This window comes from Dendrobates tinctorius, unplaced genomic scaffold (genome assembly GCF_039654945.1).
Source record: "Dendrobates tinctorius isolate UK_male_01 unplaced genomic scaffold, ASM3965494v1 ptg000086l, whole genome shotgun sequence".
NCBI lineage: Eukaryota > Metazoa > Chordata > Amphibia > Anura > Dendrobatidae > Dendrobates > Dendrobates tinctorius.
In genome coordinates, this window is record NW_027361754.1 from 30,739,681 (window position 1) to 30,811,769 (window position 72,089).

The following is a 72,089-nucleotide window of genomic DNA, read 5'->3' on the forward strand; positions in this document are numbered from 1 at the left end:
GGAAATTATTGATTCCAGGATTCGCAGGAATCGGCTCCAATATCTGATAAGATGGCAGGGATATTCCCCTGAGGAAGACTCTTGGGAACCTGTGGAAAACATCAATACCCAACAGAAGATTTCTCGTTTTCATCGGAGATTCCCTGAGAAACCAGGTCCAGGATCATCTTGAGGCCGCTTCTAAGGAGGGAGTAATGTCAGGACTCTGAATATTTTTACCTTTTTGCATTACTGCCCTTTTCCAAGATGGTGTCCTTGGTCTCATGTGCATTGTGTCCTCCTGCTATAAAACTCCACCCCAGCCTTCAGTCTGTGCTTCAGTATTCTGCCTTGCATTCAGCTCCTGACCTCTGATTGCTCCCTGGCTATATACCGTCTCCTGTGAACCTGTGTGGTGATCCTGCTGCATACTCCAGTTTCCAGAACTCTTCTTCCTCTGCTGCTCGTGTTTCACTTCCATCTGCATTTGCTGGACATGTAAGCTGTTCCTGCTCTGCAAGAGCCTGAGACTATTTTCCTGGTCAAGCTAAGATAAGATTTGAACTGCCTTTTAAGCTTACCTATCTGTGTCTGGACTAAGACAAGGATTTATTCATGCCAAGTATCCTCAAGAAATAACTGTGCTTCATAGACTTTTTGCTTGATTGCATCTTCCTCTGAAGTTCCTATAGACTGCTAAGCTGCTTCTTATATTTTCTCCAAGTGTTGTGGACTTGAGTTTCTTTCTGCATCTGTTGTATCACCGTGTGTTAATATAGACTTTACCACTTATAAAGCTGTGTCCTGTAGTCATCTTGTTCCATGCACAGAGTCTCCTGAGTTATCCCCTATAATTGTAAGGTACTCCTGGGGTGGACCCACTAGACCGTGGCAACGAACCCCCCAAGGGCGAGCTGACCAGGTGGACCACCCCCTATACAGGGAGTGTATGGGGCAGGCCCACGGGGGACTATCACCACGGCAGCCGGTACCCGGGAAGGTCAGGGCGGTCAGAGAGGTGGATCCGAAGGGCAGGCACTGGACAGACGACACGGCTCGGAGACACAGGAGAGACGGCAAGTCTTGGCGAGACAGGAGGAATGGCAAGGCTTGTAGACACAGGAGGGAAACGGGCGAGGACTGAAGCCACAGAACCTAGGAGAGGAAACACAAGAGGAGAAAGGTAAATGCACGGAAAAGGCAGGGGAGCGCTAGGAGAGCGGCCAGAGTCACTAGCAAAAACTAATGATAGTCAGGCATCGCCTCCAGAAGGAGGCGGCCTGATATAGGGAGAGCGAAGGCCTGCCGGGTCATGACCTCCAGCTGGAGGAGGAGACGCGCGTCCTCAGGCGGGGGAGAGCGCGCGCCCGGCCATAGTGAGGAGACGCACCCGCCGAGGAGGAGGAGCGGGAGCGCGCACCAGGGGGCCGGACAGAGGCAGGCGTGGGCCGTGGACGGGGGACCGGGAGAGGCCGCAGCGAGGCCCGCAGCGGCCGGTGAGGCAGAGAGGTGACCCCCGGAGAGCGGGTGAGCCGGGGCCGGAGGGAGGTAAGAGAGGAGGTCCGCGGCAGCCGCCGCGTGACAGTACCCCCCCCTTACGCGCCCTCCCCTGCAGACCGGACAAAAATTTAGCCAGGATTCGAGGAGCTTGGATATTCTCCTGGGGTTCCCAGGATCTCTCCTCAGGACCAAAGCCCTTCCAATCAACCAAGAAAAAGGTTTTCCCTTTTTGCTTTCTCATGGCCAAAATATCTCTCACCTCAAATACATCGTCTGCGGCGGCAGGCGGAGGTGAGTGAGGAGCTTCAGAAAGGAAACGATTGAAAATAACTGGCTTAAGCAAAGACACATGGAAAGCATTAGGGATGCGGAGAGAGGCGGGAAGACGCAATTTATAGGAGACATCATTGATACGGGACAAGACCTCAAAAGGTCCAATATAGCGGGGACCCAGTTTGTGGGATGGGACCTTGAGGCGAATAAACTTGGAGGCTAGCCAAACTTTGTCACCTGGGTGATATGGTGGGACATCCAGGCGCCTCTTGTCTGCGAATCCTTTTACCCTGTTACGCACCAACTCGAGAGCGGTCTTGGTCTCCTGCCAGATCCTGGAGAATTCGCCGGACAGAAGATCAGCCGCCGGTACACCCGAGGCGGGGGGAACTGGTAGAGGTACACCAGGATGTAGACCGTAGACAACAAAAAACGGGGATTTGCCAGAAGATTCACTGATGTGGTTATTATAGGAAAACTCAGCCCACGGGAGTAATTCAGACCAGTCGTTCTGGTGGATATTAGAAAAGTGCCGGAGGTAGTTCACCAAACTCTGATTCGTCCGTTCTGCCTGACCGTTGGACTGTGGATGATAAGATGAGGAGAAGTCAAGGGTGACATCCATCGATTTGCATAGAGCTCTCCAGAAGCGAGAGGTGAATTGGACTCCTCTGTCCGAGACAATATGTTGGGGCAGACCATGGAGACGAAAGATGTGCTGGATGAAAATCTTCGCCAAGGCGGAAGCCGATGGCAAGCCAGGCAAAGGGATGAAGTGGGCCATTTTAGAGAATCTATCCACTACTACTAAGACGACAGTACAGTTGGCAGATGGGGGTAAGTCCGTAATAAAGTCCATGGCAATGTGTTGCCAAGGTGACGAGGGTACTGGAAGTGGATGTAGAAGACCAGAAGGCAGCTGCCGAGGCACCTTGATCTTGGCACACGAGAGACAGGAGGCGACGAAATCCCGGACATCCTGGGAAAGGGTCGGCCACCAGTAATAGCGGGACACCAGAAGAAGTGTCTTTTTATGGCCGAGATGACCTGCCAGTTTAGAAGCATGGCCCCAGTGGAGAATTCGTCTTCGGTCCGTCTCAGAAACAAAAGTCTTACCAGGTGGGGTAGCGAGGAGAGAAAGCGGAGCCACGGTGATGAACCTGGATGGATCCAAAATATGTGCAGGTTCCTCCTCGACATCCGTGGAAAGAGAGGACCTGGACAAGGCGTCGGCTTTGAGGTTCTAGTTGCCTGGACGAAAATGCAGATCAAAATCGAATCGGCCAAAGAACAGAGACCACCTGGCCTGCCGAGGGTTGAGTCTTTGTGCAGACCGCAGGTACGCCAGATTCTTATGGTCTGTGTAGATTGTGAAGGGATGTGCGGCGCCCTCCAACAAGTACCTCCACTCTTCTAGCGCTAACTTGATGGCAAGCAGTTCTCGGTCTCCGATGGAATAATTCCGCTCAGGGGTGGAGAAGGATTTTGAAAAGAAACCGCACGTAACGAGCCTGCCGGAGGAGGACCTCTGAGACAAAACAGCTCCGGCTCCTGTTGCGGATGCATCCACCTCAAGGACGAATGGTTTGTTGACCTCAGGGCGACGGAGTACGGGGGCCGTGGCAAAGGCACGTTTCAGAGATAGAAAGGCTTCTTCTGCTTCAGGGGTCCAAACGTGTGGGTTGGCTCCCTTACGGATCAAAGATGAGATAGCGCCAGTCAAAGAGGAGAAATGGGAGATGAACTGCCGGTAGTAGTTTGCGAAGCCGAGAAAACGCTGAATGGCTTTCACCCCTTGAGGACGTGGCCAGTTAAGCACGGCCGAAACCTTCTTAGGATCCATACGCAGACCAGAGTCGGAGATGATATAGCCCAGAAATGGGAGAGAGGACTGCTCAAAGGCACACTTCTCCAACTTGGCATACAGACGATTCTCCCTCAAACGGAACAGGACGCGCCGGACATCTCTTCTATGAGTGGACAGATCAGGAGAAAAGACCAGGATATCGTCGAGGTACACAACCACGCAGGAATACAGAAGGTCTCGGAAGACGTCGTTCACAAATTCCTGAAAGACTGCGGGAGCGTTGCATAACCCAAAGGGCATGACGAGATACTCATAGTGTCCATCTCTGGTGTTGAAGGCGGTCTTCCACTCATCTCCAGAGCGAATACGGATGAGATTATAGGCTCCACGGAGATCCAATTTAGAAAAGATTCGTGCCCCACGCAGCCGGTCAAACAACTCGGGGATGAGAGGTAGCGGATATCTATTCTTAACGGTAATCTCGTTGAGACCACGATAGTCAATACAGGGGCGCAGGGACCCGTCTTTTTTCTTGACAAAAAAGAAGCCCGCTCCAGCGGGGGAGGAAGACTTTCGGATGAAGCCCCTAGCCAAATTCTCCAGTACATATTCGGTCATGGCCTGGGACTCGAGTGGACTCAACGGATAGATCCGCCCTTGGGGCGGAGTCGAGCCGGGAACAAGCTCGATGGGACAATCATATTGCCGGTGCGGAGGAAGGACCTCTGCTTCCTTCTTATCGAAGACGTCCGCGAAGGCCCAGTAAGCCGAAGGCAAGTCCGCAGGACCCGAGACAGGAGACGAGCATTTGAGGGGTCGTACTGGGCGGAGACATCTGGTCTGGCAGAAACGGCCCCAACGAAGGATGTCTCCGGAGCGCCAATCCAGAACAGGTTCATGCATCCGCAACCACGGAAGACCCAGAAGCACGGTGTGGGACAAAGACGGCAGCACAAAGAAGGTTATCTTTTCACGGTGCAAGGCCCCGATCTGTAAGTCCAGCTCTTCAGTGACCAGGGTAACGGCTTCGCGCAAGGGAGCACCGTCGACAGAGGCTAACTGCCGGGGAACCTCCAAGGACCTGACAGGTATCCCTAATCTCTTCACCGCCTCGAGTTGGATGAAGTTTCCCGCAGCCCCCGAATCAATATAGGCTAACTCCGAAAAATGTTTGGAGCCCAGGAAAAACACAACAGAAAGGGTCAAGGGTAGAGAGGTGTCAGTGACACCTAGGGAGGCCTCTCTTACCTGTCCTAGGCGGAGGAGTTTCCCGGCCTCACAGGACAGGAACGTAGGAGATGGGAGGCGCTGCCACAATAGAGACAAAGGCCATGAGCGAGTCTGTCCTGGCGGCGAAGCTCCGCGGGCCTTAGTCGGTCCACTTGCATGGGTTCGGGAGCTGTGGCTGCGGCGGAGGACCGTGAGCGTGGTGGGCTGTGTGTAGGAGGAGAAAAACGATTGGGCCTTCTCTCCCTGGCGATCTCGCGGGAACGCTCCCAGAAACGCAGATCAACTCGTGTTGCCAGCGAGATGAGGTCCTCCAAAGTCGAGGGTGTATCCCGGCCTGCCAGCTCGTCCTTGATTCGGGATGATAAGCCTCGCCAAAAAGCCCCAACCAGGGCCTCATTGTTCCACCCCAGCTCCGAGGATAACGTACGGAACTGGATGGCGTATTGTCCAACCGAGAGGGTACCCTGGCGCAGGCAGAACAAAGACTCGGTAGCAGAGACCAGGCGACCGGGCTCATCGAAGACCTTACGAAAGGTCTCCAAGAAAGTCGCGAGCTGGGAGACAATCGGGTCATCGCGTTCCCACAAGGGATTCACCCAGGACAGTGCCTCACCCTCAAGGTGGGAAATCATAAAGGCCACTTTGGCCCGGTCGGAGGGATACTGTAGGGGAGCCAACTCGAAATGCAACTGGCACTGGTTGATGAACCCCCGACAGAGTTTGGGATCTCCGCTATAACGTGGGGGTTTAGCCAACCGGGGAGAGGCGTGTGGAACAGCCACAGGTGCCGGAACTGCGGCTGCCGCCTGTAGGGCTAGTAAGCGGTTATCTACAGAGGCGATGTAGTTCAAAATATGGGCCTGGGTGTCGCGCTGCTGGGCCAGTTCCTGCTGCAGGCCGGAGATCTGGGAGGCAACTCCCGGATCGGAGGTCTGCAAAGCGGAAAGTCGGGAATCCATCGATTTGAGGAACGACATGATCCTCGCTTGGTTCTCTCGAAGGAACAAAAGTTCCTTTTGGGTCGGGGCCGAAGTACCAGCGGGATCCATGGCCTGACTATACTGTAAGGTACTCCTGGGGTGGACCCACTAGACCGTGGCAACGAACCCCCCAAGGGCGAGCTGACCAGGTGGACCACCCCCTATACAGGGAGTGTATGGGGCAGGCCCACGGGGGACTATCACCACGGCAGCCGGTACCCGGGAAGGTCAGGGCGGTCAGAGAGGTGGATCCGAAGGGCAGGCACTGGACAGACGACACGGCTCGGAGACACAGGAGAGACGGCAAGTCTTGGCGAGACAGGAGGAATGGCAAGGCTTGTAGACACAGGAGGGAAACGGGCGAGGACTGAAGCCACAGAACCTAGGAGAGGAAACACAAGAGGAGAAAGGTAAATGCACGGAAAAGGCAGGGGAGCGCTAGGAGAGCGGCCAGAGTCACTAGCAAAAACTAATGATAGTCAGGCATCGCCTCCAGAAGGAGGCGGCCTGATATAGGGAGAGCGAAGGCCTGCCGGGTCATGACCTCCAGCTGGAGGAGGAGACGCGCGTCCTCAGGCGGGGGAGAGCGCGCGCCCGGCCATAGTGAGGAGACGCACCCGCCGAGGAGGAGGAGCGGGAGCGCGCACCAGGGGGCCGGACAGAGGCAGGCGTGGGCCGTGGACGGGGGACCGGGAGAGGCCGCAGCGAGGCCCGCAGCGGCCGGTGAGGCAGAGAGGTGACCCCCGGAGAGCGGGTGAGCCGGGGCCGGAGGGAGGTAAGAGAGGAGGTCCGCGGCAGCCGCCGCGTGACAATAATTATTACAGAGGATGTCACTAAGGTTATTGGAGGATCCTCCTTGATTGAGAGTAAGTCAATAGGTGACCGTGTGATTCACAGCCACTTCATGCCACTTCATGGCCAATACCTGGTTGCCCCCGAAACCCAATGACTTCTTTAAGTATGGCATGTGTGTGGTCTGTGATTTCATCCAAACAGGTAACCATTTTGATAATGATGTTACTGCAAGGTAATTTCAGGTGGGAGATTTCATCAATTGCAAAACCAAAGGTATCATATGCAAGACGACTTGCTGTTGTGGCGTAACCTATGTGGGTAAGATGATCAGGGAATTCAGGAGAAGGGTGAGGGAACACTTGGTGGGAATGAACGGGATACAACCGAAGCCAGACATGTTAATCGCGTGTATCAAGGTAACATCAAAGTGACCAAATTTATGGGGATTGACAAAACAAACCACCAACAGCAAGGGGGGGAAACGTTAATAAAATTTTGTTACGGAAAGAGTCACAACGGATTTTTCGACTTAATACATGCCACCCCCAAGGTTTGAATAAACAAATCAACAATAGTTGTGTCTAATAAATTCCTCTGTGCTTTATTTATCCCGATGTATTTAGTCCCCTTCATATTATCCTTATGTTGAGATTCCCTCAATCCCTCTATCCCCTTCCTTCTTCCCCCTCTTCCGAATGTCTGGACTGTTTTGTATATATACCTATTACCCCAGTGACAGTCTTCTATCTCCTGCTGTATTGAGCTTAGCCCCTAAATAACAGGTTTCATTTAGGTCAATCTCGACCCCTTTTTTATACCTTTGGGTTATGCCACTGCTATACCTAATTTGATGTCCCCTCCTAATTATTGTATTCACATCCCCATTGTGTATATATACAGTTGTGGCCAAAAGTATTGACACCCCTGCAATTCTGTCAGATAATACTCAGTTTCTTCTTGAAAATGATTGCGAACACAAATTCTTTCGTATTATTATCTTCATTTAATTTGTCTTAAATGAAAAAAACACAAAAAGAATTGTCCTAAAGCCAAATTGGATATAATTCCACACCAAACATAAAAAAGAGGGTGGACAAAAGTATTGGCACTGTTCGAAAAATCATGTGATGCTTCTCTAATTTGTGTAATTAACAGCACCTGTAACTTACCTGTGGCATCTAACAGGTGTTGGCAATAACTAAATCACACTTGCAGTCAGTTGACATGGATTAAAGTTGAATCAACCTCTGTCCTGTGTCCTTGTGTGTACCACATTGAGCATGGAGAAAAGAAAGAAGACCAAAGAACTGTCTGAGGACTTGAGAAACCAAATTGTGAGGAAGCATGAGCAATCTCAAGGCTACAAGTCCATCTCCAAAGACCAGAATGTTCCTGTGTCTACGTGCGCAGTGTCATCAAGAAGTTTAAAGCCCATGGCACTGTGGCTAACCTCCCTAGATGTGGACGGAAAAGAAAAATTGACAAGAGATTTCATCGCAAGATTGTGCGGATGTTGGATAAAGAACCTCGACTAACATTCAAACAAGTTCAAGCTGCCCTGCAGTCCGAGGGTACAACAGTGTCAACCCGTACTATCCGTCAGCGTCTGAATGAAAAGGGACTGTATGGTAGGAGACCCAAGAAGACCCCACTTCTTACCCCGAGACATAAAAAAGCCAGGCTGGAGTTTGCCAAAACTTACCTGAGAAAGCCTAAAACGTTTTGGAAGAATGTTCTCTGGTCAGATGAGACAAAAGTAGAGCTTTTTGGGCAAAGGCATCAACATAGAGTTTACAGGAGAAAAAAAGAGGCATTCAAAGAAAAGAACACGGTCCCTACAGTCAAACATGGTGGAGGTTCCCTGATGTTTTGGGGTTGCTTTGCTGCCTCTGGCACTGGATTTCTTGATCGTGTGCATGGCATTATGAAGTCTGAAGACTACCAACAAATTTTGCAGCATAATGTAGGTCCCAGTGTGAGAAAGCTGGGTCTCCCTCAGAGGTCATGGGTCTTCCAGCAGGACAATGACCCCAAAACACACTTCAAAAAGCACTAGAAAATGGTTTGAGAGAAAGCACTGGAGACCTCTAAGGTGGCCAGCAATGAGTCCAGACCTGAATCCCATAGAACACCTGTGGAGAGATCTAAAAATGGCAGATTGGAGAAGGCACCCTTCAAATATCAGGCGCCTGGAGCAGTTTACCAAAGAAGAATGGTCTAAAATTCCAGCAGACAATTGTAAGAAACTCATTAATGGTTACCGGAAGCGGTTGGTTGCAGTTATTTTGGCTAAAGGTTGTGCAACAAAGTATTAGGCTGAGGGTGCTAATACTTTTGTCTGGCCCATTTTTGGAGTTTTGTGTGAAATGATCAATGTTTTGCTTTTTGCCTCATTCTCTTTTGTGTTTTTTTCATTTAAGACAAATTAAATGAAGATAATAATACCAAAGAATTTGTGTTTGCAATCATTTTCAGGATGAAACTGAGTATTATCTGACAGAATTGCAGGGGTGTCAATACTTTTGGCCACAACTGTATGGGGATGTATATATATAATGAAAATAAGTTCATAATCATTTAGAAACAACAATACTAATGTTTTAACTCAAAAAGAGTTCAGAAATCAATATTTTGTGGGATAACCATGATTTTTAAAAACAGCTTTCTTGGTATGCTTGCCACCAGTCTTTCACACTGCTTCTGGCGCAAAAATGTAAGCAGTTCTTCTTTGTTTGATGGCTTGTGACTATGCATCATCCTCTTGATTACATTACAGAGGTTTTCAATGGGGTTCAGGTCTGGAGAATGGGCTTCCCATAACAGGGTTTTGATGTGGTGGTCTCTTAATTTTTTTACAGAACTGTGTATATATATATATATACTGTATATATCCACACACATACATGTAAATATATATTACATAGTTTCCTTTATTATGTATCTTGCTGTCCCTTATACAGTGCCCTCTCTTGCTATGTACAGCACCGTTCCTTACATATTGAATTATATAGAGCACTGTGTTTTATTACATACCATTCTGTCTTGTTATCTGTATAATGTAATGATGGCTGATGGAGCATGGGAAAGCTTCTTTTCTAATGGAGGAGCTGATGGACTGGTAGTCTGGTCACCGACTCCTCCATCAGCAGTCATTTTATATCTAACAAGAGAGTGGACTATGTAATAAAAGAGGGCGCTGTGAATAACAAAAATAAGAATGCACTATGTAAGAGATAGCACTGTACATAACAGTAGAGGAAGCTAAAATAATAAGGGAGGGCACCATATATAACTAGATAAGATGGTATGTAATAAGGGACGGTGTCATACATAACAAAAGAGGAAACTATGTAACTATGCATGGTGTTATACATAATAAGTGAGTACACTATATACTAAGGGACTGTGTTATACATAATAAGTAAGTAGGCTATATACTAAGGGACCGTGTTAGACATAATAAGTGAGCACATTATATGCTAAGGTGCTGTGGTATACATAAAAAGTGACTACACTTTATACTGAGGGATGGTGCAATAAATAGTAAACGAGTAAAATATATACTAAGGAACTGTGCTAAACATAATAAGGGAGTACACTATATACTAAGGGGCTGTGCTATGTATAATAAGTGAGTACACTATATATTAAGGGACTGTGCTAAACATAATAGGTGATAATAACGGCCTTCTCCACCTCCCCCTGTTCCTAAATACATTATAAATCCCCCTTCCTCCCTTCCCAATTCCCCACACGCCTCATTGTCCTTGTCTCCCCACATACCATTATTGTCTTCTCCCCTACCATCATCATTGCCTTCTCCCCCCACACCACCATCATTACCCTTTCCACCACCTCTATCATTGCTTTCTCCCCCACCACCCCATCAATGTCGATTCCAACACCTATGTCATTCCCTTCTTCCCCACCACCCCATCATTGCCCATACCACCACCTCCATCATTTCCTCCTCCCCTATCACCCCCATCATTGCCCTTTCCACCATCATTGTCCTTTAAACTACCATCAACATTGCCTTTTCCCCACCACCCCATCATTGCCCATTCCACCACCTCCATAATTTCCTCCTCCCCAGCACTCCCATCATTTCCCTTTCCACTACAACTACCATTGTCATTTCCACCACTTACATCATTGTTTTCTCCTCCACCAACCTCATCATTGCCCTCTCCACCACAACCCCCATCATTGCCTTCTTCCCCACCACCTTCATCATTGCCTCCTTCCCCACCACCCCATCATTGTCCTTTCCTCTGCCACCATCATTGCCTTCTCCCCATCACCCTCATCATTGCCCATTACACCACCTCCATCATTTCCTCTACTTCCACCACCACCATTGCCTTTTCCCATCACCTCCATCATTGCTTTCTCCCCCACCACCCCATCATTGTCCTTTCCACCACCTCCATCATTGCTTTCTCCCCAACCACCCCATCATTGCCCACTCCACCACCACCTCCATCATTGCCTTCTTCCCCACCACCTCCATCATTGCCGATTACACCACCTCCATCATTTCCTCCGCTCCCACCACCCCCGTTATTGGCCTTTCCACCACCATCATTGCCTTTTCCCCACCACCTCCATCATTGCTTTCTCCCCACCACCCCATCATTGTCCTTTCCACTACCTCCTTCATTGCTTTCTCCCCAACCACCCCATCATTGCCCACCCCACCACCACCCCATCATTGCCTTCTTCCCCACCACCTCCATCATTGTCTTCTTCCCACCACCTCCATCATTGCCTTTTTCCCCACCACCTCCATCATTGCCTCCTTCCCCACCATCCCATCATTGTCCTTTCCACCACCTCCAGCATTGCTTTCTCCCCAACCACCCCATCATTGCCCACTCCACCACCACCCCCATCATTGCCTTTTTCCCCACTACCTCCATCATTGCCTCCTTCCCCACCACCCCATCATTGTCCTTTCCACCTTCTCCATCATTGCTTTCTCCCCCACCATCCCCATCATTGCCCATTCCCTCACCACCCCCATCATTGCCTCCTTCCCCACCACCTCCATCATTGCCTCCTTCCCCACCACCCCATCATTGTCCTTTCCACTGCCACCATCATTGCCTTCTCCCCCACCACCCCCATCATTTCCTCCTCCCCCACTACCCCATCATTGTCCTTTCCACCACCTCCATCATGGCCTCCTTCTCCACCACCCCATCATTGTCCATTCCACTGCCACCATCATTGCCTTCTCCCCCACAACCCCATAATTTCCTCCTCCCCCACCACCCCATCATTGCCCTTTCCACCTTCTCCATCATTGCTTTCTCCCCCACCATCCCCATCATTGCCAATTCCCCCACGACCACCATCATTGCCTCCTTTCCCACCACCCCATCATTGTCCTTTCCACTGCCACTATCATTGCCTTCTCCCCATCACCCCATCATTTCCTCCTCCCCCACCATCCCCATCATTATCCTTTCCACCACCTCCATCATTGCCTCCTTCCCCACAACCCCATCATTGTCCTTTCCACTGCCATCATCATTGCCTTCTCCCCCACCACCCCATCATTTCCTCCTCCCCACCACCCCCATTATTGTCCTTTCCTCCATCTACATCATTGCTTTCTCCCCCACCACCCCCATCATTGCCCATTCCCCCACCACCTCCATCATTGCCTCCTTCCCCACCACCCCATCATTGTCCTTTCCATTGCCACCATCATTGCCTTCTCCCCCACCACCCCCATCATTTCCTCCTCCCCCACCACCCCATCATTGTCCTTTTCACCACTTCCATCATTGCCTTCTCCCAAACACCCCCATCATTGCCCTCTCCTCCACCTACACACACACACACACACAGCATCTTTCAACTCTCTGCATGTTCCCCTGCAGTGCTACGCATGCACACACACATCTCTACACACACACAGCACCACTCACCTCTCCCGCAGCCACAGCATCACCATCAACTTCCTCTCTCTGACAGCTGCAGCGGCGGTGCTGAATAATGATGTCATCCAGCCGTGCCGCTGACTGCTGTGTGAGACAGTTAGCGTTAAGGATCGCTGCAGCTCCGCTGCTATTTTCATCTTATAGGCAGCGGAGCTGCAGGGATCTATCCCTGCCTGCCACACATGAAGGCAATATGGCAAGGAGCCCAGGGCCGAATAAACAGGCCAGATTGCCCTCATTATTAGTGGCCCTGCAGGAGTCCCCGGAAACTCTGGGCCCCAATGCAGCCGCAGCGGCTGCACATGTGATTTGTCCACCCCTGATATATATATATATGCATTGAATCATGTGTATAGTGGGTCCTTCCCCCCCCACCTGGAATATGAACTTGTGATGCCATGGTGTGTGTGTTCTGTTGACATGTAACACACCCCCTAATAAGGAGGTGTGTTTATGCGGAATTCACCTCCTCATAAGCGGCGCTTGGTTTCTTGCGCTCCTTAACCAAGAAGTGATGTCACATGTGCACTTCAGAAGCAGAAAGTGGCACCAAGTATGCGGTCTAAGGGAACCGCCCACATGCAGTAACCATACCCTTTTGTCTTGTACCCAGAAGAGATGTAGATTAAGTGCGCTCCACAACAGAGAGAGTGAGGTCACATCAGTGGTCTAACGACCAGAAATTGCGTTAGACGCCGAGTTAACACATGTTTAGGTACAACTCTATATACATGTAAATCAGCAACAAATGCAAAACATGAGTTGACCACATACCTATTTTTGGGTTCTGGCATGACTTTCCAGATACATTCCTAAGCTCTCTGCCACTGCAGAAACTCTTTATGTGCCCGTCCTATATCTCTTATACCCTCAATTGTTCCTACACTCCCCTGATGAACCCTTCATAAGGAGGAGGAAACACATAGGGAGGTTACATGTTTTAGGGTACTATTGAGGCAGCATCATACTTCGGTACTGCCCGTGTTAGGGTGGGAGCAACACATGATAGGGTAACACAAACCTAATCCTTGTTTTTTCCTGTTCCTGCCTCCCTGACTGAATGAAAAGGTATCGTTATGAAACATTGGTGAGCTCAATCATTTTTATATGAGCACTGGTCTGTTTGAGCACTAGCACTTTATTATTTTGTTTTGTCATTTGGTAGTCAACATATATGGTTTCTATTCTAGGCCCTTTTAATTGAATTATTAAAGATAATATTTTATACATATTATTTTCTCTCGCTGTTGAATTTGGATTTAAATACTGAATTTCTGTATAGGTCGGTTAAACCATACTAGACACTTGCTGTTTTTCCTTCCTGAAATGCCCCTGCCCCAAAGATCTTATATGATTTTATAGATAAGAGGGCTACACAGTGTGAAATAACTGAAAAATAAATTATAAATACTTACAGTGGGGAAAAAAAGTATTTAGTCATTCAGCAATAGTGCAAGTTCCACCACTTAAAAAGATGAGAGGCGTCTGTAATTTACATCATAGGTAGACCTCAACTATGGGAGACAAACTGAGAAAAAAAAATCCAGAAAATCACATTGTCTGTTTTTTTTTCATTGTATTTGCATATTATGGTGGAAAATAAGTATTTGGTCAGAAACAAAATTTCATCTCAATACTTTGTGATATATCCTTTGTTGGCAATGACAGAGGTCAAACGTTTTCTGTAAGTCTTCACAAGGTTGCCACACACTGTTGTTGGTATGTTGGCCCATTCCTCCATGCAGATCTCCTCTAGAGCAGTGATGTTTTTGGCTTTTCGCTTGGCAACACGGACTTTCAACTCCCTCCAAAGGTTTTCTATAGGGTTGAGATCTGGAGACTGGCTAGGCCACTCCAGGACCTTGAAATGCTTCTTACAAAGCCACTCCTTCATTGCCCTGGCGGTGTGCTTTGGATCATTGTCATGTTGAAAGACCCAGCCACGTTTCATCTTCAATGCCCTTGCTGATGGAAGGAGGTTTGCACTCAAAATCTCACGATACATGGCCCCATTCATTCTTTCATGTACCCGGATCAGTCGTCCTGGCCCCTTTGCAGAGAAACAGCCCCAAAGCATGATGTTTCCACCACCATGCTTTACAGTAGGTATGGTGTTTGATGGATGCAACTCAGTATTCTTTTTCCTCCAAACACGACAAGTTGTGTTTCTACCAAACAGTTCCAGTTTGGTTTCATCAGACCATAGGACATTCTCCCAAAACTCCTCTGGATCATCCAAATGCTCTCTAGCAAACTTCAGACGGGCCCGGACATGTACAGGCTTAAGCAGTGGGACACGTCTGGCACTGCAGGATCTGAGTCCATGGTGGCGTAGTGTGTTACTTATGGTAGGCCTTGTTACATTGGTCCCAGCTCTCTGCAGTTCATTCACTAGGTCCCCCTGCGTGGTTCTGGGATTTTTGCTCACCGTTCTTGTGATCATTCTGACCCCACGGGGTGGGATTTTGCGTGGAGCACCAGATCGAGGGAGATTATCAGTGGTCTTGTATGTCTTCCATTTTCTAATTATTGCTCCCACAGTTGATTTCTTCACTCCAAGCTGGTTGGCTATTGCAGATTCAGTCTTCCCAGCCTGGTGCAGGGCTACAATTTTGTTTCTGGTGTCCTTTGACAGCTCTTTGGTCTTCACCATAGTGGAGTTTGGAGTCAGACTGTTTGAGGGTGTGCACAGGTGTCTTTTTATACTGATAACAAGTTTAAACAGGTGCCATTACTACAGGTAATGAGTGGAGGAAAGAGGAGACTCTTAAAGAAGAAGTTACAGGTCTGTGAGAGCCAGAAATCTTGATTGCTTGTTTCTGACCAAATACTTATTTTCCACCATAATATGCAAATAAAATGAAAAAAAAACAGACAATGTGATTTTCTGGATTTTTTTTTCTCAGTTTGTCTCCCATAGTTGAGGTCTACCTATGATGTAAATTACAGACGCCTCTCATCTTTTTAAGTGGTGGAACTTGCACTATTGCTGACTGACTAAATACTTTTTTTCCCCACTGTAAGTAACAAGTAGCTCAAGAAAGGCACATCCAGCCCATGAACGGCAGCGCTTCCCAGGACTCACATCCAAAGATGATATTTCATATTTTTTTATTTCATAAGTTAAAAAAGAAGAGATACAAAGCGTTTCGGATACAGTGTATATTCTTCATCAGGTATCATAAAAACACAGTACAAATTCAGTTACACTTATATATAGTAGCAACCTTTTATCCCAGTCTCAGAAGCTTGATTTAGGGTGTGGACCAAGTTCAGGAACACACCCACTGATTGATCCAACCTTGACAACATAGATGCAAGAAGGAAAAAAAAAAAACCCAAAAGGAAAAAAAAACCCAGAGAGAGAAAAAAAAAAAAAGGCAACGTTCAAACTCTGTCTATGATATCATTCAATCCATTTGGATATAATGTTCCCAGACTACATATATCCAAAACGTTTCTTTCCGGTTTAAAAGAGCATTCCTATTTGCAACACCAGAGGGTATCTGCTCCACCGGAGTTACTTTTATGTTAAAAATTTTGTTATGTTTAATTAGTAGATGCCTTGAGAGACTATGTTTTAAAAAGCCGTTTTTTGCTCTATTTCTGTGACCATTAATGCGGGACCGCAGTGTCTGCACAGTGCGTCCCACATATTGCAAACCGCAACTGCATGTGATTACATATACAACAAAATCACTGTTACAGCTGATACAGGAAAGATGTATATCTTTGTACCGTGTTAGCCAGTAGATAGAAAAATATTCAGGATTGAGAGTCCTCAGTAGTTGATACCTTTTAATGGCTAACTGAAAAGATGGTAATACATTGCAAGCTTTCGAGACTACTCAGCCTGATGAAGAGACCTGAGTAGTCTCGAAAGCTTGCAATGTATTACCATCTTTTCAGTTAGCCATTAAAAGGTATCAACTACTGAGGACTCTCAATCCTGAATATTTTGTTACAGCTGAGTCTTTGTGAAATCTCAAAGACATCACCAGTACTATTACATTTGATAGTTTTAGTCCCGTGATCTAGGATCCCACAGGTACAACATCTTTTAGAGGTGCATTTAAAAACTCCGGTTCCTTGAGAAACACCACATAAAATTTGATCCGTACTTTTTTTTATTGTTTTTTCCTTTTGAATCCAACTGTTTTTTTAATTTACTGGAGCCACCAAATTTTTCAAAGTTTTCCCCCTTCTATATGTAATCCCTGGTTTATCAGGGAGATGTTTTCCCAAAACAGGGTCACGCTTCAAGATATACCAATATTTTGAAAGCACAGTTCTTATTACTCTATTTCCCCTATTGAATGTGGTCACAAAATTCAATTTCCAGCGATCATCACTTTTTTCTTTACCAATGGTCAAATTATCCCCCTCCCTATTTTTTCCTTTTAAACATTCCTGTTGTGTTTTTACTTTGTTATCCCAATATTGAACTAATTATCAAATTTTTGGGGTATCTTTTTTCCTTAAATTTTCTTTTTAGAATTTTAGACTGAGCTACATAATCAGATTCTCTCGTACAATTCTTTCTTATACCAAAAAATTGGCTGTGGGGTACATTAACCTTCCACTTCTTGTAATGTGCACTGTTAAAATCTAAAAAGCCGTTTGCATCCACCTTTTTAAAGTGGGATTTTGTAATAATTTTTTTTCCCACTATGGCTGATCTCTAGATCAAGAAACACCATTTTTTCTTTATTAATTTGTGATGTAAAGGTAATCCCCCAGGTGTTATTATTGAGCTCCTTTATTAACTGTGCCGCTTCCTCCTCTGTCCCCTTCCATATAATAATCAGATCATCAATGAAGCGCTTATAAAGCCTTATTTTGTCATTGAAAACAGGCTTAGAGAGTGACGATGATTACTCGAATCGCCCCATGAATAAGTTTGCGAAACTTGGCGCGACCAGTGTCCCCATCGTGGTGCCGAGCAACTGTAAATACAGTATGCCTTCAAAAATGAACACATTGTGTTCAAGAATGAATTTGAGACCCTTTAACAGAAAATCTCTTTGTTCAGGGAGCATCTCTGTCTTTGCTAAATAAAAACCCACCGCATTTACCCCCATTTCGTGATCTATGTTGGAATATAATGGATTTACATCCAACCAGATAAAGGAATAGTTATCTTCCCATTCAATATCCCTCAGTTCCTCGATTAATTGTGTGGAATCTCTCAAATATGAAGGAAGAGACTTTACCAGATCTTGTAAAAACAAGTCAATATAATGAGAAAAATGACATGTCAAAGACCCAATTCCTGATATAATCGGTCTGCCAGGTGGTTTTTCAGGGTTCTTAAGCAGTTTTGGTAAATGATAAAATAACGACATGGTTGGTGCAGGATTTGTTAAAAACTTTTTTTCTGTTTTATTAAGAATATTCCTCTCATAGGCTTCCTTGATCATATGGTGATAGTCCCGGACAAAGCAATGTGTAGGATCTTCTTTTAAAATTTTGTAATATCTCATATCAGACAATATGTTCAAAGCTTCCTCAATATAGTCAGATCTGTTTTGCACAACTACTCCCCCCCTTTATCAGCTTGTCTTATTACTATATCTGTGTTTTTTCTCAAATCCTCCAATGCCACTTTTTCTCTTTTAGAGATATTGTTCTCCTTTTTTACCTTGTTTTTTTCCCCAATTCCATGCTTTTCAATTTTATTTTTATTATTATTTTCCCACTTCCTAAATTCTTCAGATACTAATGAAAAAAAGTGTCTATATTTGGTCCTCTGTGTTGATGAGGATTAAATAGAGATTTTGGGTGTACCTCCTTGTGGATATATTCACTTTCTTTGTTTGTCTCTGTTGGGATCAGTATTTTTTTGAGATCCCCAATGTCCCCTTTTTTTTAGTCAACAAGAAATGCCTTTTAAGAGTAAGTTTGCGAGTGTATGCATTTAAATCGAGAAAAAGATCAAATGCATTCATATCTTGAGCAGGGCAGAAACTTAGTCCCCTACTTAAAATTTCCATTTCTGAAGAGGATAATATGTGGGATGATAAACTAAATATTTTAACCAGAGGCAGATTTTATTGTTTATTAGTTTCTGGGTTCCTTGTTTTTTTTATATATTCTCAGATTTCTATTAGATCCCTTTCCGCTTTTTCTACTTTTCTTTTTATGGACCTTGATGTTACAGCCGGTGCGTTGTAATATGATTCTTTTGTAATATGATTCTTTTGTATGATTCTTTTGGGCTGTTTGTGAAGAGCTCATTAGTGGTGGTAAAATTATTTCTGAAACACTTGGACGAGTGGGACCTATCTCTAAAAAAGAGATGTTGGATATTACTGAGGATGGGGATGGTGTAGGCGCTTGTATTACTGTGGTGAATGTAGATGAGGATTCTGTATTGTCATGGATAGTTAGTTCATTTATATCAAATTCAACATTGGAAATTTCCAACCTGTGGGGAACAGTTGGAATTTCCAGTGGGGGAAGTCCTGGATTGAGGGTAGGTAATCTTGGAGCATCTATGCATCTATGTTGTCAAGGTTGGATCAATCAGTGGGTGTGTTCCTGAACTTGGTCCCCACCCTAAATCAAGTTTCTGAGACTGGGATAAAAGGTTGCTACTATATATAAGTGTAACTGAATTTTATACTATTAGGATTTATACTGTGTTTTTATGATACCTGATGAAGGATATACACTGTATCCAAAACACATTGTATCTCTTTTTTAACCTATGAAATAAAAAAATATGAAATATCATCTTTGGATGTGAGTCCTGGGAAGCGCTGCCGTTCATGAGCTGGATGTGCCTTTCTTGATTTACTCATCCTGTGTGAGCCTGAACCTGGCTCTTTCACTTGGATCCACCCGAGGCAAGCTGCAAGCCCTGTCTACTGAGAAGTATCCCAGAAGGAAGGATTTCTGAGGATACACAATCTAAAGCTATATTAGTCTTCTATCAGGTGAGTGCATAAAATTGTGCACCCTTTAAAGACTACAATATTGTGTTTACGCACTTAGGGCACCGCGATTTGTCTGTTCTTCTCTCCCAAACAGGGTTTTTTTTGCATAGGTAACAAGTAGGTAAATAAATGGCAAATAAAAAGCCACTGACAATCCAAATCTCTGTTATTAACCCTGCTATCCATTAAAAAAAAATGAAAAAATGTGCCCAATATACACTCACTGGCCACTTTATTAGGTACACCATGCTAGTAACGGGTTGGACCCCCTTTTGCCTTCAGAACTGCCTCAATTCTTCGTGGCAGAGATTCAACAAGGTGCTGGAAGCATTCCTCAGAGATTTTGGACCATATTGACATGATGGCATCACACAGTTGGCGCAGATTTGTCGGCTGCACATCCCTGATGCGAATCTCCCGTTCCACCACATCCCAAAGATGCTCTATTGGATTGAGATCTGGTGACTGAGGAGGCCATTTGAGTACAGTGAACTCATTGTCATGTTCAAGAAACCAATCTGAGATGATTCGAGCTTTATGACATGGCGCATTATCCTGCTGAAAGTAGCCATCAGATGCCTGTTCTTAGCTGAGAGGAGTGGTACCCAGTGTGGTCTTCTGCTGCTGTAGCCCATCTGCCTCAAAGTTCGACGCACTGTGCGTTCAGAGATGCTCTTCTGCCTACCTTGGTTGTAACGGGTGGCAATTTGAGTCACTGTTGCCTTTCTATCAGCTCGAACCAGTATGCCCATTCTCCTCTGACCTCTGGCATCAACAAGGCATTTCCGGCCACAGAACTGCCGCTCACTGGATTTTTTTTCTTTTTCGGACCATTCTCTGTAAACCCTAGAGATGGTTGTGCGTGAAAATCCCAGTAGATCAGCAGTTTCTGAAATACTCAGACCAGCCTTTCTGGCACCAACAATCATGCCACGTTCAAAGGCACTCAAATCACCTTTCTTCCCCATACTGAAGCTCGGTTTGAACTGCAGGAGATTGTCTTGACCATGTCTACATGCCTAAATGCACTGAGTTGCCGCCATGTGATTGGCTGATTAGAAATTAAGTCTTAACACACAGTTGGACAGGTGTACCTAATAAAGCGGCCAGTGAGTGTATAAAGGTAATTGTTACAAAGAGGGGAACCATTTTTAAAATGCACTTAAGTGGTCCTTTGTGGTTGTAAAAAAAAAGAAAAGACACATATGTCTTTCATTTTCCCACTGATATCACCTCTGATATGGCAAAAAAGTAAAAAAAATAAAAAAAACAGTATGGAAACAACATCAACATTAAGCCTCGCATATCTTGAAAAAATTGCAAAAATTATTTGAATATCTGAGCGAGATTTTTTTCTATTGTTCTTTAAACCGCACGTACGAAAAACAAAACAAAATTTGATTGTTCAGGAACGAGTGGTTAAATGTATTTGGACCTATGGTAATTTTGCATAATAAATATATGCTGAGAGGTGTTTGTGTGACAACTCTGATCATCATGTTTCTTTACTGTCTGAGGGATAGCTATAAGGGGATTTGTAATTACAATTTTGTGATGGAATAAGCTTGTTAAGTTTCTATTCTCGAGTATTGACTAATATAATAAGGTTGATTGAACGTTACATTTCACAATATTAAAAAAGTCTAAAAATAGTAATACACGAAGGACATATAAAGGCGAAACTATTACTAATCATCCAAATACACAATCTACCGTAACAGACTTTATTTTTGGAAATAGCAATTTAATTTACTAAAATGAGTAATCAAAGTTTATAATCCATCTTGTTGTGGTGAATGTTTGTGACAAGAATTTGTTAATTTTACTTGAATTTTACAATTTTATCCACAAATTCCAGATTTTCTGGACTTTTGTCAAAATTTTATTTTCAGATATTTGTCAAAATTTCTTTTTCTGGTCCAGCACATTTCAAAAGGAGCTAAAGTTTATTTAAATAAAAAAAAAAACAGTTTCATAAAAGATTATATATTATGAAACAACATTTTTTTGCATTTTCAATTTTTTTCATTTTTCATTTTCATATTTTATTTAACATACTTCAGCAAATTAAAATAATCTCCCACCACAGAGCACTCTTCATGTGGCATTTAAAAGGACATGCAAAAGAAAAAGTCTTTGCCACAAACACACTTTGTGAGGTTGACAGTAACATTTCTGAGTTGTTGGGAATTTTCTTTTGCATTTTAAAACTCAATTATTTCCCTTTCACAAAAATGGTTGCAAAAGAAATGAAAAAATTCAGTACAGTCACTTATGACAAGCAATCACCTCATCTCTGATTGACACTAATTTCTTTTTTTTTCTGTGTCTTGCTTCTGCTTTCTAGTGCATTAAGAAAGAAGAAAACAAAGTGTAATTGCAATTCAAATGCAGCAGGACAGATGCCAATTATTATAGATGTCTATAATGTCATTGGAGGACCAAATCTATCCACCAATTCCCATTCAGGTACTCAACATTGTGGCTACTTACCTATACTGTTAGATTTACATGTGAACTCGACTATCGATAGTATGAAAAAATGTAAAATTTTAGTCATGTAAGTATATCCAATATCCCATTTTTTATTTGTACTTATCAAAGTCAACCCAACCCCAAATCACATCATTACTTTTTTGTAACATAATGTTTACAAGTCAAAGCATGCATAATATATATTGTATAGTAGCAAAAATTGGTGGCTTAAGAATCTGATATTACTTTGGTTTACGTGCAAGAACAAAATACAGAGCTTCATAATCAGCAACATCCAACTGTGATTTATCTGTGCGTGGAGAATACACTGTTTTTTCAATCTGGTAACCAGCTTCTTTGAAGGCCATCTCCAGCTCTTCCTTCTTTGTGGTCATTGATGCAAAACATTTTTTACCAACGTTATAAAAAGTAGCATTCATCACACTTAAAATTAAAAGGTAACCGCCGGGTTTTATCAAGTCTTTGAAATTTTTCAGAGCTTCACAGAATGACTTTATGTCTTTACATGGGGCTTCAAGACAGAGACAAGAAAGGAGACAATCCGCCGGTGGCACAACGATAGGGTCAAAGGGTTTTCTTTTCAGAGCATCACATTTCAGGACTTTTTTCACCTTACTGCGCAGTTTTTCTGCCTTTTTCTCATAATCCTCCCTTCAAGCATAAAAGAATAAAGTGTTATATAATGTAACTTGTATGTTACAGAAGTGATAGTAGATACCAGATCAAAATAGGAGATTAAGTGGGTTTGTTTCATGTAGACAATCTCCATCCATATGTCCTAGTAGAACAATACAAAGAAAGTGCACTGCTGGTTCTCCTGCACCAGTGACTTATTTAAAGCTTGTGGGCCCCAATGAATAATCTCCAACAGGGCCCCAAACTATCATAGGTCTTATAGTATAGTTTTGGCTTGGTCTAAGCAGACCTTTTTTTGGCCCCCCTAGGCCCGGGTTCAACTGCAACCTCTGCAGCTACTGCAATTGCTCCTCACTGAGGCTGCGGAGAACCTCCCTGAAATGTGGTTTAATGGCCATCCAGTTATACACCAAAAATGTCTGGAGGTCCACAGCTGTCAGTAAGTGGTCACCTGTGGTGTCCTCTTACTCTTAAGCCCCCGTTACACACTGCGATATCGCTAGCAATATCACTATAAAGTCACCGATTTTGTGACGTTGCAGCGATATTGCTAGCGATATCGCTGCATGTGATACTTACCTCCGACCGGCTCCCCCGCTGGTAATCGCTAATCGCGCGAGAAGCTCCTGGACCATTCCTCGTCAGTCACTTCCTGCTGGGGCTTCCTGCTGTGACGACGAGCAGCGCGTGGAGCCGGGCGGGAGGACGCAGGATCGCTGCGTCTGACAGGTAAGTAGCGATCCCCGTCCCCAGCGATGTCGCTGGTGATATCTGTCTGAGTGGCAGCTCACTAGCGACCACCTAGCGATGCACCAGCGATCCTGACCGCGTCATATCGCTGGTCGGGATCGCTGGTGCATCGCTAGGTGTAACGGTACCCTTAGAGTGCAGCCATGGAACCTCCTCTATGACATTCATATGCCCCCATAGGACACATAAATAGAGTCCGTGTTTATGATACAACCTCTCTATCTAAATGAGAATTGTGAATTTTAATTCTCGTCTGGACTATTGCAATGATCTACTAATCAGTCTCCCTCTTACTAAGTGGTTTATGATGCATGTAGGCCTGGACATTGGTTTATCTGATCATTGCATTTATTGTGCCCTGCTGTCCTAGTTTAGTTTGATTGATTAACGAGTGAGCGAGAAAAAGAAAACAAAAAACAGATCTAAGCATCAGACTCCTATATATTCAGACCTAGCTTGGGGAAGCATTTATGCAGGGGGCATTTATGTACATTTAATCAAAGTACATTTGATCAAAGTATGAGGCAGTTATAAATGGCAGTTAGACAGGGCAGGAGACAGGTAAGACATTTATATACATCTATTCCCTGTACGTTTGGATTACAACAAATATTCACCATATGCATTTGTATAATTTCTTCCCTGGCAGCTGCATTCACACACATCCACCGCCCTGGCATTAACTCTCTACACTCCATCCATATCGGCCCCTCACTCCTTTCCTCTCCACGCTCTTTTCACATTACTAAATTGCACAGATCCATTCAGTCCCACCATTCAACATCAGAGACGCTCTCACAAATCACTTAACCATCTGCTCACTCTTTCTATCCTCCTTCTCCTAGTCACAGGAGACATTGCTCCCAACCCTGGTCCCCCATGTTATAGAAAGTCAAACCCCCCAACTGCTACACTCAGAAACCCCTCTAATCTTATTAATATTCCCTGCATGCCTTTTGCCTCTCTTAATTGTGCCCTTTGGAATTCTCGCTCAGCGTGTAATAAACTCCCCTTCATCCATGACTTTTTCCTTTCTAATTCTCTTAACCTTCTGGCTCTCACTGAAACCTGGATCCAGCAGTCAGACACTACCGCTGCTGCTGCTCTTTCATATGGGGGACTACACTTTTCTCATACCCCAAGATCAGACAAAAGAGCAGGTGGAGGTGCTGGTCTGCTCCTATCACCAAAATGTACCTTTCAGGTTATCCCTCAAGTACCCTCACTTGTCTTCCCTTCTTTTGAAGACCATGCTGTCAGACTCTACACCCCCTTCTCCATGCGAGTGGTGATGGTGTATTGTCCTCCCGGCCCCTCCCATCAGTTCCTGGATCATTTTGCCACTTGGCTTCCACATTTTCTCTTCTGTGACATCCCTACCCTCATCATGGGCGATTTCAACATCCCCATTGCTCTTCTGCTCTCCCCATCTGCTACTCACCTTTCATCTCTAACCTCCTCGTTTGGCCTTTCGCAGCTTACAAATTCTCCAACACATGATGATGGAAACTCCCTCGACTTGGTCTTCTCTCTCCTTTGTGCAGTGGATGATTTTGCAAACCCCCCTCTCCCACTCTCTGACCACAACCTTCTTTCATTCTCTATCAAGAACTGCCAGACCGCTCAGGTCACCCCCCCATCTATACTTATAGAAACATGCAGGCCATTAACACCCAGAAACTTATGAAGAACTTGCAGTCTTCATTGGCCCCTATCTCCTCCCTCTCATATCCTGATTCTGAACTGAAGCATTACAATGAAACACTTCAAAGTCCCTTGGATGAATTATGAATTTGCACCTCCTATACATAGAACAACACGACACAGATGGCGACAACCCTGGCACACCCTGCAAACACGTTTCCTGCAGAGGTGCCCCAGGTGGGCCGAATGCCTGTGGAGAAAATCCAATCTACACGAAGATTTCATCCATTATAAGTTTATACTTAGAACATACAACACCACACTTCACCTCTCCAAACTGTTAGGAATCTGGTTTCTATGATGCCTATGCAGGAATCCAGATTCTCACATTTGTCTCCAGAGGCTGTCCTTTTTTCCAGCTTCTGAGCATGCCCACGGGACGAGCTCTCATTGGAGTTCAGAAGTCAGGTGCTCAGGTCCTGCTCCTGATTTCATTGGTTCTGCTCTGGGCTCTGGAGATTTCCGGAAGGTCCCGTACGCTATAAAAAGTGCGCATGGCTGTTTTGCCATGCGCTAGTATTTCTCATACTTGCTGCTGTGTGTTTGATGATGGATGCTTGGACTGGTGACTGACTCATTAAATATCCCCTTCCTTGGTTATTACGAGTGTGTGAGTGATTGGGTCAGCCAGTAGCAGCGCTAGCGCCAGCGCATTCAAGCTTCATCTATTACAGCAGCTAAGCGTCCTGCATCGCGCTTGTGAAATTGCGGTTGCAGTCTTTCCAGGAGTGCGCAGTTGCGACGCCAAGCACACGTTCTTCTACGGTAAGTCCGCTCGGTTGTAGTGATGTTTTAACTACTCCTGTTACTGGCTACCGTACGTGTGCCACTGAGACTCTGTGCGGTTAACAGACTCAGCGTGACTACATTTTTCATTATTTACCTGTGCAGCTCTGTGTCCTTTAACAGAGATTGCCTGTTTGCACTTGGGTGAGTTAGAACCCTGTGCACATTACCGTTTTAGTGCTCGGCCTCTCTCAGCAGCGGTTTTGCCATCCACCGCACGGTGGACCCAGAGTGGCGAAGGCACTTAATTAATTTATTTTTTTAGTGTCTTCCGCCACTCATAACACAAACAAACCTATTTCAACACCCTCATCACCTCACTGACTGTCCAATAACCCTAAACGTCTCTTTGACACTTTTCATTCCCTGCTCAACCCAAGAGTGCAGGCCCCAACCACAGAGCTTCAAGCTGACGATCTGGCCAATTACTTCAAAGAAAAAATTGACCATATCCGACAGGAAATTATCTCCCAATCACCTCATACCATGCACTGTCCTCCCTCTCCCATTGCATCTAGCTCACTCTGATTTTGAACCAGTCACAGAAGAAGAAGTAAGCAGGCTCCTTGCATCTTCTCGCCCTACCACTTGCACCAGTGACCCATTTCCGTCACATCTCCTCCAGTCCCTTTCCCCTGCTGTCACCACTCACCTAACTAAAATATTTAACCTCTCTCTCTCTTCTGGTATCTTTCCCTCCTCATTTATGCATGCCATCATACATCCACTACTTAAAAAAACATCCCTTGACCAAAGCTGTGCCGCTAACTATAGACCTGTCTCTAATCTTCCCTTCATCTCTAAACTCCTGGAACGCCTGGTCCACTCCTGTCTGATCCGCTATCACTCTGATAACTCTCTTCTCGACCCTCTCCAATCCGGTTTCCGCTCTTTACACTCTACTGAAACTGCCCTCACTAAAGTCTCTAATGATCTACTAACAGCTAAATCTAATGGTCACTACTCCATGCTAATTCTCTTGGATCTCTTTGCAGCATTCGACACTGTGCATCATCAGCTCCTCCTCACTATGCTCCGCTCCATCGGCATCAAGAACACCGTTCTTTCCTGGTTTTCATCCTATTTCTCTAACCGCTCCTTTACTGTATATTTTGCTGGTTCCTCCTCCTCTCATCTTCCCCTTACTGTTGGGGTTCCTCAAGGATCAGTCCTAGGCCCCCTCCTCTTCTCTTTGTATACTGCCCCTATTGGTCAAACAATCACTAGATTTGGTTTCCAGTACCATTTCTATGCTGATGACACCCAATTATACGCTTCTTCTCCTGACATCATGCCTGCCTTTTTAGAAAACACCGGTGATTGTCTAAACGCTGTGTCTAACATCATGTCCTCACTATATCTGAAACTGAACCTGTCAAAGACCGAACTCCTTGTGTTTCCTCCCTCTACTAATGTACCTATACCCGACGTTGCCATTTCTGTGTGTGGTTCCACTATTACTCCCCAGCAACATGACCGCTGTCTTGGGGTCATACTTGACTCCGAGCTTTCATTTGCCCCCCACATCCGATCACTGGCTCGCTCTTGTTATCTACACCTGAAAAACATTTCTAGAATTCAACCTTTTCTTACTTTTGACTCCGCAAAAACTCTTATTGTTTCTCTCATTCATTCTCGTCTGGACTATTGTAACTCTCTTCTAATCGGTCTCCCTCTTACCAAACTCTCCCCCCTCCAATCTGTCTTGAATGCTGCAGCCAGGATCATATTCCTCGCCAATCGTTACACCGATGCCTCTACCTTGTGCCAGTCATTACACTGGCTACCCATCCACTCCAGAATTCAGTATAAACTTACTACTAGTGTTGAGCATTCCGATACCGCAAGTATCGGGTATCGGCCGATACTTGCTGTATCGGAATTCCGATACCGACTTCCGATATTTTTTCAATATCGGAATTCGGCATCGGAATCGGAAGTTCAAAGTTGATTGACAGACTGACGTCATCATGATGCGCGGTGTGTGCGCATCATGATGCGCCGTCATTTCGGGCCTTCCGGGGGTCTCTGCCGGCCTGCCGGGGGGCTGTGCCGGCCTGCCGGGGGGCTGTGTGGACTGCCCGGGGTCTGTACCGGCCTGCCGGGGGGCTGTGCCGGCCTGCCGGTGGTCTGTGCACCCTGTGGGGGTCTGTACCGGCCTGCCGGGGGGCTGTGCCGGCCTGCCGGTGGTCTGTGCACCCTGTGGGGGTCTGTACCGGCCTGCCGGGGGGCTGTGCACCCTGTGGGGGTCTGTACCGGCCTGCCGGGGGGCTGTGCCGGCCTGCCGGGGGGCTGTGCTGATGTCCGGGGGTCTGTGCAAGCATCGTCCGATGGGACTACAAGTCCCATCGGGCGATGCCTGCTACCATGACAGTGATTGACACATTAGCCAATGATGGGACAGTAGTAGTCCCATCATCCGGCTAATGTGTTAAATGTTAAAAAAAAAAAAAAAAAAAAAAAAAAATACTACATAATACATGCATGCTACATACATACTACATATATACTACATACATACTACATACATGCTACATACATACTACATGCATGCTACATACATACTACATGCATGCTACATACATACTACATGCTACATACATACCACATACATACTACATACATACTACATATATACTACATGCATGCTACATACATACTACATGCTACATACATACCACATACATACTACATACATGCTACATACTACATACATACTACATACATACTACATACATACTACATGCATGCTACATACATACTACATACATACTACATGCATGCTACATACATACTACATGCATGCTACATACATACTACATGCTACATACATACCACATACATACTACATACATACTACATACATACTACATACATACTACATGCTACATACATACTACATATATACTACACAGCAATGGCATAAAGTGAGACTAGGGACTTTTTTTTTTTTTAAGTGGCGGAGGAATACAGTGCGGAAGGATACCTACCTTCCGTCATTGGATTCCTGCAGCCCGTAGAGAACGGCAGCATCAGCTGATGCTGCAGTTCTCTACCCAAGATCGTCGTGGGACACACTCGTGGACTGCTTCGGATCGTGGGTGAGTATTTTTGTGGTTTGTTATGTTAATATTTATTCCGGAAAAGACAATGGCTTCGGGGAACAATGTGACAAGTATTGGTAAGTATGTTACTCTATGTTATATGTACTGTATGTCTATGTATGTATTGTATGAATGTATTGTATGTAGTATGTATGTAGTATATATGTGGTATGTATGTAGCATGTAGTATGTATGTAGTATGTATGTAGCATGCAGTATGTATGTAGCATGCATGTAGTATATATGTAGTATGTATGTAGCATGTAGTATGTATGTAGCATGTAGTATGTATGTAGCATGCATGTAGTATATATGTAGTATGTATGTAGCATGTAGTATGTATGTAGCATGCATGTAGTATATATGTAGTATGTATCATGTAGTATGTATGTAGCATGCATGTAGTATATATGTAGTATGTATGTAGCATGCATGTAGTATATATGTAGTATGTATGTAGCATGTAGTATGTATGTAGCATGTAGTATGTATGTAGCATGCATGTAGTATATATGTAGTATGTATGTAGCATGCAGTATGTATGTAGCATGCATGTAGTATATATGTAGTATGTATGTAGCATGTAGTATGTATGTAGCATGTAGTATGTATGTAGCATGCATGTAGTATATATGTAGTATGTATGTAGCATGTAGTATGTATGTAGCATGCATGTAGTATATATGTAGTATGTATCATGTAGTATGTATGTAGCATGCATGTAGTATATATGTAGTATGTAGCATGTAGTATGTATGTAGCATGCATGTAGTATGTATGTAGCATGCATGTAGTATGTATGTGGTATGTATGTAGCATGTAGTATGTATGTAGCATGCATGTAGTATATACACTCACTGGCCACTTTATTAGGTACACCTGTCCAACTGTGTGTTAAGACTTAATTTCTAATCAGCCAATCACATGGCGGCAACTCAGTGCATTTAGGCATGTAGACATGGTCAAGACAATCTCCTGCAGTTCAAACCGAGCATCAGTATGGGGAAGAAAGGTGATTTGAGTGCCTTTGAACGTGGCATGATTGTTGGTGCCAGAAGGGCTGGTCTGAGTATTTCAGAAACTGCTGATCTACTGGGATTTTCACGCACAACCATCTCTAGGGTTTACAGAGAATGGTCCGAAAAAGAAAAAAAATCCAGTGAGCGGCAGTTCTGTGGCCGGAAATGCCTTGTTGATGCCAGAGGTCAGAGGAGAATGGGCATACTGGTTCGAGCTGATAGAAAGGCAACAGTGACTCAAATTGCCACCCGTTACAACCAAGGTAGGCAGAAGAGCATCTCTGAACGCACAGTGCGTCGAACTTTGAGGCAGATGGGCTACAGCAGCAGAAGACCACACTGGGTACCACTCCTCTCAGCTAAGAACAGGCATCTGATGGCTACTTTCAGCAGGATAATGCGCCATGTCATAAAGCTCGAATCATCTCAGATTGGTTTCTTGAACATGACAATGAGTTCACTGTACTCAAATGGCCTCCTCAGTCACCAGATCTCAATCCAATAGAGCATCTTTGGGATGTGGTGGAACGGGAGATTCGCATCAGGGATGTGCAGCCGACAAATCTGCGCCAACTGTGTGATGCCATCATGTCAATATGGTCCAAAATCTCTGAGGAATGCTTCCAGCACCTTGTTGAATCTCTGCCACGAAGAATTGAGGCAGTTCTGAAGGCAAAAGGGGGTCCAACCCGTTACTAGCATGGTGTACCTAATAAAGTGGCCAGTGAGTGTATGTGTTATGTATGTAGCATGTAGCATGCATGTAGCATGCATGTAGTATGTATGTAGTATGTATGTGGTATGTATGTAGCATGTAGTATGTATGTAGCATGCAGTATGTATGTAGCATGCATGTAGTATATATGTAGTATGTATGTAGTATATATGTAGTATGTATGTTGCATGTAGTATTTATGTAGTATGAATGTAGCATGTATGTAGTATGTAGTATGTATGTAGTATATATGTAGTATGTATGTTGCATGTAGTATTTATGTAGTATGAATGTAGCATGTATGTAGTATGTAGTATGCATGTTGTATGTATGTAGCATGTAATTTTTTTTTTTTTTTTTTTACATTTAACACATTAGCCGGATGATGGGACTACTACTGTCCCATCATTGGCTAATGTGTCAATCACTGTCATGGTAGCAGGCATCGCCCGATGGGACTTGTAGTCCCATCGGACGATGCCTGCACAGACCCCCGAAGCCTGCACAGCCCCCCGGCAGGCCGGCACAGCCCCCCGGCAGGCCGGCACAGCCCCCCGGAGCCTGCACAACCCCCCGGCAGGCCGGCACAGCCCCCCGGCAGGCCGGCACAGCCCACCGGAGCCTGCACAGACCACCGGCAGGCCGGCACAGCCCCCCGGCAGGCCGGCACAGACCACCGGAGCCTGCACAGACCCCCTGGCAGGCCGGCACAGCCCCCCGAAAGGCCCGTACAGACCCCAGAGAGGCTGTACAAGGGCAGGAAAGGGTTTTTCTTATTCCGATACCGGAAGTCCCATAGACTTGAATGGGACTTCCGGTATCGGAATCGGCGATACCGATACTTTTTTTAAAGATCGGCCGATACCATCCGATACGATACTTTGAAGTATCGGACGGTATCGCTCAACTCTACTTACTACCCTTCACCCACAAAGCACTCCATGGCTCAGCACCACCCTACATCTCCTCCCTTGTTTCAGTCTACCACCCTACCCGTGCCCTCCATTCTGCTGATGACCTGAGGTTAGCATCCTCAATAATCAGAACCTCCCACTCCTGTCTTCAAGACTATACACGTGCTGCACCAATTCTTTGGAATGCACTTCCCAGGTCAATACGATTAGTCCCCAATCCCCACAATTTTAAGCGTGCCCTGAAAACGCATTTATTCAGACTGGTCTACCGCCTCAAAACATTAACCTAACTATCCCTGTGTGGCACAGTCAAAAGTTTTGCCATAGCCAGGTTCCCTGCATCATGTTCCCACATGCTTTATGCATCTATTAGCCCTCTGTGTCTGTACTGTTACACACTTAATATTATGGCTGGTCCAAACAATCAGGGCAATTGTTACCACCCACCTTTTGTGTCTACCTTTTTTCCTCATAGATTGTAAGCTTGCGAGCAGGGCCCTTATTCCTCTTGGTATCTGTTATGATCTATGTGATTATTGTTATGCTGTAATGTCTATCATCTGTACAAGTCCTCTCTGAAATGTAAAGTGCTGCGGAATATGTCGGCGCTATAGAAATAAAATTTATAATTATTATTATTGCTAAATTTTTTCCTCTCCAATCCATCCTGAATGCAGTAGCCAAGATCATATTCCTCTTCAACTGCAACATCGATGTCTCCTCTATGTGCCAGTCATTGCACTGGTTGCCCATCCACTACAGAGTCCAATATAAACTTATCACTCTCACCAACAAAGCTCTACACAGTTCCTCCCTCACTCCCTTATCTCTACAGTATCTACCACCCTACCCATGCCCTCAATTTCGCTAATGATCTAAGACTAACATCCTCAATATTCTGAACCTCCCACTCCTGTCTCCAAGACTTCTCACAAGCTGCACCAATTCTCTGAAATGTACCCTGGATAATTCAATTAATTCCCAATTGCTGTGATAGCCTGTTTGTTAGGGTCCCGTCACACACAGCGATCTCGCTAGCGAGATCGCTGATTTTGTGACACATCAGCGATCTCGCCAGCGAGATCGCTGTGTGTGACGGGGATCAGCGACTGGCCCCCCTACCGGTTATCGCTGATCATGCTCGAGCGGCCTGGGCCGTTTTTCGATCGCTGGACGCTGGTTTCTAATGTAAACATCGGGTATCCAGGACCCACGGCTCCTGGATACCCGCTGTTTAACTTGGAAATCGGCGTACACGCCAGAATTGCCAGATGGCTAGTCCGATCCAGGTGATGACGTTGGCTCTTGCAAATCATGATACCATGCCCATGGGGGGTGTGATAACATGCTGAGTGGGACGACGAGTCTCCGTAAGCAAACACCCCATCGACCGGTCAAAGTGTTTATTTGCATATGATAAACTAAAATACTTTGTCTAAAAATCTGTCATATGTCCAATTAAATAAAGGCACTGTTAGGCAGGCAATTTAAGCGGGGACATACAATTACTGGTGGTTTAGGGGGAATGTGGGACCTTTCAGGTTCTCTTTATACTAATGAGGTGCCTGATGCACCCTTGGCATGGCTGAGCAGTTGCACCTTCATTCCAAATTGTTTTCCATCTATCTTTGGCTCCTTTAAAGCCGGAGCTATCAACCAAGGACGAAGAGCGTCCAGATAGATGTGAAACAAGTAGGTGGAAAGCTGGACTGTTGGGCTGTGACAAGGGTGCATGGAGCATCCTATTAGCATATTTAAATAAAGAATGTTTTTTTTTGGCAAACCTTAGCAATGGATTTGAACAGTAAAGGTATGTCCCTTTCAAGGTTCTGTTTTTGAAATCTTATTACCCTTTTCCTTCCAGCTCACACACAAATTTGATGATGTGAGTCCAGTCAAAAGCATCCGGATCCTTTTTCAGCCACTTTTCCAATTCGGCACGATTTTGCTCAAGGAAATCTGAGACGATGATTTTATCAAACACTTCGCAAGCCGAGAAGAGGTGATAAATGGTGGGTCCACTGCCGAAATCAATCAGAGTGTCCCCTCTTATTCCACCTTTCAAGAGAACACAACATGGAAAATATCAGGTTAAAAAGTAATATTATAAGAAATCATTTTTTTTTTTCTTGAGAAAGGTGTCGGTCTTGGGCCGAAATGCATTGGTACTAATAAAAACCTTATCTGAAACTCTAAAGCTCCTCATTTCCCAGCATCGGTTCCCACCTAACATGATTCTCTTCATTCTGGAAAATTATGAAAAATTATGAAAAATTACACATAGGGGGCACAAATCAATGCTACATAAGGTTAAAGAGGATGATGACCTGTGCAAAGACCATTTACATGAGCTCAGATAAGACAGGGCACTGCTTACTGTCAATGGCTTTTATTTCTGTGTCTCAGATCAAAAATTCTATATTGATCTCTCTCTATTTTTCTACCATAGCAAAGGGTACAGTGTTGGATTGGATTGGCAAAGGCCCACCAGTAACATTGATTCTTTAGTCTCACTGTTCAGCTACATGGAAAGATAATCTAACCCTAGTGCCCAAATTTACTTTTATTTCTAGCTTGTTTAATGAATGATTATATATGTAATAACACTAATTATTATCCTTTACAGGGGCACACCGGAGGATTCTCCTGTTCTTCAGTGGGCCAGTCCGAGCCTGCCAGGATTTATATATATATAAATCGATCTTCTGAGTTTAATGTGGAAGAACATGACTGGCCAGCATAGAGAACAAAGCTGAACCCTACTGAATACATTTAGATTTCATAAATGTTTGCCAAATCTTTTCCATTCTACCTGCTAAAACTTATTTTTATGGACTATTTTGGCAAAATAGTATAGGTCAAATATCACAGGTATAGCATATAGCAAATAGCATAGTATAGGTCAAATTTCCACATTTCTAGCTCAAAATTCTACTTGAAATGTACTGAAAATATCAATCTCGACGGTTGTTTACCAAGTCCAAGTGTTGATGGATCAATTAGCACATATATTGCAATGCGTACTGCCTTATTTTAAAAGAATGTGCTATCATAAAATTAATTTTTATTTAAATCAGCTTTTTAGCTTAAATATATTTTTGAAAAGTGTTGGTTGTTTCTTTCTCAATTTCCATATAACTGTATACAAACAGAAATCTAATAATGTTCACACTAGTAACTAAGCCTAATACTAAACTCATACTTCCTGTTCTGTACCGAAAACCTTTCAGCAGTTTCATAATCATCACAGACAGGATTAAAATGAAAGATAGCACTTCTGTATACAGTAAATAAGATCTATCAAAATGTCACAGTTCACGTTTTCAATCCTGTCCAATGATTGATAACAACGTTATATACAGTAGATACCACAGGATTCACCATTCACAATAGGTGATGTCACACCTCACTTCCTCCTCCTCCTATTGTACAATGGCTGATAACAACTCTATATACAGTAGATAACACAGGATCCACCATTCACAATAGGTAATATCACAGCTCACCTCATACTGTACAATCACTGATAACACCTCTATATACAGTAGATACCACAGGATTCACCATTCATAATAGGTAATATCACAGCTCACCTCCTCCCTCCTCCTCCTCCTGTACAATGACTGATCACCTCTATATACAGTAAATAACATAGGATCCACGATTCACAATAGATGATGTCACAGCTCACCTCCTCCTCCAGTATAATGACTGATAATACCTACAGTGGGGAAAAAAAGTATTTAGTCAGTCAGCAATAGTGCAAGTTCCACCACTTAAAAAGATGAGAGGCGTCTGTAATTTACATCATAGGTAGACCTCAACTATGGGAGACAAACTGAGAAAAAAAAATCCAGAAAATCACATTGTCTGTTTTTTTTTTCATTTTATTTGCATATTATGGTGGAAAATAAGTATTTGGTCAGAAACAAAATTTCATCTCAATACTTTGTGATATATCTTTTGTTGGCAATGACAGAGGTCAAACGTTTTCTGTAAGTCTTCACAAGGTTGCCACACACTGTTGTTGGTATGTTGGCCCATTCCTCCATGCAGATCTCCTCTAGAGCAGTGATGTTTTTGGCTTTTCGCTTGGCAACACGGACTTTCAACTCCCTCCAAAGGTTTTCTATAGGGTTGAGATCTGGAGACTGGCTAGGCCACTCCAGGACCTTGAAATGCTTCTTACGAAGCCACTCCTTCGTTGCCCTGGCGGTGTGCTTTGGATCATTGTCATGTTGAAAGACCCAGCCACGTTTCATCTTCAATGCCCTTGCTGATGGAAGGAGGTTTGCACTCAAAATCTTACGATACATGGCCCCATTCATTCTTTCATGTACCCGGATCAGTCGTCCTGGCCCCATTGCAGAGAAACAGCCCCAAAGCATGATGTTTCCACCACCATGCTTTACAGTAGGTATGGTGTTTGATGGATGCAACTCAGTATTCTTTTTCCTCCAAACACGACAAGTTGTGTTTCTACCAAACAGTTCCAGTTTGGTTTCATCAGACCATAGGACATTCTCCCAAAACTCCTCTGGATCATCCAAATGCTCTCTAGCAAACTTCAGACGGGCCCGGACATGTACAGGCTTAAGCAGTGGGACACGTCTGGCACTGCAGGATCTGAGTCCATGTTGGCGTAGTGTGTTACTTATGGTAGGCCTTGTTACATTGGTCCCAGCTCTCTGCAGTTCATTCACTAGGTCCCCCCGCGTGGTTCTGGGATTTTTGCTCACCGTTCTTGTGATCATTCTGACCCCACAGGGTGGGATTTTGCGTGGAGCACCAGATCGAGGGAGATTATCAGTGGTCTTGTATGTCTTCCATTTTCTAATTATTGCTCCCACAGTTGATTTCTTCACTCCAAGCTGGTTGGCTATTGCAGATTCAGTCTTCCCAGCCTGGTGCAGGGCTACAATTTTGTTTCTGGTGTCCTTTGACAGCTCTTTGGTCTTCACCATAGTGGAGTTTGGAGTCAGACTGTTTGAGGGTGTGCACAGGTGTCTTTTTATACTGATAACAAGTTTAAACAGGTGCCATTACTACAGGTAATGAGTGGAGGAAAGAGGAGACTCTTAAAGAAGAAGTTACAGGTCTGTGAGAGCCAGAAATCTTGATTGCTTGTTTCTGACCAAATACTTATTTTCCACCATAATATGCAAATAAAATGAAAAAAAAACAGACAATGTGATTTTCTGGATTTTTTTTTCTCACTTTGTCTCCCATAGTTGAGGTCTACCTATGATGTAAATTACAGACGCCTCACATCTTTTTAAGTGGTGGAACTTGCACTATTGCTGACTGACTAAATACTTTTTTCCCCACTGTATATATGCGCTAGATAACACAGGATCCACCATTCACAGTAGGTGATCTCACAGCTCACCTCCTCCTCCTGTACAATGTAGATAATGCAGGATCCACCATTCACAATAGGTGATGTCACAGCTCACCTCCTACTGTACAATCACTGATAACACCTCTATATACAGTAGATAACATAGGATCCACGATTCACAAGAGATGATGTCAAAGCTCACCTCCTCCTCCTGTATAATGACTGATAATACATATATATGCACTAGATAACACAGGATCCACCATTCACAGTAGGTGATGTCACAGCTCACCTCCTCCTCCTGTACAATGTAGATAACACAGGATCCACCATTTACAATAGGTGATGTCACAGCTCACCTCTTCCTCCTGTACAATGACTGATGACACCTCTATATACAGTAGATAACACAGGATCCACCATTCACATTAGGTGATGTCACAGTTCACCTCCTCCTCCTGTACAGTCACCTTTGTCCTAATGAGTGCATGATCATTACATACCTCCTTGCAATTCCATCTATGGCTGCAGATGTCAATGTAACCAATAGGAAGTAGTAGTCTAATATTAACCCTAGTGACCAGTGTGAAATTTTCAAGATAATATAAATAGTGATATGATCTGATGAAACCAATCTAATATTTATGACCAGTGGATATGTAATACTGCTTAGGGTTGGAGTACCCCTTTATACATAGTTGACAGCAATATATTTACTTACTAAACTAATGATATAAGCGATCAATACACGCTACATAAAATAATTAAACCATTTCAAAACAGCTGAAATTTTGGAATAGAATTGAAAAACTTAGTGAAATATTTGCTACTTACCTTTAGTGAAAGTTTCATGCAGATTTCGTATGACAAATTCCGTCCATTCTCCATAAAGCAGTCCGTCCTTTGGCTCGTAGTATGTCTGTAAGTAATCTTTGGCATCAAATTCATCAATGTAGTCTTGCTTGGAAGCCAAAGGGACGGCCATGACGTTCTGTCCTCAAGTTATCTGTTAGATACTTTAGAGATTGCAAAACACCGACATTAACCTTTTCCCACAAAAAATGGAATATCATACTAATTAAATCACATTTCCAATTTCCACCATAGTCTCCTATAAGAGCGCCCAGAGTTCTTCTGAGGTCTCTTGAGTTTCTTGCAATTTCTGTCCAGCTGTTTGTTACAAAGTTTCTCTTATCGCAGATAACCCCTTAAAATAATATGGCTTGCCAGGAATGTAGCAGGCGTGCAGAAGAAGCTGGTTACTTCTTGCCCTTGCTGTATATTCGTAGCTTATTTTTAGATGACCCTTCTAGTTTTATCCATACCATGCTGTGGTTTTGCATACATGTTAGTTCTCAGAGCATAAGACCACTACTAGATAATAGCATTGGTTGAAACTAACAAGTCCCTTTAGGATGATAATAGAAAAGACTGGTGAAACACAAACTAATGAAGAAGTGTTTAGGTTTACCCATTAATTACGACAATATGGTCACCCGTGCTCCAGATCTTGCAAAGATACGTTAACTTTTTGGTCTTGTTTTAATTTCTGTGTAGTACCTGTGGCGCCCCCAGGAGTATGGTTGCCACAGTGGCATTACCTTCCTCCTAGGGAGTGTGATGTCATGCTTGGAAGCAATAAAGGGCCTCTCTGTCAGGTAAATTCAGCACACAGCACGGTTCCCACTCCAGGCCAGCAGAGGGAGCTCTGAACCAAAGCTGGGGGAGGAGCTTCTCTCTGGGGGCCAGGAAGGGGAAGTTAGTTAGTTCGTGTGAGGAGGGCGAAGTGTGTGGACGAGAGGAGAAGAGCCGGAGGATTGAGCAGAGTTCAGGCTCACTTCTAGCGTAGCGCACGGTCGTGGGCGACCCATTTTGGCATCACGAACAGGATTTAAGAAGCCCAGTGTCCCCGGGTCCTGTGTGCCAAAGACTGTGTGTGTGCCATAGGCCTATTGCGCCATTGCCGCCATTACCCCATCACTTGGCACGCGTGGGAAGCCAAAGGGGCAGGCCGTCATGGGTGGAGCCAGCCAGAGAGCGCAAAAAGTGAAGTGCTGCACGGGAAGGGACCAGCGCGCGGGTAGTGAGAAGCAGAGGCCTGCAGGCCCGGCGTCCCCCGATCATCCAGCCTGCGGAGCGGCAACCGGTAAGACAGCGCAACCCAGGGCCTGGCCAACATTAACTAGGAGGGGAGGAGAATGTCTGAGACAAGAGAAGATGCAGCGGTGAATGCCACCGCACCTCCCACAGCGCCACAAGATGCAGGGGCCAGCGCAGCTGCGGCCCCAATGGCACCGCAAAATCCAGCGGCCAGCGCAGCTTCCAGAACGCAGCAGGAACATGCGCCCATCACAGCAGTCCCCCATAATGCCGCTGTCCATGCCCTATATACCCGGAGCAACCTGGTTACCGCAGTACTCAGGGGAGTCACATGCCCTGAGTGAATTTAAAGAGAGACTGTGCAGTTTGTTTGATGTGCATCCTCTGTCTGAAAACCAAAAAGTGAACATCCTTATTGGGCAGCTAACTGGTGCAGCGCAAAGAGAAGTAAAAGCCTGGCAGGACACTGATAAAGAGACTGTTAAAACGATTCTGGCTAAGCTAAGAAGCACCTTTGAAACCCGCACTGCAGCTGAAATAAAAATGAGATTCTTTGGGTGTAAGCAGAGAGTGCAGGACAGTATACGGGACTATGCTCTTAACCTGCAGGAGGCGCTGCGAGCCATAAAGCAGATTGACCCAGACAGAGTGAAAGATGGAGACAGACTGTTAAAGGAGCAATTTATTGAGGGCCTCCTATCCAGTACCCACAGAGCACAGCTGCGCATCATAGCACTACAAAACCCTGACCTAGACTTTGCAGACTTCAAAGACAGGGCTATCCGGGTGCTGCATGAACCAAATGTCAGCCGTCCAGTGCCCCCTAGGCACCCAGCGATCACATACCACCAAGAAGCAGCATCTTTCCCTCCCAGCCCTGTGGGGGGGGGCTGATGCACAGACTCTGGATAATGATCCATCTACAGAACTGCACCTTCGGGTCCAAGAGCTGAGCAAAAGTATGGCTGCACTTGCCAAAACTGTGCAGTCCATGCAGGTGTCCTCAAAGGAGAAGATCCAGCTGGCCTCCAGTCCAGAGGATGTCCCGTGGCTATGGAAGAAGAGGATCCTGCCACTCCGAGGGAGAAACAACGATCGCTATGACCAGGACGGACGTCCCATCTGTCGTCACTGCCACAAGGCAGGCCACATGGCAAGATTCTGCTATTTAAATGAGCAACCCCTGTGGCAGAGGGCCAACCCCCAGGAGTAGGACCACAAGGCCCAAAGAACTGGCGAGCCAAGTATGTTGGAGGACGACCGGTCCTCCCAGTGGTGATTGACGGCATCCCCATGAACACTTTGCTGGACACTGGATCTCATGTGACAGCTATGCCATATATCCTTTACAAGCGGTATTGGGCTTACTCCGAAGTTACCTGTGGCCCAAGTGATGAACTAACAGTAGTTGCCAGCAATGGTCAGTCTTTGCCCCAAGTAGGATGTAAAGAGATTACCATTAAAGTGGGGCAAGTAGAGTTAAAATCTCAAGGTCTGATAGTTGTAAACATTGATCGACGAGAATGTAACCCAATGATGACCCTAGGTACTAATGTGATTGAAAATTGTCTTGCCGTGGTTATTATTTTGTTGCAACAGGTAGCCGAGACTGCTGGTTCCAGTGAACGAGTCCCGAAGAAGGAGATCAAGGCCATGATGCAAAGACAGCAGGTAGAACTGTCTGGCGGAGAAATTGGCAGCATCAGAGTGAGTGATTCTATCCCCATTGCGATACCCCCCAGATGTGAAATGTTAATTTGGTGTCGGACAGCCATCGGCCTCAGAGGAAAAGATTACCAACCATTGGTAGAGCCAGTGTACTCTGATAGCCGGCCCACTGTCCTGACAGCCAGAGGGGTAGTTGATGTCCACAAAGGGAGAGTACCTGTACACCTCTTGAATTGTGGGGAAGAGGAGGCCACAATACTTCGGTATGCCACTGCTGCTAAGCTGCTTATTGTCAGTAACAACGCAATACAGGCAGCAGAGCCCTTGGTCTCGTCCGACCAGGCAGGGGACAATGGCTCTGTAAAGCAGCTGGAGGAGTGGTGTCAGCAGCTGCAGGTGGGAACTGACTCCACCCCTTCATACCAAAAGAGTGGGGTTTACCGAGTGACTCAGGAGTATGAGTGGGTATTCAGTAAACACTCTCTAGACTTTGGGAAGGCAAAGGGGGTTCAACACCATATCCCCACTGGAGATCATCCACCCATTAAAGAAAGGTACCAGCTTATACCCCCAACACAATATCAATGTGCCAAAAGTATGTTGCGGGAAATGAAGGAGGCTGGGGTGATCAGAGACAGTTGTAGACCCTGGGCAGCTCCAATAGTCTTTGTGAAAAATGAAAGATGGTACCATGAGAATGTGTGTTGATTACAGAAAAATTAACAGCATTACACATAAGGATGCCTACCCATTACCCAGAATTGAAGAGTCATTAGCTGCACTTAAAACAGCTAACTATGTTTCCACCTTAGATCTCACTAGTGGGTATGCGCAGGTTCCCGTGGCAGAGGCAGACAAGGAGAAAACAGCGTTTACTACACCAATGGGTCTCTGCGAGTTCAACTACATGCCGTTCGGGCTCTGCATCGCCCCAGGGACATTTCAACGGCTAATGGAGTGCTGTCTTGGACACAAGAACTTCGAGACAGTCCTGTTGTACCTTGATGATGTCATTGTTTTCTCCAAGACTTATAATGACCATCTGAAGCACCTGGCTGAGGTGTTTGAAGCCTTGTCCAACTTCGGCCTGAAAGTGAAGCCATCCAAATGCCACCTCCTGAAGCCCAAAGTACAGTATCTCGGTCATGTAGTGAGTGCAGAAGGTGTGGCACCGGATTCTGACAAAGTCACTGTCATCCAGGACTGGCAGAAGCCCAGCAACCTCAATGAGGTATGTCAATTCCTCGGGTTGGTAGGCTACTACCAAAGGTTCATCAAAGGCTTCACTGAGATAGCCACGCCTATGCAAAATCTTCTGGTGGGCCAGCCCAAGAAAGCCAGGAAGAAGAGTCCTACATTTGAATGGAATGAGGAACTGGAGAGGTCCTTCACTCGACTGAAGATGGCTCTCACAGGAGATGAAGTCCTGGCCTACCCAGATTATGACCATTTGTTTTGTATACTGATACCAGCAACGTGGGACTGGGAGCAGTACTGTCACAGGTCCAGAATGGCAAAGAAAGAGTGATCTCATACGCCAGCAGGAAGCTTCGTCCCACTGAAAGGAACCATGACAACTACAGTTCCTTCAAACTGGAGTTCCTCGCCATAGTATGGGCTGTGACTGAACGATTAAAGCATTACCTAGCTTCAGCCAAGTTTAACATCGTCATGGACAACAACCCGTTGACTCACTTGGAAACTGCCAAACTAGGTGCACTGGAGCAGTGATGGATGGCTCGGCTGTCTAACTATGAATTCACCATCAAGTACCGAGTGGGGCACAAGAATGCTAATGCTGACACGCTGTCCAGAATGCCCAATCTGCCAGATGCAGGAGAAGACCCTGAGGCACTCGAAGAAATGGAGTTACCTGCCTTCCACAGGCCAATTGCGGCCCAACGTGCCCAAGGAGTGAGAAACAGATGGTCTATCGTGAAAGAGGCCACCCTAAATCCATTGCCTCATCATGACTAAGCAGAAACGCAGGATAGTGACCCCACAGTCCGCCTGGTAAAGAGCTAGTGTCACAAGCTGACTCACGCCCAAGTCCAGATGCTCCTGAAGAAACCCAGCAGTTGTGGAAGGAAAGAGGCAGGCTGTTCCTCTATGAGGGAAAGCTGTGTCGGAGGAGTATCAATGCCTGTACTCATGAGTTGGTCTGGCAAGTGGTAGTCCCAAAGAGGCAGGCATCAATGGTCTTGGAAGCATATCACAATGGAGCTGGACACTTCGGATGGAAGTTGGAGGCCTTGCTCCGGGAGAGATTCTATTGGGCTGGTATGAGGAAGGCCATTGAGAAATGGTGCCGGGAGTGTGGACAATGCAACCTGCGCAGGAAGGACCGAAACAGCCAGCGAGCTCCTTTGTAGCCAGTAACCAAGCAACCACTTGAGTTGGTCACCCTGGACCACATGAAGCTGGTCCCAAGCCGTTCAGGCTACGTTTATGCTCTTACCATCGTTGACCACTACTCGAGATTCCTGGTAGTCGTGCCTGTCAAGGATCAAACAGCAAGGACAGCAGCCAGCGCATTCCAACTGCACTTTTGTCAACCACACGGATACCCCGAGCGAGTGCTTACAGATCAAGGTCTAGCCTTTGAGGCAGAAGTGTTCCAAGAATTCTGTAACTTGTATGGTTGCAAGAAGATCAGGACAACACCATACCATCCACAGACCAATGGCATGTGTGAAAAGATGAATCAGATGGTGATCGATCTACTGAAGACCTTGCCTTTGGAAGAGAGGAATCTGTGGCCAGAGAAGTTGACAGATCTGGTAGACCTCTACAATCACATTCCTGTGAATTTCACCAACTGCACTCCAGCCTACCTAATGAGAGCGAGGCCTGGCAAGCTGCATATTGATTTGGATATGGGAGTCCTCACACCTGAGGCGACATCACCAGATGATGACTGGGACACAGAGAGGCAGCAGCAATACCGAAGCGTACAAGAGTGTGTAGAAAAGAGTCTAGCTCAGTCAAGACAAAAACAGGAAAAGAACTACAATCAACATGCACCTGCAGTTCCCTTGTCACCAGGAGAACAAGTCCTAAAGAGGAAAAGGAGGATGCATAAATTGGATGAGCAATGGGAAGCTGAACCCTGCACCATCCTACCATCAAACTTTGACAACACCAAAGTGTGCCTTATCAGTAAGGATGGAGGAGGAACCTCAGCAGCAGTATCGACGGATCATCTGAAACTGTGCCCTGACCATCTAAAGGACAGGATGGAAGAGCAAAACAACCTGCAGCCCATAGAGGAAGAAGAAGAAAAGGTCAGCACTGTACTCGGAGAATTCCCTGCAAATTGGACTAGAGCGAATCAGGCCATAGTGGTGCCAATTTTGACCTTTTCCCATCTGGTAGTGCAAGAAAAGTGACTCAAGACCACCCTGAAAACCAGCAAGTACAGGTAGTGGATGCCACACCAGCAGTGGAACAAGAGAATTCTCACCCTGCCAGTGGTGAATCTGTCATGCCCACAGTGAGTAGAAGTGGTCCTAGGAAATCTAGTATCCCTGTGCTACACAGAACCACCAGTAGTGTAGCCAGTACAACACACACTACACCAGTAGTTAACGCAAGGCATCCAGTAAGGTCCCCAACAACACCAGTGCTATGTAGGTCTGTCCGTAGTACCCAAGGTATACCACCCCTAAGGTTTTGCATATAAATAAGTTATGTAAATGGTAAACTGTAAATATGCAACCTTTTCAAGCTTATGTGCCTACAGAGACTCTGTAAGAACCTTTTGGAAATATCAGTTTGTTTTTGATGGACAATTGGGCCACAGGACTATGTGTGGTCAAAACTCTACTTGTACATAGTTTGCCGACTGCTCAGGAATTGGACCATGGACATTGATGCATGGACTAATCGTCATCAGGACTATTTTTGAGCTTTGGTTTTTGTAATTTTTCATTTTTGAAATCTTGTTACATTTACAATTGTTCATTTGTTAATATGTTTTACATGTTTTCTTCAGTCCGGGCGTACTGAATTGCACTAGGGGGAATGTGGTGCACCCAGGAGTATGGTCGCCACAGTGGCATTACCTTCCTCCTAGGGAGTGTGATGTCATGCTTGGAAGCAATAAAGGGCCTCTCTGTCAGGTAAATTCAGCACACAGCACAGTTCCCACTCCAGGCCAGCAGAGGGAGCTCTGAACCAAAGCTGGGGGAGGAACTGCTCTCTGGGGGCCGGGACGGGGAAGTTAGTTAGTTTGTGTGAGGAGGGCGAAGTGTGTGGATGAGAGGAGAAGAGCTGGAGGATTGAGCAGAGTTCAGGCTCACTTCTAGCGTAGCGCATGGTCCGGAGTCTGGTCTCCGAGGTTGTATGGATACTGATGTTCCTGCAGCAGAAACCGGAGGAATAGGAAGCTGTAAATGCATTAGACTCGGAGGCACAACAGCAACGTGTTAGCCAGAAGAAGGAGGCTACAGCTGTCTGCCATATGAGGGGGTTCTAAAAGAGAGCAAGCAAGAGGAACTTCAGTGTAACTCAGTACTGCATGTACCTCAGATAAGCGCTAGAAAGGAGACTACACAACCTATCTGATAGAGAGATTCCTGAGCTGCTTCCAGGCTGGCCAACTCCTGTTCCATCTGTAATCTGGATCCTGGACTGCACTTGCAAAGCAAAGTAAAGGTAAAGGAAACTGCACCCTGTTGTGTCATTGCCTTCTTCGCACAACCCCTTCAGCACTTCTACATCTCTGTGCTTAACACTGCACCCTCTTCCTCAACACCTATTACTACTGTCCTGGGACTACAGCTCTACCTGTGGGGAGCTATTACATCTTGCGTCCTACCATCTTTCCCAGATGATCGGCCTGCAGCGTCGGCTTAACCCCTTCATTCCGAGCACAACAGGTGGCGTCACGTATCATCCACTTATAAACTTTAATCAGCCACGCTTAACCCCTTTTACATGGATGCCCAGGGCCATGGACCGGGTGACCACTACTGTGACACTTCCCTCTGGGATACCGGCCCGGTACCGAGTACCCCACTGCCCTGGGGGGCGACCCATACCTGTAGCCCGACACAAAGGAAACGGCTCCCACTTGTGACAACATTAGGGCACGTGGGCGCACCCCTTTAGTCCTTTCTCCTCTGCATCTTTATTCTGTCTATTAAATCCTTCCCTCTAGCTGAGTTACATTATAATATATGATTGCAACTGCTTGAACATTTGAGGTTTTGCAAATGGTTTAGTTCTAGACAACCCCTTTAATAACGATAATATCATGGGGTTGAGCGAGGGGTAATGTATAATTGATGTGCAACTCTATCAAGAAGCATATTAAAATACTTTGTAGCAGAATTGTTATAAGATTTACTTGTGAATAAAAGTGTGTTGTGGTGACACCTATGGTGTCACTGGCGCTGCCTAGGGGGCGCTATCAGGGGTCCCTGAACAAGCGCAGGGAGTGCAGGAACAAGGCACACAGTACACAAGGACTTGAGACTAATGCAGTGAGCACAGGACCTGGCACTAAGCAGTCATGTGACAAGGGGGGCGGATTCACCGCGCGCGAGTACATGGAAGGAAAACTGAGCACGCAGAGAGCAGGGCACAGACAGTAAACATGGTCAAGGAGAGCCGAGGGTCAAAGCCAGATGAGAGCGTTGTACCTAAGGATAAGACAAAGAGTAAATGGAGACAAGCCAAGGGGTCAGATCACCAGGAGGGACAGGGCAGTACAAAGCAGGATGCAGAGGCAAGGTCAGGGGACAAACCGGGTCATACACAGCAAGGCACACAAGCACAGAGGCACAACGTTTACGGACAAGAAACCTGAGTCAGCAACCACATATACGGAAGTATCACCGACACCAAATCCAGGAACTGCAAACATTAAATAGCTGCCCCGGAACCAAAGAGAGGCGAACTAAAATTAATCCTGACCTGACCAGGATGGAGGCGGAACCATCCTGTCCAGAGTCATTACATGTGTTTCCTTCCACTTTGTGGGATGGGAAAAAGTCTTGGGATCTCCCATTATAATTTTCAAGTACGTATCTGGATTTTCCTATGAGAAAGAGAAAGTTTCTTTCAAGTACATAGTCTTTCCCCAGTGGAGGCAAATTTTGAGCCTGGCGAGTGAAGATATTTTTGGCATACGTATTTGTTCTTTTAGTTTTTTTTTTCATGGTTGCAATAGCGTGGACTTCATGTGTCTTATATGGTAAGTTTTCCAAAAATCTATCATAACATGTGCAAAGAAAGTCTGCTCACCCCTTATAGATTCTAGATGTATGGACCGCCATCCTGATCCCACGTACGCACATTTAGAAAATACAAAAATTTATTTCCAGCTCCCAGATACAATTTCAATGCTTTATTTGTACAAGTTTAAAGTTGCATGGTACTAGGCTGTCAAAAACTGCAGGACAAAAAAAGAAAAAGTGACGCGTTTCGAATTTGAAACGCAATTTTAATCTGAACTAATTTCACTCCAAACATGCACAGCTTAAATATGCAAATAAACCAATCATAAGTCGTTAAAAAAATTGCATGATAACAGGACCTGCAAGAGACACATGACAAACAACATATACTGTATATATATACAATTTTTAAAAAACTCTCCTCTATATAATGAAAATTAACATACCCCCTGAAGTAGTAACTTAAGGCGAAATGAAAAGATAAATGAGTTTTTAAAAGATAACAAATGCTTGACAAAATTTCAACTCTGTGGACAAACTAATATAATTTTCTCTAAAGTTTTCTGACTTTTAGCAAACATTATTTTCCTTACCTAGCCTTTGCTTATTTTATTAGTTGGTATAGTCAAATCTTTTTTTTTTTTTTTTTTATAAAAAAAAGACATGTTATTAGTAAGAATGTCTCAGAGCCTCTTACCTCTGCTCCTTTGCTTTCTCCGGTCTGGGTAGGTTTAATAGTAAACTAGCTCATGAACAGGTTTTATCATGAAGGTTTTTTTTTTTTGTTTTCTCCAACTCAATAAATCAAACATACCCTGTGCTTTTTGAGCAAACATTCCTCTTGATTAGAGTGGTTTCCGTTGCTTACTTTAGGAATTTTGGATTAGGAACTTGTCACAGGGCCAACATAATTTCACATTGTATCCAAGCTTGGACAATGATTTTTGGCTGTAATTTCATATAAGGATTAGTGGTGAGCGATCACTAAAATGCTCGGGTGCTCATTGCTCGAGTTGAGCAAATTGGAATACTCGGGTACTCGGACAGAACAACAAGCCCAATGTAAGTCTATGGGAGACTCGAGCATTTTTACCGCGATCCCCCCGGGGGTCCTTTCAAGGTCTAAAAACAACAGACAGTGGAACTGCATTGAGCAGGTGGTGTGCTGGTAAAAGGGAAAAGAAAAAAAAAATCTTTTAAATCTTCTGCCTGAGCGAGTGTGAACGAGCTGAGTGTGACCTGAGTGTAAGTGCGAAATGTGGTAAGTGTGTGACTTGTGATTCAGTGACTTTGGATTCAGGGAGTTTCCAAGGGAGGTATTACTGAATTGCTGTTATATTTTATTAATACTTTTTTTTTATTTTTGCTTATCTTTTTGTCTGGTGCAATACCCATTAAGATGTGCTCCACTATTGCCAATGCCATCCAGTGCACGTCTTGCCGCACGTATGAAATCCTTGAACAGCCGGTCGAGGGTGCATACTGCTGTGCGAGATGTGAGCATGTTGTGCATTTGGAAGCCCAGATACTGGATCTAAATGTGCAGCTGGCAACACTGAGATCCATAGACAATATGGAAAGGAGTCTTCTACTCACTGAGCAGATGCTCAATAGGATAGATGAGGGGGGATGCTAGGTTGGAGCTGCAGGACAATGAAGCAGCTAGCTGGGTGACAGTTAGAAGGTGGGGTAGAGAGAAGAGCACCAGGAGGTTAGTCCTGATCTGGCACACCCCAATAAGTTTGCTAAGTTTGCAGATGAGGGGAATGTTCGTGCAGGAGTAGCACTGCTGCAGCAAGGCATGTCCTCTGAAAGCCGGAGGAGTGTCTGCTCCAGTAAGGGGGGAAATAGGAGAGCAGGGCAGGCCAGACAGGTTCTGGTAGTGGAAGACTCAATTATTAGGGGAACAGATAGGGCAATCTGTCACAAAGACAGGGATCGCCGAACGGTGTGCTGCCTACCTGGCGCTCGAGTCCGACACATCGCTGATTGGGTTGATAGATTACTGGGAGGGGCTGGTGAGGATCCAGCGGTCATGGTGCACATTGGCACAAATGACAAACTTAGAGGTAGGTGGAAGGTCCTTAAAGATGATTTCAGGGAATTAGGCTGTAAGCTTAAAGCAAGGACCTCCAAGGTGGTATTTTCGGAAATACTTCCTGTACCACGCGCCACGTGAGAGAGGCAACGGGAGATTAGGGAGGATAATAAGTGGCTCAGGAATTGGTGTAGGAAGGAGGGGTTTGGGTTCCTGCAGAACTGGGCCGACTTCTCAGTTGGCTACAGGTTCTACGCTAGGGACGGGCTGCACCTCAATGGGGAGGGTGCAGCTGTGCTGGGGGAGAAAATGGCTAGAAGGTTGGAGGAGTGTTTAAACTAGGGACGGGGGGGAGGGTATTCCTTTTATAGGAGGGGAAGACAGTGCAGATGGAGACCTGGGCACAAATAATGAAATTGGGGGTGGGGGTGGCATGGGGGTGGGGTTAGAACAGTTAATAATTTAAGAAAGAATAGAGGTACAGAGAGATACATAAAGTGCATGTATACTAATGCCAGAAGCCTCGCCAACAAAATGGAGGAATTGGAGTTAATTTTGTTGGAACATAATTATGACATGGTGGGGATATCTGAGACATGGCTGGACGAGAGCCATGACTGGGCGGTTAATTTGGATCACCCGCCAGGGCAGTGGGGTACTCGGTACCGGGCCGGTATCTCAGAGGGAAGTGTCACAGTAGTGGTGACCCGGTCCGTGGCCTTGGGCCTCCATGTAAAAGGGGCTAAGCGTGGCTGATTAAAGTTTATAAGTGGATGATACGTGACGCCACCTGTGGTGCTCGGCAATAAAGGGGTTAAGCCGACGCTGCATACAGATCCTCTGGGACAGATGGTGTGGTGCAGCAATGATGTTGTAGCCCTCCACAGGTAGGGCTGCAGTCCCAGGGCAGAGTAGATGAAGAGGATAGGTGTTGAGGAAGAGGATGTAGTTTCTGACACAGAGATGTACCAGTGCTGTAGGGTTTGCAGGAAGAAGGCAAGGACACAATAGGGTACAGTTTCCTTTACCTTTACTTTGCTTGGTAAATGCAGTCCAGAATTCCAGATTACAGATGGAACAGAGGCTGGCCAGCCTGGAAGCAACTTAGGAATCTCTCTATCAGATGGGTTGTGTAGATTCCTTTCTAGCGCTTATCTTAGGTACTTGCAGTACTATGTTACACTGAAGTTCCACTTGCTTGTTCTCATTTAGAACTCCCTCGTATGGCTGTAGCCTTCTTGTTCTTCTGGCTCACCCGTTGCTGTTGTGCCTCCGAGTCTTATATGGGAACAGAGCATTTACAGCGTCCTATTCCTCTGGTTTCTGCTGCAGGAACATCAATATCCATACAACCTTGGAGACCGGGCTCCAGATCATGCGCTATAGCTAGAAGTGAGCACTCAACTCTGCTCAATCCTCCAGCTCCTCTCCTACACGTCCACACATGTTGCCCTCTTCACAAGAACTCCTAATTTCCCCTTCCTGGTCCCCAGAGAGTAGCTCTTCCCCCAGTTTTGTGTTCAGAGCTCCCTCTGCTGGCCTGGAGTGGGAACTGTGCTGTGTGTTGTATTTAACTGATAGAGAGACCCTTCATTGCTTACATCACACTCCCTAGGAGGAAGGTAATGCCACTGTAGCGACCATACTCCTGGGGGTGCCACATTCCCGCCCAAGTGCAATTCAGTACTCCCGGACTGAAGAAAAACATGCAAACATATAAACAAATGAACAATTGTAAATGTAACAAGATTTCCAAAAAGTGAAAAATACAAAAACCAAAGCTCAAAAATAGTCCTTGTGACGATTAGTCCATGCGTCAATGTCCATGGTCCATTTCCTGAGCATGGTAACTATGTACAAGTTAAGTTTTGACGACACATAGTCCTGTGGTCCAATTGTCCATCAAAAAAACAAACATATTGTTCAAAAAGAGTTCTTACAGAGTCTCTGTAGGCACATAAACTTAAACAGTTGCATATTTACATTTTACCATTTGTACAACTTATTTAGATACAAAACCTTAGGGGTGGTATACCTTAGGTACTACGGACAGACCTACGTAGCACTGGCATTGGTAAACTGGGTAGTAGCCATCTGCGAACTCTTAGACTCACTGTGGGCATGCCAGATTCACCACTGGCAGGGCGAGGATTCTCTGGCTCCACTGCTGGTGTAGCATCCGCTGCCTGAACTTCCTGATTTTCAGAGTTGTCTTGAGTCCCTGCTACTTCAGTTGCAGTAAGCTGGGGAAAGATTAGGACAGGAACTATGATGGCTTGATCCATTCTTGTCCAGTTTGCAGTAAATTCTCTGAGTACAGTGCTGACCTTTTCTTCTTCTTCTATGGGTTGAAGGTTGTTTTGTTCTCCCATCCTTTCCTTTAGCTGGTCAGGGCACAGTTTCAGATGATCCCTCGATACTGCTGATGAGGTTTCTCCTCCATCCTTACTGATAAGGCACACTTTGGTGTTGTCGAAGTTTGATGGTAAGACGGTGTAGGGTTCAGCTTCCCATTGGTCATCCAATTTATGCATCCTTCTTTTCCTCTTTAGGACTTGTTCTCCTGGTGACAAGTTAACTGTAGGTGCATGTTGATTGTAGTTCTTGTTTTTGTCTTGCCTGCGCTAGACTCTTTTCTACACACTCTTGTACTCTTCGGTATTGCTGCTGCCGCTCTGTATCCCAGTCATCATCTGGTGATGTTACCTCAGGTGTAAGGACTCCCATATCCAAATCAATAGGCAACTTGCCAGGCCTCGCTCTCATGAGGTAGGCTGGAGTGCGGTTGGTGGAATTCACAGGAATGTGATTGTAGAGGTCGACCAGATCTGGCAACTTCTCTGGCCACAGATTCCTCTCTTCCAAAGGCAAGGTCTTCAGTAGATCGATCACCACCTGATTCATCTTTTCACACATGCCATTGGTCTGTGGATGGTACAGTGTTGTCCTGATCTTCTTGCAACTGTAAAAATTACAGAATTTCTGGAACACTTCCGCCTCAAAGGCTGGGCCTTGATCTGTAAGCACTCGCTCGGGATATCCGTGTGGTCGACAAAAGTGCTGTTGGAATGCTCTGGCTGCTGTCCTTGCTGTTTGATCCTTGACAGGCACGACTACCAGGAATCTCGAGTAGTGGTCAATGATGGTAAGAGCATAAACGTAGCCTGAACTGCTTGGGACCAGCTTCACATGGTCCAGGGCGACCAACTCAAGGGGTTGTTTCGTTATTATTGGCTGCAAAGGAGCTCGCTGGCTGTTACGGTCCTTCCTGTGCAGTTTGCATTGTCCACACTCCCGGCACCAATTTTCAATGGCCTTCCTCATACCAGCCCAGTAGAATCTCTCCCGGAGCAAGGCCTCCAACTTCTTCCATCCGAAGTGTCCAGCTCCATTGTGGTATGCTTCCAAGACCATTGATGCCTCCCTCTTTGGGACTACCACTTGCCAGACCAACTCATGAGTACAGGCATTGATACTCCTCCGACACAGCTTTCCCTCATAGAGGAACAGCCTGCCTCTTTCCTTCCACAACTGCTGGGTTTCTTCAGGAGCATCTGGACTTGGGCGTGAGTCAGCTTGTGACAGTAATTCCTTTACCAGGCGGACTGCGGGGTCATTATCCTGCCCAGTCATGATGAGGCAATGGATTTAGGGTGGCCTCTTTCACGATAGACCGTCTGTTTCTCACTCCTTGGGCACGTTGGGCCGCAATTGGCCGGTGGAAGGCAGGTAACTCTATTTCTTCGAGTGCCTCAGGGTCTTCTCCTGCATCTGGCAGATTAGGCATTCTGGTCAGCGCATCAGCATTGGCATTCTTGTGCCCTGCTCGGTACTTGATAGTGAATTCGTAGTTAGACAGCTGGGCCATCCATTGCTGCTCCAGTGCACCTAGTTTGGCAGTTTCCAAGTGAGTCAACGGGTTGTTGTCCATGACGATGTTAAACTTGGCTGAAGCTAGGTAATGCTTGAATCGTTCAGTCACAGCCCAGACTATGGCGAGGAACTCCAATTTGAAGGAACTGTAGTTGTCAGGGTTCCTTTCAGTGGGACAAAACTTCCTGCTGGCGTAGGAGATCACTCTTTCTTTGCCATTCTGGACCTGTGACAGTACTGCTCCCAGTCCCACATTGCTGGAATCAGTATACAACACAAATGGTTGGTCATAATCTGGGTAGGCCAGAACTTCATCTCCTGTGGGAGCCATCTTCAGTTGAGTGAAGGACCTCTCCAGTTCCTCATTCCATTCAAATGTAGGACTCTTCTTCCTGGCTTTCTTGGGCTGGCCCACCAGAAGATTTTGCATAGGGGTGGCTATCTCAGTGAAGCCTTTGATGAACCTTCGGTAGTAGCCTACCAACCCGAGGAATTGACGTACCTCATGGAGGTTGCTGGGCTTCTGCCAGTCCCGGATGACAGTGACTTTGTCAGGATCCGGTGCCACACCTTCTGCACTCACTACATGACCGAGGTACTGTACCTTGGGCTTCAGGAGGTGGCATTTGGATGGCTTCACTTTCAGGCCAAAGTTGGACAAGGCTTCAAACACCTCAGCCAGGTGCTTCAGATGATCTTCATAAGTCTTGGAGAAAACAATGACATCGTCAAGGTATAAAAGGACTGTCTCGAAGTTATAGAATCATAGAATCATAGAATCGTAGAGTTGGAAGGGACCTCCTGGGCCATCTGGTCCAACCCCCTGCTCAAAGCAGGATTCGCTAAATCATCCCAGTCAGATGTCTGTCCAGCCTCTGTTTGAAGACTTCCATTGAAGGAGAACTCACCACTTCTCGTGGCAGCTTGTTCCACTCATTGATCACTCTAACTGTCATAAAGTTTTTTCAAATATCTAATCTGTGTCTCCTCCCATTCAGTTTCATCCCATTGCTTCTAGTCTTTCCTTGTGCAAATGAGAATAAAGTTGATCCTTGTACAATGTGACGGCCCTTTAGATATTTGTAGACAGCTATTAAGTCTCCTCTCAGTCTTCTCTTTTGCAAGCTAAACATTCCCAAATCCTGCAACCTTTGCTCATAAGACAGGGTTGCAGACCGGTCACCATTCTGGTCACTCTTTTCTGAACTTGCTCCAGTTTGTTGATGTCTTTTTTAAAATGTGGTGCCCAAAACTGGACACAATATTCCAGATGAGGTCTGACCAAAGAGGAGTAGAGGGAAATAATGACTTCACGTGATCTAGACTGTATGCTTCTGTTAATACATCCTAGAATTGCATTTGCCTTTTTTGCTGCTGCATCACACTGTTGACTCATATTCAGTCTGTGATCTATTAGTATACCCAAGTTTTTTTCACATGTGCTGTTGCTTAGCCCTATTCCTCCCATTCTGTATATGCCTTTTTCATTTTTATTGCCCAGATGTAGTACTTTGCATTTTTCCCTGTTAAAAACCATTCTGTTAGTTGCTGCCCACTTCTCCAGTTTATTTATATCTTTTTGAATCCTCTCTCTCTCTTCTCTAGTATTAGCTATCCCTCCTAGCTTTGTGTCATCAGCAAATTTAATCAGTTTACCCTCAATTCCTTCATCTAAATCATTGATAAAGATGTTGAACAATACAGAGCCCAGGACAGAGCCCTGTGGTACCCCACTTGAAACATTCTTCCAATTGGATGTGCAGCCATTTACGGCCACTCTTTGGGTCCGATCACTAAGCCAGTTATGAATCCACCTAACAGTTGCCTTGTCCATTCCATACTTAGTCATTTTTTCAATAAGGATTGTATGAGATACTTTGTCAAATGCTTTGCTGAAGTCAAGATATACTATATCTACAGCATTTCCTTGATCCACCCAATCAGCGATTCCATCATAGAAGGAAATTAAGTTAGTCTGACATGACTTATTAGTTACAAACCCATGCTGACTCTGTTTAATCACTTCATTCTTATCCAGGTACTGACATACATGTTGTTTAATAATTTGTTCAAAGATCTTTCCTGGTATAGAAGTCAGACTCACCGGCCTATAGTTGCCTGGGTCCAGGTCCACCTTCTTCCCCTTTTTGAAGATAGGAACAACATTTGCTCTTCTCCAGTCTTCTGGGACTTCTCCTGTTCTCCAAGAATTTTCAAAGATTATGGAGAGGGATTCAAAAATTTCTTCTGCTATCTCCTTTAGTACTCTGGGGTGTAATTCATCTGGACCTGGAGACTTGAATTCATTTAGGTTAGCTAAGTGTTTCCTCACTATTTTTCAGTTTATAGATATCCTGGATTCTTCTATTCCCTTAATAGGACAGTGAAAAACAGTTGATGCTACATTTCCTTTCTGAGAGAAAACAGATGCAAAATAGGAATTTATACAGTGGGGAAAAAAAGTATTTAGTCAGTCAGCAATAGTGCAAGTTCCACCACTTAAAAAGATGAGAGGCGTCTGTAATTTACATCATAGGTAGACCTCAACTATGGGAGACAAACTGAGAAAAAAAAATCCAGAGAATCACATTGTCTGTTTTTTTTTCATTTTATTTGCATATTATGGTGGAAAATAAGTATTTGGTCAGAAACAAAATTTCATCTCAATACTTTGTGATATATCCTTTGTTGGCAATGACAGAGGTCAAACGTTTTCTGTAAGTCTTCACAAGGTTGCCACACACTGTTGTTGGTATGTTGGCCCATTCCTCCATGCAGATCTCCTCTAGAGCAGTGATGTTTTTGGCTTTTCGCTTGGCAACACGGACTTTCAACTCCCTCCAAAGGTTTTCTATAGGGTTGAGATCTGGAGACTGGCTAGGCCACTCCAGGACCTTGAAATGCTTCTTACGAAGCCACTCCTTCGTTGCCCTGGCGGTGTGCTTTGGATCATTGTCATGTTGAAAGACCCAGCCACGTTTCATCTTCAATGCCCTTGCTGATGGAAGGAGGTTTGCACTCAAAATCTCATGATACATGGCCCCATTCATTCTTTCATGTACCCGGATCAGTCGTCCTGGCCCCTTTGCAGAGAAACAGCCCCAAAGCATGATGTCTCCACCACCATGCTTTACAGTAGGTATGGTGTTTGATGGATGCAACTCAGTATTCTTTTTCCTCCAAACACGACAAGTTGTGTTTCTACCAAACAGTTCCAGTTTGGTTTCATCAGACCATAGGACATTCTCCCAAAACTCCTCTGGATCATCCAAATGCTCTCTAGCAAACTTCAGACGGGCCCGGACATGTACAGGCTTAAGCAGTGGGACACGTCTGGCACTGCAGGATCTGAGTCCATGGTGGCGTAGTGTGTTACTTATGGTAGGCCTTGTTACATTGGTCCCAGCTCTCTGCAGTTCATTCACTAGGTCCCCCCGCGTGGTTCTGGGATTTTTGCTCACCGTTCTTGTGATCATTCTGACCCCACGGGGTGGGATTTTGCGTGGAGCACCAGATCGAGGGAGATTATCAGTGGTCTTGTATGTCTTCCATTTTCTAATTATTGCTCCCACAGTTGATTTCTTCACTCCAAGCTGGTTGGCTATTGCAGATTCAGTCTTCCCAGCCTGGTGCAGGGCTACAATTTTGTTTCTGGTGTCCTTTGACAGCTCTTTGGTCTTCACCATAGTGGAGTTTGGAGTCAGACTGTTTGATGGTGTGCACAGGTGTCTTTTTATACTGATAACAAGTTTAAACAGGTGCCATTACTACAGGTAATGAGTGGAGGAAAGAGGAGACTCTTAAAGAAGAAGTTACAGGTCTGTGAGAGCCAGAAATCTTGATTGCTTGTTTCTGACCAAATACTTATTTTCCACCATAATATGCAAATAAAATGAAAAAAAAAACAGACAATGTGATTTTCTGGATTTTTTTTTCTCAGTTTGTCTCCCATAGTTGAGGTCTACCTATGATGTAAATTACAGACGCCTCTCATCTTTTTAAGTGGTGGAACTTGCACTATTGCTGACTGACTAAATACTTTTTTTCCCCACTGTAAGTTCAGCCTTCTCAACATCCTGTCTTACCATTTCATCATTTTCATCCTGTAAAAATCCTATAGCATCTTTGACATTTCTTTTACTTTTGACATATCCCCAAAATCCTTTATTCTTGTGTCCTTTATTGTGTTCTTTATTCTTGTGTCCAAGACAGCACTCCATTACCCCTTGAAATGTCCCAGGGTGGTGCAGAGCCCGAATGGCATGTAGTTGAACTCGCAGAGACCCATTGGTGTAGTAAACGCTGTTTTCTCCTTGTCTGCCTCTGCCACGGGAACCTGCCAATACCCACTAGTGAGATCTAAGGTGGAAAAATAGTTAGCAGTTTTAAGAGCGGCTAATGACTCTTCAATTCTGGGTAATGGGTAGGCATCATTATATGTAATGCTGTTAATTTTTCGGTAATCAACACACATTCTCATGGTACCATCTTTCTTTTTCACAAAGACTATTGGAGCTGCCCAGGGGCTACAACTGTCTCTGATCACCCCAGCCTCCTTCTTTAATGGGGGGTTGATCTCCAGTTGGGATATGGTGTTGAATCCCTTTTGCCTTCTCAAAGTCTAGAGGGTGTTTACTGAATACCCACTCATACTCCTGAGTCACTCGGTAAACCCTATTTTTTTGGTATGAAGGGGTGGAGTCAGTTCCCACCTGCAGCTGCTGACACCACTCCTCCAGCTGCTGTCATGGTTTGAACAGGGTTCTTGCCCTGCACTCACAGGGTTAAGTGTTCGTCGCCTCTTTCTGGATCTGTTAGGGGTATTTATACTCACTTGTTACCAGGGTTCTCTGTCAGCTATACTGTTGTTCTGGTGTGTCTGACCCCTGGTGTGCGTGTATTCTGCGTTCCTTGTTTGCTTCCTGTGTATGACCCGGTCCGTTCCCTCACTCTGTACTCCGTCTCTCGTTTTTGTACTATTGTCTTTACTGGTTCTGACCTCCTGGCTTGGCTATCGTTACTCCGTTACAGTTTGTCCCTATGTCTATTGCCCGTTCTGGTTTTCTAATCTATTGCTACGTCCTGACTATCCATTCTGTCTAACCCTTTGGTACTGTATTGCTATCTCGTGCTTTGACCTGGCTTGATCTGGTTTCTGTCTCTGTCTATGCCCCTTGGTAACATTGCCCTGTAGTTACCTTTCTAGGAGTTTCCCTGCAGCTCCTGGCTCTGTGGAGCTGAGGCCATGCCCCCAGCAGTCATGTGCTTCAGGTCTTGTGAGCTTGGATCATGCATCGTCACCACTGAGAACCCGCTCCACAGGTATCTTTGTGCACAGTCTTTGTACTCAGGACACGCGCAGTGGCTCAGTGAGCAAGTGCAGTGCGGTGTTCCTGACATTATATTGTAGCTGACCTTTTCAGTTTTTTTTCCTCTGAAGAGAAAAAAAAAAAAGTGTGTTATCCTCATGGATCCCATACAAGCTTTGGCTGATCAGGTCAAGCACCTGACCCAAATGTGCCACAAACTTAATGTGGAACAGCGCACAATGGCCCATACCCAGCAACAGTTGGTGGATACTGTGCAGGGGGGCTGTCGCTGCAGGTTTTCTAGTGCTGGGGATAGAGATGTGTCATTGGCATTCCCCAAATCTCTGGTCAAATTGCCAGACCCTTTCTCATGGGATAAAAGGGAGTTCAGGTCGTTCAGAGAAGGATGCAAGCTTTTTTTTTCTCTGAGGCCCCGCTCCTCTGGGGATGAGTTCCAGAGGGTGGGGGTCGTCATTTACCTACTTCGGGGGGCTCTACAGGCATGGGCTTTCTCTCTCTCTTCCTCTGCTCCTGAACGTATGTCTGTGAATTTGTTTTTTGAGGCTCTGGGGCACATTTATGATGAGCCTGATAGAGTGTGTCTGGCAGAGGATATGTTGATGAGTGTGACACAGGGGAGGCACTCTGCTGAATGGTTCTGCTCTGAGTTCAGACGCTGGGCAGCGGAGGTCTCCTGGGCTGATGCTGCCCTCCGGGGTTTGTTCTGTAGAGGCCTGTCCGAACGTTTGAAAGATGCCCTAGCCCTTCATCCTCCACCAGATTCTTTGGAGGATGCTATGATCCAGGCTGTCCGCATGGACCGTAGGCTACGGGCAAGAGGGGTCATGCTGCAGGAGACGCCTTTATTCTCCAATCTGAGAGACTCTGCATCAAGTCCTGAGCCCATGGAGGTTGGTGCCACGTCATTGGAGGAAAAAGAGAGGAGACGCCGTAGAAACAACCAATTGTGCTTTTACTGTGGATCCGCTGGACATTGGAGAAGGAACTGTCCTTCTTGCCCTTCTTCAGTGAAGCCGTCAGGAAAACGACTGAGTCTGTGTAACAATCAAGGAGGTTGCCCAGACTCCCAGATACCCTTTTCCTCACTTACTAAAATTCTGCTTCCGGTGGAACTGGAACTTACAGGCGGTCCGGTTGGGACTACCGCCTTTGTTGACTGTGGTTCTTCTATTAAGGACCCGTGGAAGCGCTCGAGTAGCGTGAAACGGCCGTAGTCAGCCATTTGACACACTCTCCTTCACATCTCCGACGTGACATGTAATTCAGTGTCAATAAACATTCATCATTATCCCGCAGAGTGCGACCTTTTTCTCTTGGAAACTACTCTTCTATTAATCTGATCGATGCCAAAGTTGTGACTTTTCGTAAGATAGGGACAATCAGGTTAAAAGATCCTGTTAAAATTGTGGCAAATGATTCTTCTCCTATCACCCAGGAGGGAATTTGTTTCATGACTGATACCTTTTCGCTGAAAGTGGGTTCCACTCACGTGGAAAAATTAAGGTGTTTTGTTCTAAATAATCTGTCGGCTGGACTGGTACTGGGTATGCCTTGGCTTCAACGTCACAATCCTACTATTGACTGGGTCATGGGGGAGATCATTCAGTGGGGTTGTCTGGCTAATGGTCTATGTTGTAACTTGACAACTCTTGTCACCCCAGTAAAATCTGTGTCAGTGTCGTCTGTCGATCTGGAAGGTATTCCGGAGTACCTGAAAGGTTTTGAAGACGTATTTTCTGAAAGTGAGGCTGAGGCGCTACCACCACATAGACCCTTTGATTGTGCCATTAATCTAGTCCCTGGAGGCAAGTTACCCAAGGCTCGCTTGTTCAATTTGTCCGGGCCCGAACGTCTAGCCATGAAGGAGTACATTACCGAGAGTCTCCGCAAAGGGCATATTAGGCCTTCTGTTTCACCTGTGGCAGCGGGCTTCTTTTTTGTTAAGAAAAAAGATGGTGGTTTGCGGCTGTGCCTCGACTTTCATGAATTAAACAAAATTACTGTGAAAAATACATACCCTCTCCCCCTAATTCCTGATCTATGTAACCAACTCACCGGGGCCAAGTGGTTCTCTAAACTGGATTTACGTGGGGCATACAACCTTATAAGAGTCCGGGAGGGGGACAAATGGAAAACAGCATTCCTGACCACTGAAGGGCTGTTCGAAAACTTGGTTATGCCCTTTGGTGTCACCAACGCTCCTGCTGTTTTTCAGAATTTTATTAATATAATTTTCTCTGATTTAATTGGTCGTTTTGTGGTCATCTATTTGGATGACATTCTGGTGTACTCGGTGGACAGTCAATCTCTCTTGCACCATTTGCGGACGGTTCTCCTGAGACTGAGGGAGAATCATTTGTATGCCAAGTTGGAAAAATGCTCAATTTTCATGCAAGAAGTATCCTTTCTGGGGTTGATTGTGTCAGGTGAGGGGTTCCGCATGGATCCTAAGAAGGTCCAGGCTGTTACAGATTGGGTGCAGCCTCATGACTTGAAAGGGTTGCAGCGATTTTTAGGCTTTTCTAACTTTTATAGGAAATTTATTAAGGGCTTCTCGCAGGTGGTAAAGCCTCTAACGGACCTCACTCTTTAAGGGAGCTGATGTAAAAAATTGGTCTGTAGCTGCAAAAAAGTCTTTCATGACATTAAAAAAGTGCTTTTCTTCAGCCCCTGTATTGGTACAACCCGACCCGTCAAGACCTTTTATCGTGGAGGTTGACGCCTCGGAAGTAGGGGTGGGGGCAGTTTTGTCTCAGGGCCCTCCTACCCTTACTAAACTGAGGCCTTGCGCCTTCTTCTCTAAAAAATTTTCCTCTGCCGAGAGAAATTGCGATGTCGGCAATAGAGAGTTGTTGGCGGTAAAGTTGGCTTTTGAAGAATAGAGGCATTTCCTGGAGGGGGCTATTCATCCCATTACAGTCATCACTGATCACAAAAATTTGGCCTATATCGAGTCTGCCAAGAGATTGACCCCCAGACAGGCTCGGTGGGCGCTTTTTTTCTCGATTTCAGTTTACCATCACATTCCGCCCGGGATCTAAAAACATCAAGGCTGATGCCTTATCCCGAAGCTTTGATTCGGTGTCCCCTCCAGAACCTCCCTCCTCCATTCTTCAGCCAGGAGTAGTGGTGGCTGAAATCTCATCTGAGTTACAGAGAGAGATTTTGGAGGCCCAGGCTCGGGCTCCGGGTGGTAAACCCCCGGGTAAATTGTTTGTACCGGAACGTTTCCGTCTCGAAGTTATGCAGGAATTTCACGATTCTATATTGAGTGCTCATCCTGGGATTGCAGCTACCCGGGGGGCAATTGCGAGGGGTTTCTGGTGGCCCATAATGGTAACAGATATTAAAAAGTTTGTGACTGCATGTGGAGTGTGCGCTTGTTCTAAAAGTTCTCAGGTTCGGCCGGCCGGGGAGTTGGTGCCTTTGCCAATTCCTGATAGACCATGGACACATTTGTCCATGGATTTTATCACAAATCTTCCTCCTTCCAGGGGCAACTCGGTGATATGGGTGGTGGTGGATAGGTTTTCAAAACAAACCCACTTTTGTAGCTCTCCCCGCGTTACCATCTGCTGAAACCCTGGCCCACTTATTTATGCAGCATATAATTCGGTTGCATGGAGTGCCTATGAATATGGTGTCAGACAGAGGGGTACAATTTGTAGCCAGATTCTGGAGGGCTTTTTGCAAAAAGCTGGGGATTTCGTTGTCCTTCTCCTCTGCCTACCACCCGGAGTCTAATGGACAGACAGAGCGCACGAACCAATCGTTGGAGCAGATTCTGAGATGCTTGGCCTCTTCCAGGCAGGAGGACTGGTGTGAGGTATTGCCCATGGCAGAGTTTGCATTCAACGGTCGTGTGAGTCAATCTACTGGGAAGTCTCCCTTTCAGATCAACTATGGGTTTAACCCACATTTTGGAGAGTTTTCCCGCATGGATTCAGGTTGTCCTGGAGCTGAGGGTGTGACACAACGTCTTAGAATTCTTTGAAGGGAGGTTCAGAGGAATATTTCCAAGGCCCAGGAAAACTATAAGCGGTTTTCTGACAGGAGGAGGGGGTCAGGTCCAGCATTTGCAGTAGGGGAGAAGGTGTGGCTATCCACCCGCAATATCAAGCTTAAGATACCATCTATAAAGCTGGGCCCCAAGTTTATTGGCCCATACAAAGTTGTGGAGGTTGTTAACCCAGTAGCCTACCGACTGCAGCTGCCCACCTCTTTTAAAATTTCTGATGTCTTCCACAGCTCCCTGTTAAAGCCTGTGGGGACGGTGAGAGAAGATCCCTCATCAAATGCTCCGCCAGTGCTGGTAGAGGGGCAGCTGGAGTATGAAGTAGGGCGCATTGTCGACTCCCGGTGGGTGCGCCGGAGACTCCAGTATCTGATACACTGGAGGGGGTACTCTCTGGAGGATTGGTCATGGGTTCCAGCCAGTTTGGTGCATGCCGATCGTCTGGTACAGACTTTCCACGCCAGATACCCAGACAAGCCTGGGGGTCCAGTGCTCCCCCGTTAAGAGGGGGGTACTGTCAAGGTTTGAACATGGTTCTTGCCCTGCACTAACAGGGTTAAGTGTTCGTGGCCTCTTTCTGGATCTGGGAGGGGTATTTATACTCGCTCTTTACCAGGGTTCTCTGTCAGCTATACTGTTGTTCTGGTGTGTCTGACCCCTGGTGTGCGTGTATTCTGCATTGCTTGTTTGCTTCCCGTGTATGACCCGGTCCGTTCCCTCACTCTGTACTCCGTCTCTCGTTTTTGTACTATTGTCTTTACTGGTTCTGACCTTCTGGCTTGGCTATCGTTACTCCGTTACAGTTTGTCCCTATTGTACCGTCTATTGCCCGTTCTGGTTTTCTGATCTATTGCTATGTCCTGACTATCCATTCTGTCTAACCCTTTGGTACTGTATTGCTATCTCGTGCTTTGACCTGGCTTGATCTGGATCTTGTCTCTGTCTATGCCCCTTGGTAACACTGCCCTGTAGTTACCTTTCTAGGAGTTTCCCTGCAGCTCCTGGCTCTGTGGAGCTGAGGCCATGCCCCCAGCAGTCACGTGCTTCAGGTCCTGTGAGCTTGGAGCATGCATCGTCACCACTGAGACCCCGCTCTGCAGGCATCTTTGTGCACAGTCTTTGTACTCAGGACACGCGCACTGGCTCAGTGAGCAAGTGCAGTGCGGTGTTCCTGACAGCTGCTTTGCAGAGCCATTGTCCTCCTCCTGGTCGGATGAGATCAAGGGCTCTGCTGCCCATATTGCATTGTTACTGACAGTAAGCAGCTTAGCAACTGTGGCATACCAAGGTATTGTGGCCTCCTCCTCCCCACAATTCAAGAGGCGTACAGGTACTCTCCCTTTGCGAACATCAACTACCCCTCTGGCTGTCAGGACAGTGGGCCGGCTATCAGAGTACACTGGCTATACCAATGGTTGGCAATCTTTTCCTCTGAGGCCTATGGCTGCCCGACACCAAATTAACATTTCACATCTGGGGGGTATCGCAATGGGGAAAGGATCACTCACTCTGACGCTGCCAATTTCTCCGCCTGACAGTTCTACCTGCTGTCTTTGCATCAGGGCCTTGATCTCCTTCTGCAGGACTCATTGTTCACTGGAATCAGCAGTCTCAGCCACCCTGTTGCAACAAAACAATAACCTCAGCAAGACAATTTTCAATCACATTAGTACCTAAGGTCATCATTGGATTACATTCTCGTCGATCAATGTCTACAAATATCAGACCTTGAGATTTTAACTCTACTCGCCCCACTTTAATGGTAATCTCTTTACATCCTACTTGCGGTAAAGACTGACCATTGCTGGCAACTACTGTCAGTTCATCACTTGGGCCACGGGTAAGTTCAGAGTCAGCCCAATACTGCTTGTAAAGGATATATGGCAAAGCTGTCACCTGAGAGCCAGTGTCCAGCAAAGCGTTCATGGGGATGCCATCAATCACCACTGGGAGGGCCGGTCGCCCTCCAACATACTTGGCTCACCAGTTCTTTGGGCCTTGTGGTCCTACTCCTGGGGATTGGCCCTCTGCCCCAGGGTGGCAGAATCTTGCGATGTGGCCTGCCTTGCAGCAGCGACGACAGAAGAGACGTCCATTCTGGTCATAGCGATCGTTGTTTCTCCCTCGGCGTGGCGGGATCCTCTTCTTCCGTATCCACGGGACATCCTCTGGAGTGGAGGCCAGCTGGATCTTCTCCTTTGAGGACACCTGCAGGCACTGCACAGTTTTGGCAAGTGCAGCCATATTTTTGGTCAGCTCTTGGACCTGAAGGCGCAGTTCTGTAGATGGATCATTATCCAGAGTCTGTGCATCAGCCTCCACAGGGCTGGGAGGGAATGATGCTGCTTCTTGGTGGTATGTGATCGCTTGGCGCCTAGGGGGCGCTGGACGTCTGACATTTGGTTCATGCAGCACCCGGATAGCCCTGTCTTTGAAGTCAGCAAAGTCTAGGTCAGGGTTTTGTAGGGCTATGATGCGCAGCTGTGCTCTTTGGGTACTGGATAGGAGGCCCTCAATAAATTGCTCCTTTAACAGTCTGTCTCCATCTTTCACACTGTCTGGGTCAATCTGCTTTATGGCTCGCAGTGCCTCCTGCAGGTTAAGAGCATAGTCCCGTATACTGTCCTGCACTCTCTGCTTACACCCAAAGAATCTCATTTTTATTTCAGCTCTAGTGCGGGTGTCAAAGGTGCTTCTTAGCTTAGCCAGGATCTTTTTAACAGTGTCTTTATCAGTGTCTTGCCAGGCTTTTACTTCCCTTTGCGCTGCACCAGTTAGCTGCCCAATAAGGATGTTCACTTTTTGGTTTTCAGACAGAGGATACACCTCAAACAAACTGCACAGGCTCTCTTTAAATTCACTCAGGGTATGTGACTCCCCTGAGTACTGCGGTAGCCATGCTGCTCCCGGTATATAGGGCGTGGACAGCGGCATTATGGAGACTGCTGCGGTGGGCGCTGATTCTTGCAGTGCTCTGGAGGCAGCGCTGGTTGCTGGATTCTGCGGTGCCATTGGAGCTGCAGCTGCGCTGGCCCCTGCATCCTGCGGCACTGTGGGGTTCAGTGGCATCCACCGCTGCATCTGCTCTTGCCTCAGACATTCTCCTCCTCCCTAGTTAACGTTTGGCCAAGCCCTGGGTTGCGCTGGCTTACCGGCTGCCGCTCTGCAGGCTGGATGATCGGGCGACGCCGGGACTGCAGGCTTCTGCTCCACACTTCCCGCGCCCTGGTCTCTTCCCACGCTGGTCTCTTCGCTTTTTCGCGCTCTTCGGCTGGCTCCGCCCACGACGGCCTGCCCCTTTGGTTTCCCGCGCGCGCCAAGCGGCGGGGAAATGGCGGCAATTGCGCAAATAGTCTATGGCACACAACACAGTCTCTGGCACACATGACCCGGGGACACCGGGCTCCGTAAATCCTGTTCGTGATGCCAAAATGAATCGCCCGCCAGGGCAGTGGGGTACTCGGTATCGGGCCGGTATCTCAGAGGGAAGTGTCACAGTAACGGTGTCCCGGTCCGTGGCCCTGGGTGTCCATGTAAAAGGGGTTAACCGTGGGCCGGTTAAAGTTTATAAGTGGATGATACGTGACGCCACCTGTGGTGCTCGGCAATAAAGGGGTTAAGCCGACGCTGCAAACAGATCCTCTGGGACAGACGGTGTGGTGCAGCAATGATGTTGTAGCCCTCCACAGGTAGGGCTGCAGTCCCAGAGCAGAGTAGATGAAGAGGATAGGTGTTGAGGAAGATGGTGTAGTGTCTGGCACAGAGATGTAGCAGTGCTGGAGAGTTTGCAGGAAGAAGGCAAGGACACAATAGGGTGCAGTTTCCTTTACCTTTACTTTGCTTGGTAAATGCAGTCCAGAATTCCAGATTACAGATGGAACAGAGGCTGGCCGGCCTGGAAGCAACTTAGGAATATCTCTATCAGATGGGTTGTATAGTCTCCATTCTAGTGCTTATCTTAGGTACTTGCAGTACTATGTTACACTGAAGTTCCACTTGCTTGTTCTCATTTAGTGCTCCCTCGTATGGCAGACAGCTGCAGCCTTCTTCTTCTTCTGGCTCACCCGTTGCTGTTGTGCCTCCGAGTCTTATATGGGAACAGAGCATTTACAGCTTCCTATTCCTCTGGTGTCTGCTGCAGGAACATCAGTATCCATACAACCTTGGAGACCGGGCTCCAGATCTTGCGCTATAGATAGAAGTGAGCACTCAACTCTGCTCAATCTTCCAGCTCCTCTCCTCCATGTCCACACACGTTGCCCTCTTCACACGAACTCCTAATTTCCCCTTCCTGGCCCCCAGAGAGTAGCTCTTCCCCCAGTTTTGGGTTCAGAGCTCCCTCTGCTGGCCTGGAGTCGGATCTGTGTTATGTGCTGTATTTAACTGATAGAGAGACCCTTTATTGCTTCCATGCATGACATCACACTCCCTAGGAGAAAGGTAATGCCACTGTGGCGACCATACTCCTGGGGGCGCCACAAATTTACAGGGCTATAGTCTGTTCAGAAATGACCGAACAAAAAAGCGAGGGGGAGGCGTGTGTTTATATGTAAAATCATCCTTAAAACCCATCCTTCGTGATAATATATATGAACCTAATGAAAATGTAGAGTCCCTGTGGGTAGAGATAAGAGGAGGGGGGAAAAATAATAAATTACTGATAGGAGTTTGTTATAAGTCTCCAAAAATAATGGAAGCAACAGAGAATATCCTCATAAAGCAAATAGATGAAGCTGCGACTCAAGGAGAAGTCATTATTATGGGGGACTTCAACTACCCTGAAATACATTGGGGAACCGAAACGTGCAGTTCCAGCAAAGGTAATGGGTTTTTGACAACTATGAGAGACAATTACCTTTCACAACTGGTTCAGGACCCAACAAGAGGGGGGGCACTGCTAGACCTAATATTAACCAACAGGCCAGACCGCATATCAAATGTAAGGGTTGAAAGTCACTTGGGTAATAGTGATCACAAATTAATAAGTTTTCATGTATCCTTTAATAAGATGTGTAGTAGAGGGGTAACAAGGACACTAAACTTCAGGAAGGCAAATTTCCAACGGATGAGAGATGATCTTGGTGCAATTAACTGGAACGATATCCTGAGACATAAAAATACACAAAGAAAATGGGAGACATTTATTAGCATCCTGAATAGGACCTGTGCATAATATGTACCGTTTGGGAATAAATATGCTAGAAATAGGAGGAAACCACTATGGCTAAATAGAGCTGCAAGGCTGAGTTCACACGTGGCTTTTTTTCGCGTTTCCGCGGGGTTTTAACCGCGCGATTTGGCAGCGAAAACACAAAAAATAAGCATCCCATGCATTCCTATTGGATTCCGCAATGCTGTGCTAATGCTGCGTTTTTTACCGCGGCGGAATCGCTTTGCGGTAAAAAACGCAGCATGCTCATTAATTTTGCGGAATCGCGGCGATCCCGCACCCATAGGAATGCATTGTTCTGCTTACTTTCCGCATGTGGCTGTGGACACCATGTGAAAAGTAAGCAGAACATTTGCGGATGGTACCCACGGTCCGGAGGAGAGGAGACTGTCCTCCGGGCTTTGGGTACCATATCCCTGTAAAAAAATAGAATTTAAAATAAAAAAGTATTGTTATTCTCACCTTCCGAAGTCCCGCGCAGCCTTCCCGCCTCTCTCCACGCTCCCGATCCCAGTAAGCCTTTGCGAGCGATGACGTCCGTTCTCACGGGATCGCGAAGTCTCGCGGTCATTCGCGCGACGTCATCGCGAATGACCGCGAGACGTTGCGATCCCGCAAGAACAGACGTCATTGCGGTCATTCGCGCAAAGGATTACTGGGACCGGGAGCGTGGAGAGAGGCGGGAAGGCTGCGCGGGACGTCGGAAGGTGAGAATAACAATATATATTTTTTAAATTATTTTTTACATCCTATCTTTTACTATTGATGCCGCATAGGCAGCCTCAATATTAAAAAGTTGGTCACACTCATCAAACAATATGTTTGACGAGTGTGACCAACTTGTCAATCAGTTCTCCAAGCGATGCTACAGATCGCTTGGAAAACACTAGCAATTCTGCAAGCTAATTACGCTTGCAAAATGCTAGTTTTTCCGCGGGAAAATCGTGGGAATTTAAAATGCGATTTTCCCGCGGAATGGAATTCCGGAATTCTCGCTGTAATTTCCGCGAGAGTTCCGTTACGTGTGAACAAAGCCTAAGGGGTTCAATAAGAGATAAAAATAAAGCATTTAGAGAATTAAAGCAAGTAGCTAGTAATGAGGCATTAAATAAATACCGAAAATTAAATAAATTCTGTAAAAAGCAAATCAAGACAGCAAAGATTGAGACAGAGAGACTCATTGCCAGAGAAAGTAAAAATAATCCCAAAATATTCTTTAACTACATAAATAGTAAGAAGCTAAAAAATGATAGTGTTGGTCCCCTTAAAAAAAGTCTGGGTGAAATGGTGGATGAGGATGAGGAAAAAGCCAATATGTTAAATGACTTTTTTTCAACAGTATTTACACAAGAAAATCCCATGACGGATAACATGATCAGGGATAAAAATTCTCCATTAAATTTCACCTGCTTAACCGAGCAGGAAGTACGGCGGCGTCTAAAAATCACTAAAATTGACAAATCCCCAGGCCCGGATGGGATACACCCCCGAGTGCTGCAGGAATTAAGCACAGTCATAGATAGACCATTATTTTTAATCTTTAAAGATTCCATAATAACAGGGTCTGTACCACAGGACTGGCGCATAGCAAATGTGGTGCCAATATTTAAAAAGGGGACAAAAACTGAACTTGTAAATTATAGGCCAGTAAGTTTAACCTCAACTGTGGGTAAAATCCTGGAAAGTTTTCTAAGAGATGCTATACTGGAGTATCTGGCGAAGAATAACCTCATGACCCAATATCAACATGGGTTTACAAGGGACTGTTCCTGTCAGACTAATCTGATAAGCTTTTATGAAGCGATAAGTTCAGGACTGGACCAAGGGAATGCAGTGGACGTGGTGTACATGGACTTTTCAAAAGCTTTTGATACGGTGCCACACGAAAGGTTGATACATAAAATGAGAGCAATGGGGATAGGGGAAAATATGTGTAGGTAGGTTAAGAGCTGGCTCAGGGATAGGAAACAAAGGGTGGTTATTAATGGAGCACACTCGGACTGGGTCACGGTTAGCAGTGGGGTACCACAGGGGTCAGTTTTGGGCCCGCTTCTTTTTAACATATTTATTAATGACCTTGTAGGGGCCATAGAGAGTAGAATTTCAATATTTGCAGATGACACTAAACTCTGCAGGGTAATCAATACAGAGGAGGACAATTTTATATTACAGGAGGATTTATGTAAACTAGAAGCTTGGGCTGATAAATGGCAAATGAGCTTTAATGGGGATAAATGTAAGGTCATGCACTTGGGTAGAACGAACAAGATGTATAATTATGTGCTTAATTGCAAAACACTGGGCAAAACTGTCACTGAAAAAGACCTGGGTGTATGGGTGGACGACAAACTCACATTTAGTGGCCAGTGTCAGGCAGCTGCTGCAAAGGCAAATAAAATAATGGGATGCATTAAAAGAGGCATAGATGCTCATGAGGAGAACATAATTTTACCTCTATATAAGTCACTAGTGCGACCACACTTAGAATACTGTGTACAGTTCTGGTCTCCGGTGTATAAGAAAGACATAGCTGAACTGGAGCGGGTGCAGAGAAGAGCGACCAAGGCTATTAGGGAACTGGGGGGTCTGCAATACCCAGATAGGTTATTACACTTGGGGTTATTTAGTTTGGAAAATCGAAGGCTTAGGGGTGATCTTTTTACAATGTGTAAATATATGCGGGGACAGTACAAAGACCTTTCTAATGATCTTTTTACTCTTAGACCTGTGACGGGGACAAGGGGGCATCCTCTACGTCTGGAGGAAAGAAGGTTTAACCCTCCGTCAGGAACAATATTCGCACTAACTCGTAATGGAACAATGTGCCTGTCAAGCGCAGGCTAGAAAAATGCCTAGAATATCTCATTTTCTCATTTTCAGTGATCTAAAAGTGATCAGAGACCTTCATAGGGATGTAATAAAAGAGACTACACATTATCAGGTGCAAAACAAACCCATTTACTCAACATAAAAGTAATAACTTTGATATACACAAATTTCAAAACTCCTGAGAAGTACACTTTCATTTGTAAGAAAATCTGCCTTATTTATTTGAAATATCCACAAACCTTTCTCTATCCATTCATAAAACAAGCTAAATAAACAATAGTAATGACTAAAAACATTACATACCAACCTTATAAAGTGTGATGCGTTCGGGACCAATGAGCCTGAGAAGTCAGCACAGCTATATCTTCCTTCCAGAAGCTCTGCAGACCAACTGTGGTATCAGGTTTCACACAGCAGCTAGAGCCAGGAGACTATCTAGAGGGAGGGGGTTTCCTGAAAATCTGGTGAGAAGGGAGAAATGAAAGTAGAAGAGCTGCGCCTGTCAGATCCATTGTTCCTGATGGAGGGTTAAGCATACTCACAGATGCGGATTCTTTACTGTAAGAGCAGTGAGACTATGGAACTCTCTGCCATATGATGTTGTAATGAGTGATTCCCTAATAATTTCCTTAATATTGCGTTGATCCAGGGAGCTAGTCTGATTTCCGTATGTGGAGTTGGGAAGGAATTATTTTCCAAATGTGAAGCTTACTGTTTGCCACATGGGTTTTTTTTTGCCTTCCTCTGGATCAACATGTTAGGGCAGGATATGGGTTGAACTAGATGGACTTAAAGTCTTCCTTCAACCTTAATAACTATGTTACTATGTTAGAAAATGATGGAAACACTGCTCAAATGACACAGGAACATCATGGGGATCGCCCCTGGAAGCATTTCTCACTCCTAGGTCACAGCTATAAGCAATGTTGTCAGAGTTTCACGCCCTTTTTACAGGCGGACTACAAAACCTACAAAAATGAAACCAAAATACATTTTGCTGGGAAATATGTTAAGGAACATCCTTTTCAGGTTAATGACTTTTATCTAAGCCAAAATAATTAACCCAAAACAAAATGTTCCTCCACCACTTGATCTATGTTCACACACAGCGTTTTTGAGGTGTTTTGCAACTTTAGCATTGCTTTCAACCAATACAAATGCATTCACTGGGAAATGTCATTGTAACATTTAACAACCCTAGCTCGCCATGTGTTGTGTGACACATAAGCAGACACATCTTGTTTCATTTATGAAGGAGGGACTCTTAATGTCACAGAGCCTATTTTTACTGGGGCATCAGGAGGCATTAATCTTCTTAAAGGGCCATTATTAAACAGTGGGTCTCCTAAACTGTTATTGCCTATACAGTGAGTGGATGGGGTGCCAAGAATTACGAAGCACCCAAATACCCCTTTCACAAGAGGGACAAGAGGGCTTCCTGAAAAAATGTTGCATTGAATGTAAGGCCTGACCTGCCTCAAAGTTACATGCACCTCAATAAGCTTTTGAAGCCACGTACTGAATGGCCACCGGAAAATCCACTTCACATTATTCATTTTGTACTCCCACACTCTTTTCTTATGCATTGACAGCAAGGCCTGCCCTGCTGCCAAGACATATGCACCCCAATAAGCCTTTGAACCCAGGTACGGGATGGGCACAGGAAAATCCACTTCACATTATTCAATTGGTCCTGCCATACTGTTTCCTTATGCATTGAATGCAAGGGCCGCCTTGACCCAAATTTGCATGCACCCCATTCCCCCCTTGGAAGAAACATGGAGGAGGGCCTCATAAAAAAGTCCCATTACAAAGGATTGGGTCTCCTAGACTTGTAAGGCTGCCGGCAAATATTTTCCCCTGTGGGGTACACCTCAACCTTTTTCATAACAATTATTTTACTGCCAGTAAAACCAGCCACCTTTGCTAAGAATTCGACACTGGCTGTAGCAGCATGGAACACGCT

At 45.5% G+C, this 72,089-nt stretch overlaps 1 protein-coding gene across 2 annotated transcripts; it reads right to left on the reverse strand.

The window, feature by feature from the left end:
* Positions 1–22,018: 22,018 nt before the first annotated feature.
* On the reverse strand, positions 22,019–47,655 carry LOC141097822 (nicotinamide N-methyltransferase-like). Of its 2 annotated transcripts, none has more exons than XM_073585282.1 (4): positions 47,566–47,655; positions 37,753–37,934; positions 33,428–33,635; positions 22,019–22,600 (listed from the first exon to the last, which is right to left on the reverse strand). In XM_073585282.1, exons 2-4 carry the CDS (start codon positions 37,901–37,903, stop codon positions 22,171–22,173), a joined length of 789 nt encoding a protein of 262 aa, XP_073441383.1. In that variant the 5' UTR covers positions 37,904–37,934; positions 47,566–47,655; the 3' UTR covers positions 22,019–22,170. The 2 variants fall into 2 exon arrangements, with proteins under 2 accessions (XP_073441383.1, XP_073441384.1); XM_073585283.1 differs by lacking the exon at positions 47,566–47,655 and adding an exon at positions 46,936–47,074.
* Positions 47,656–72,089: the final 24,434 nt, after the last annotated feature.

Bases quoted from the DNA above. Each gene is read 5' to 3' on its own strand.
- LOC141097822 (XM_073585282.1), bottom strand. From the start codon at position 37,903: ATGGCCGTCCCTTTGGCTTCCAAGCAAGACTACATTGATGAATTTGAT. The intron at 33,636-37,752 runs GTAAGTAGCAAA...TTCTCTTGAAAG, and splicing joins GCATGAAACTTTCACTAAAG to GTGGAATAAGAGGGGACACT. The intron at 22,601-33,427 runs GTAATAAGATTT...TTATGCTTGAAG, and splicing joins TGTGAGCTGGAAGGAAAAGG to GGAGGATTATGAGAAAAAGG.